At 48.6% G+C, this 72,089-nt stretch overlaps 1 protein-coding gene and 1 pseudogene across 1 annotated transcript; both read left to right on the top strand.

Moving 5' to 3' along the window:
* The first annotated feature begins 18,435 nt into the window (after positions 1–18,435).
* On the top strand, positions 18,436–60,089 carry LOC143926697 (G-protein coupled receptor 54-like). The gene is made up of 5 exons (XM_077450706.1): positions 18,436–19,080; positions 51,720–51,844; positions 54,164–54,299; positions 57,760–57,998; positions 59,354–60,089. Exons 1-5 carry the CDS (start codon positions 18,816–18,818, stop codon positions 59,726–59,728), a joined length of 1,140 nt encoding a protein of 379 aa, XP_077306832.1. The 5' UTR covers positions 18,436–18,815; the 3' UTR covers positions 59,729–60,089.
* On the top strand, positions 43,930–44,039 carry LOC143928552 (U2 spliceosomal RNA; annotated as a pseudogene).
* Positions 60,090–72,089: the final 12,000 nt, after the last annotated feature.

Raw genomic sequence — 72,089 nt, 5'->3', positions numbered from 1 at the left:
GCATAATTCCTCTCACTGACACCAACAATAGGGTATAAATCCTCTCGCTCACACCAACAATGGGGTATAATTCCTCTCACTCACACCAACAATAGGGTATAATTCCTCTCACTCACACCAACAATGGGACATAATTCCTCTCACTGACACCAACAATAGGGTATAATTCCTCTCACTGACACCAACAATAGGGTATAATTCCTCTCACTCACCCCAACAATAGGGTATAATTCCTCTCACTCACACCAACAATAGGGTATAATTCCTCTCACTCACACCAACAATGGGGTATAATTCCTCTCACTGACACCAACGATAGGGTATAATTACTCTCACTGACACCAACAATAGGGTATAATTCCTCTCACTCACCCCAACAATGGGGTATAATTCCTCTCACTCACACCAACAATAGGGTATAATTCCTCTCACTGACACCAACAATGGGGCATAATTCCTCTCACTGACACCAACAATAGGGTATAATTCCTCTCACTCACCCCAACAATGGGGTATAATTCCTCTCACTCACACCACCAATAGGGTATAATTCCTCTCACTCACACCAACAATGGGGCATAATTCCTCTCACTGACACCAACAATAGGGTATAATTCCTCTCACTCACCCCAACAATAGGGTATAATTCCTCTTACTGACACCAACAATAGGGTATAATTCCTCTCACTCACACCAACAATGGGGTATAATTCCTCTTACTGACACCAACAATAGGGCATAATTCCTCTCACTGACACCAACAATGGGGCACTGTTTACCAAAAATATGTAACAGCATAAATATTGGCACAAATGTATGAATTTCTTTTTCAATTTTTCATTGGATATGTTTTGTAGCAGAAAGTAAAAAATATTTTTTTTTTTTTTTAATTTTTAGTCTTTTTTCATTTATAGCCCAAAAAAACAAAAAACAAAAAAAAAACCCCAGTGGTGATCAAGAAACACCAAAATAAAGCCCTATTTTTTTTTTTGGGGGGGGGGAATGTTTTTTTGTTTTTTTTTATATCATTTTATTTGGGTACAGCGTTGCATGATCGGGCAGTTTACCAGTTAAAATAACGCAGTGCCAAAAAGCAAAAAAAATAAAAATAAATGGCCTGGTCATGAAGGGGGGTAAATCTTTCGGAGGTGAAGTGGAAATACTTACCATGAAGTCAGGCTCATCCCATGACCTACAATAAGTATACAGCTGAGGAGTTCTGCCTTCACTGGCGGCATGCTTGCTCTGTGCCGGGGACTTGGTGTACTGTAGCTGGGGGTCGGCCAGGCGGTTGGTATTTCTAGAAGGGGTCAGCAGCGGCCGGCGGCCTAGATCTCAGCGTTTCCTTCGAATCGCTCGGAGAATTTCCAGGATTTAATCAGCAACAATGAGAAATCCGCTCGGTGATGCTTTCAAGGAGAAGAATTGTTTGGAAATGCGTCTCGATGTATTAATTGAGTGTTTATCCGGAGCGATCGGTGAGCTCACAGCGCGGTCCTGCCAATGTAGACAGAAAAACAAACGGGGTTAAAGCAGGACTCCGGGGCTCACGCCAACACCACCTACCAGCAACCTACAGCCTGCACACGGGGCTTAACTACTTCAGTACCGGGCACTGACACCCCCCTCCTGCCCAGGCCATTTTTCATCTTTCAGCACGGTCGCGCTTTGAATGACAATTGCGCGCTCGTGCTACACTGTAACCATGTGACATTTTTATCATTTTCTTCACACAAATAGATCTTTATTTTGGTGGATTTGAATCACTTCTGGATTTTTTATATTTTCCTAAAAAAAAAAAAAAAAAGACGGAAAATTAAAAAAATAAAATAAAAGTTTTTCTTAGTTTCTGTCAGTAAATTTTGTAAATAAGTAATTTTTCTCCTTCCCTGATGGGCTCTGATGAGGAAGCACCGATGGGCACTGATAGGCTGCACTGATGGGCACTGATAGGCTGCACTGATGGGCTCTGATGAGGAAGCACCGATGGGCACTGATAGGCTGCACTGATGGGCACTGATAGGCTGCACTGATGGGCTCTGATGAGGAAGCACTGATGGGCACTGATAGGCTGCACTGATGGGCACTGATGAGGTGGTATTTATTGGGCACTGATGAGCACTGATAGGCAGCACTGGTAGGCACTACCGGGTGGCACTGGTGGGCACTGGTGGTTGGATGTGATGGGCACAGATAGGCAACATGGATAGGCGGCACTGGTGGGGACTTATGGGCGACACTTATGGGCATTGATGGGTGGCATTTTGATGGGCAGCAGTGATAGGTATTGATGGTCAGCAGTGGTGGGCAGCAGCAATAGCCAGCACTGACTGGCATCACTAATGGGTACTGATTGCTTACACTTGTGGGCACTGTTTGCTAGCACTGGTGGGCACTCAATGCTGGCACTGGTGAGCACTCACTGCTGGCACTGTTGGGCATACTGCTGGCACTGGTGGGCACACCGCTGGCACTGTGGGCGCTTTATTGTAATCAGTGCCCTGATTACATGCCTAGATGTACTCTGTGAGGAGAGAGCCAATCACACAGCCAATCACATGGTTAAAAAGTCGCGGCCGTGGCTCTTTTGCAGAGATCAGGGTCACGCCACGTCCTAGCACCACGGCCGCGATTGGCACGCAGCGTGCCCCCCAGGGGGGCATGCGAGAGCGGCTGTTTCGGGCGCCGTCATATGACATCCACCCAGAACGAGAATGAGAGCCGAACTGTTGCAGAACTACAAGTCCCATCATGCCTCTGCCTTTGGGAGTCATATTTGCAACTGTCAGCCCTGCAATGCTTCATGGGATTTGTAGTTCTGCAACAGCTGGGAGGGCCGCAGGTTGAGCACAGTCTGGAGGGAGCAGCAAGGGAGAGAGAAAGAAGAGCAGTGCAGTGTAGTGTCAGTATAGGAATACTGAATACTGTAGGTAGGACAGTGTAGTGGACTGTATAGTGGTCAGTATAGTGTAGTGGATAGTATAGTAGACAGTATAGTGTAGTGGATAGTATAGTGGTCAGTGTAGTGGACTGTATAGTGGTCAGTGCAGTGGGCAGTATAGTGGTCATTGTAGTGGACAGTATAGTGTAGTGGACAGCATAGTGGTCAGTGTAGTGTAGTGGACAGTATAGTGGTCAGTGTAGGTGACAGTGTAATGGTTAGTGTAGTGGACAGTATATCGGTCAGTGTAGTGTAGTGGACAGTATAGTTTTTAGTGCAGTGTAGTGTAGTGTAGTGCAGTGTAGTGGTCAGTGTAGTGGACAGTATAGTGGTTAGTGTACAGTGTAGTGGTCAGTATAGGAATCAGGTTGGTCAGTGTAGTGGTCAGTGTTGGAATCAGGTTGGCCAGTGTAGTGGTCAGTATAGGAATCAGGTTGGTCAGTGTAGTGGTCAGTATAGGAATCAGGGTGGTCAGTGTTGGAATCAGGTTGGTCAGGGTAGTGGTCAGTGTTGGAATGAGGGTGGTCAGTGTAGTGGTCAGTATAGTGTAGTGGATAGAGGTCAGTGGACAGTGTAGTGGGAAGTGGGCAGTGTAGTGGTCAGTGGACAGTGTAGTGGGTAGTGGGCAGTGTAGTGGTCAGCATAGGAATCAGGGTGGTCAGTGTAGTGGTCAGTATAGGAATCAGGTTGGTCAGTGTAGTGGTCAGTGTAGGAATCAGGTTGGTCAGTGTAGTGGTCAGTATAGGAATCAGGTTGGTCAGAGTAGTGGTCAGTATAGGAATCAGGTTGGTCATTGTATTGGTCAGTATAGGAATCAGGGTGGTCAGTGTATTGGTCAGTATAGGAATCAGGGTGGTCAGTGTAGTGGTTAGTATAGGAATCAGGTTGGTCAGTGTAGTGGTCAGTATAGGAATCAGGTTGGTCAGTGTAGTGGTCAGTATAGGAATCAGGGTGGTCAGTGTAGTGGTCAGTATAGGAATCAGGTTGGTCAGTGTATTGGTCAGTATAGGAATCAGGGTGGTCAGTGTAGTGGTCAGTATAGGAATCAGGGTGGTCAGTGTAGTGGTCGGTATAGGAATCAGGGTGGTCAGTGTAGTGGTCAGTATAGGAATCAGGGTGGTCAGTGTAGTGGTCAGTATAGGAATCAGGGTGGTCAGTGTAGTGGTTAGTATAGGAATCAGGTTGGTCAGTGTAGTGGTCAGTATAGGAATCAGGTTGGTCAGTGTAGTGGTCAGTGTTGGAATCAGGTTGGTCAGTGTAGTGGTCAGTATAGGAATCAGGTTGGTCAGTGTATTGGTCAGTATAGGAATCAGGTTGGTCAGTGTAGTGGTCAGTATAGGAATCAGGGTGATCAGTGTAGTGGTCAGTATAGGAATCAGGTTGGTCAGTGTATTGGTCAGTATAGGAATCAGGTTGGTCAGTGTAGTGGTCAGTATAGGAATCAGGTTGGTCAGTGTAGTGGTCAGTATAGGAATCAGGTTGGTCAGTGTATTGGTCAGTATAGGAATCAGGTTGGTCAGTGTAGTGGTCAGTATAGGAATCAGGGTGGTCAGTGTAGTGGTCAGTATAGGAATCAGGGTGGTCAGTGTAGTGGTCAGTGTTGGAATCAGGCTGGTCAGTGTTGGAATCAGGCTGGTCAGTGTTGGAATCAGGCTGGTCAGTATTATTGTAGGAAGGGAAGGGACTTGGGGGGTGCTAAAAGTCAGCAGGTTAGGGGGTGCAAATTACTAGCCTTGCCCCGGGGCGCTGACAACCCGCGCTACGCCACTGGCATGAGGGGCACTTAGGGTTGAAGAAGAAGAGCGCACCGCAGTGTAAATGGGCGTGGCTAAAATTTGCTGAATATTGACATGGTATAAAAGAGCATGTAAGCTACATAAGGAATACACTGTACATAGTCCACTGTACTGTGGGTGGGAAACTAGCTTACATAAACCTAGACTAGAACAATACACATGGATAGAGTTAGGGGCTTTTTTTTCATTAAAGTGATTATTAACCCATTTCTAATAAATTGCCTGGACCGTTATAAGGCGCGTCCCTGTGCCCGGCGCCAGGCTTATGTCCTTATATGGCCTCCTTAACCAAGATTTGGAGGCTTTAAATGCAATATGCAATTTCCCCATCAAGCCCCTCTATCAGTATATTGGTATTAATTAGTATTAACCACTTCAGCCCCGGAAGATTTGGCTGCTCAATGACCGGGGCCATTTTTTGCGATTCGGCACTGCGTCGCTTTAACTGACAATTGTGCGGTCGTGCGACATTGCACCCAAACAAAATTCCCGTCCTTTTTTTCCCCACAAATAGAACTTTCTTTTGGTGGTACTTGATCACCTCTGCGGTTTTTTCATTTTTTGCGCTATAAACAAAAAAAAGAGAGACAATTTAAAAAAAAAAAAAAAAAACACTATTTAATAATAATAATAAATTATTATTAATGATATAATTATTTAATAATAATTAAAACATTATTTAATATTTTATACTTTTTGCTATAATAAATATCCCTAATTTTTTTTTTTTTTTAAAGCAAATTTTTATCTTCGTTTAGGCCGATATGTTTTCTTCGACATATTTCTGGTAATAAAAAACGCAAAAGGCGTATATTGTTTGTTTTGCGCAAAAGTAATAACGTCTACAAACTATGGGAAAGATTTATGGCATTTTTATTATTATTATTTTTTTCACTAGTAATGGCGGTGATCTGCGTTTTTTCACTAGTAATGGCGGTGATCTGCGTTTTTTGCGGCGGACAGATAGGACACTTTTCACACTATTTTGGGACCATTGACATTTATACAGCGATCAGAGCTATAAAAATGCACTGATTACTGTGTAAATGTCACTGGCAGTGAAGGGGTTAACACTAAGGGGGGGGGGGCGATAAAGGGGTTAACTGTGTTGCCTTGTGTGTGTTCTAACTGCAGGGGGGGGGGGTGGGAGTGACTAGAGGAGATGACAGATCGTTGTTCCTAGCTTGTAGGAACACACAATCTGTCTCTCCTCTCCTCACAGGACAGGAGGGCTATCCCTGCTTATAGGAGCCGACGTACAGCTACGGCGGCTCGCGGGAACGTGTCGACCCGGCGGCTGGTCGGCAAGGGGTTAAAGGAGAAGTCCAGCCTGAGCTCATTCGTCTGGTCTTCTCCTCTGGGTCACAGGAGTGCAATTCGTTTTGCACCCCTGTGACCCATTTTCAGCACAGAGCAGCGGTCTGAAGTTCAGCCCTCCACTGACGTCACCAAGATCAGTCCAGGCACCGCGTCATCCCGACTTAGGAACTCTGGATCCACCAGCTGCCTGGACTGATGGCCGTCTCAGCCTCTCAGCGAGCCGCCGAGAGGCTGAGATGGCCGCTCCCCGCCCCCTCCACAGCTCAGCGCTCCAGTGAGCGTGCAGGAGCAGAGAAGGAGAGATGCTGATTGACAGTCAGCAGCTCTCCGCTCGGGGGAGGTGAGAGAACCGAGCCATCAGCGATGTTTGGTCGCTCGGTTCTCAGTGAAGAGGCGGCGGGGTAAGTATGATTATGGGATAAAAAAATAAAACACTTCTCTATTAAAGCTTGCTTGGCTCGGTGCTCTTGTTTCATCTTTTACCATCAGATGGTATATAGAAGTCTTCACATGCCGCTTGCTGGTGCCAATAAGTACATCAGAAGCAGAAGCTGTAAGACATCTATTGAAGATATTCGAGCTTCCATCAGCTTCATAACAGCAGAAAATGTCACGCTGCCTTTACTAAAACTGACTGCGATACTCCAAAGATGTTTCACAAGCGCAGTGACATGCCGGCACACACCGGCGCTAATTGGGGTCCATAACGCAACCCCAACCGAATATGACACGCTCTCCTTTCAGAACTCTACCCCTCACCCAGACCCCTTTACTGTACTTGTATCCTATATAGCAGGCTTCTGTTTATGCCGTTTTCTTCTGTGTAGCAGTATATGCGCCTATACTGGGTGGTACAACATGAATCTGGCACTCTACTTTGTTCAGTTTCTGATATGCTGACCACTGCTTAGTACATGGGGCATCTATGGCCTTATATATATTCTTTGGCGGTTTCTCTGCATCCTTGTATCCAGGGCTTTTTTTCTCAGAGAATAGGTGCAGGAATTCCCCCTTCTGAGTCACCCTTTGTCTCCGCCCCCTACCCACCTCTGAGCACTGTCCCTTGTTTCCAACAACTACCCACCTCTGAGCACCGTCCCTTGGTTCCATCCCCTACCCACCTCTGAGCACTGTCCCTTGGTTTCACCCCCTACCCACCTCTGAGCACCGTCCCTTGGTTCCATCCCCTACCCACCTCTGAGCACTGTCCCTTGGTTCCACCCCATACCCACCTCTGAGCACCGTCCCATGGTTCCACCCCCTACCCAACTCTGAGCACTGTCCCTTGGTTCCACCCCGACCCACCTCTGAGCACTGTCCCTTGGTTCCACCCCCTACCCACCTCTGAGCACCGTCGCATGGTTCCATCCACTACCCACCTCTGAACACCGTCCCATGGTTCCACCCCCTACCCAACTCTGAGCACTGTCCCTTGGTTCCATCCCCTACCCACCTCTGAGAGCCGTCCCTTGGTTCCACCCCCTACCCACCTCTGAGCACCAACCCTTGCTTCCACCCCCTACCCACCTCTGTGAACCATCTCTTGGTTCCATCCCCTACCCACCTCTAAGCACCATCCCTTGGTTTCACCCCCTACCCACCTCTGAGCACTGTCCCTTGTTTCCAACAACTACCCACCTCTGAGCACCGTCCCTTGGTTCCATCCCCTACCCACCTCTGAGCACTGTCCCTTGGTTTCACCCCCTACCCACCTCTGAGCACCGTCCCATGGTTCCACCCCCTACCCAACTCTGAGCACTGTCCCTTGGTTCCACCCCGACCCACCTCTGAGCACTGTCCCTTGGTTCCACCCCCTACCCACCTCTGAGCACCGTCGCATGGTTCCATCCACTACCCACCTCTGAACACCGTCCCATGGTTCCACCCCCTACCCAACTCTGAGCACTGTCCCTTGGTTCCACCCCTACCCACCTCTGAGCACCGTCCCATGGTTCCACCCCCTACCCAACTCTGAGCACTGTCCCTTGGTTCCACCCCGACCCACCTCTGAGCACTGTCCCTTGGTTCCACCCCCTACCCACCTCTGAGCACCGTCGCATGGTTCCATCCACTACCCACCTCTGAACACCGTCCCATGGTTCCACCCCCTACCCAACTCTGAGCACTGTCCCTTGGTTCCATCCCCTACCCACCTCTGAGAGCCGTCCCTTGGTTCCACCCCCTACCCACCTCTGAGCACCAACCCTTGCTTCCACCCCCTACCCACCTCTGTGAACCATCTCTTGGTTCCATCCCCTACCCACCTCTAAGCACCATCCCTTGGTTTCACCCCCTACCCACCTCTGAGCACCGTCCCTTGGTTCCACCCCCTACCCACCTCTGAGCACCGTCCCTTGGTTCCATCCCCTACCCACCTCTGAGAGCCGTCCCTTGGTTCCACCCCCTACCCACCTCTGTGAACCATCCCTTGGTTCCACCCCCTACCCACCTCTGAGCACCATCCCTTGGTTCCTCCCCCTACCCACCTCTGAGCACCGTCCCTTGGTTTAACCCCAACCCACCTCTGAGCACCGCCCCTTGGTTCCACCCCGTACCCACCTGTGAGCACTATCCCTTGGTTCCACTCCCTACCCACCTCTGAGCACTGTCCCTTGGTTCCACCCCCTACCCACCTCCCGGTACCACCCCATTTAGAGAATACAGAATCAAATATAATTTTGTGGTGCTAAATAATTTGTATGAGATTTGTTAACGATAACAAGAAAACCATAAAATGGGGTTTATTTATTAAAGGCAAATCCAGTTTGCACTGCAAGTGCAGTCACTGTAAATCTGAGGGGGACACGCAAGGGAAATAAAAAACAGCATTTTTGCTTGTACATTGATGATAAAATAAGCAGAGCTTCCCCTCATTTTAGATCTTTGCCTCAGATCTACAGCGACTACACTTCCAGTTGCAGTGCACTTGTAGTGTAAAGTGGATTTATTTGCCTTTAGTAAATAAGCTCCAGACAGTCTAAATATTGATCTGGCATCTTCTGCACAACGAAGGGCTTCTAAGGTCACCTTGGATTGTGGTAAAGGTAAATGAACATAAAATTAAAGCAAGATATATAAAAAAAAAAGTGCAGCGCTAAAATAAATCATAATAGTATCCACTGAGGATATAAGGTGCAATGGTATATTTAATAATAAATTATAAAGTGCAGTGTGCAAAAAAGTTCTCCACGCAATGTCCTTATATAAATCAAACTGTCTGACAGTGGCGGCACATCCAATAGTGGCGGCCGGGCACTGCCCCTCGTTCCATGGCATCCCTCCATGGCCGCCGCGGCCGCCCCCTATTCATGCGCCCGGTCCCCGCTGTTGTAACACTGATCCTCAATCCTGCCAATCAGAAGCAGGTCTGAGACCCGGATTAGCCGGAAAGAGAAGACTCTCGATTGGCCGCTGAGGAGGAGGGAGGAAACGGAAGCTACCGATGCCCGTGGAGAGCAGAGGAAGGAAAAGTAATCTCTGTCGCGCTGAGCAAGGGAAGCGCTACATAAATGGGATAAGTGCACCAGACCCGCCGACCGACAACGGGGCGGGAGGTTTACTGTTTGCCCCCCCCCCAGAAAAAAATTACCACCGACTGCCACTGCTGTCTGATGTGCAATAAAGTGCAAAGTGCACAGATTATTCATGCACTGTCCTTATATAAATTAAATTTATGACGAAAACAGCGTGTCAATCCATTTTGTGAATATTGACAACATTTAAATGAAACGTCTGTCCACACTCATCCATCTCTGTGTATATACTCAAAATCCTTGTGCTCCCTCCACCGGTTGTGCCCTCACCTTATATGCTATATAAATGTGCCTTTGGGAATAATCAATCCTCTGGGGTGCGCCTTCTGATATTCCTCCGTCTTATAAACTGATAAAGCAGTTATAAAGCAATAAGATCTTGCAATAGTGCAGGCCAGTCAAGTTCCTCCACCCCAAACTCGCTTATCCGTGTCTTTTTGGATCTCGCTTTGTGCACTGGTCCAAATCATTTGGTGGAGGGGGGGGGATTATGGTGTGGGGGGTTGTTTTTCAGGGGTTGGGCTTGGCCCCTTAGTTCCAGTGATGGGAACTCTTAAAGAGGAAGTAAACCCTGATGAGTTTACTTCCTCTTTCATTCCCTGCAAAGGTAAAGCATAATGGACTACTATGCATCGCATTGCATCGCATCGCATAGTAGTCCATTATGTGTCACTTACCTGACACAGGAGCCAACGATGTCACCGCTGTCCCCTGTAGTCCGGCGCATCCATCTTCTCGGTGGGTCTCGCAGCTCCGGCGCTGTCATTCGGCAAAGCCGCTATGACGTCACTCCCGCGCATGCGCACGGGAGCCGCCACGCGCGGCATATCGCCGTTGACGGGTGCCGCGCTCAGTGCGCCTGCACGCCGCTGTCTACGGTGCATGCGCCTGGTTTAGGAGATATTTCTTGAACCTTAATCTAGGCTTACCTGTAGGTCAAAGTGTATTGTAAGGGTTTACAACCACTTCAAGGCGTCAGCATACCAAGACATTTTGGACAATTTCACGCTCCCAACTTTGTGGGAATAGTTTGGGGACGGCCTCTTCCTGTTCCAACATGACTGCGCGCCAGAGCTCAAAGCATCGTCCATGAAGACATGAATAAGCTAGTTAGGAGTGGGGGAACTTGACTGGCGTGCACAGAGTCCTGACCTCATCCCGATAGAACACCTTTGGGATAAATTAGAGCGGAGACTGCGAGCCAGGCCTTCTCATCCAACATTAGTGCCTGACCTCACAAATGCGTTTCTGGAAGAATGGTCAAACATTCCCATAGACACACTGCTAAACCTTGTGGACGGCCTTCCCAGAAGAGTTAAAGCTGTTATAGCTGCAAAGGGCAGAGCCAACTCAATATTGAACCCTCCGGGCTATGACTGGGATGCTATTAAAGTTCATATGTGTGTGTAAAGGCAGGTGTCCCAATACTTTTGACAATATAGTGTATGTAGGCAGGTGTCCCAATACTTTTGGCAATATAGTGTATTTTTATGTAATTTCTGACGTGACACGATACTGTTATTTTCTTAAAGGCATGTCAGCAGCAACATGGAAATCGCAGACCTGCACAAGCGGTAATTGAGGTCAAAATCGCAACCCCAACTGAATTGTCCTCCATCTCTTTTCAGAATAACACCAATCCATATCATTTTATTGCCCGTTTGTATGAAAGTCTTATAGGACACACAAAATTGTTTGGATGTAATCGTGTGCTCCGAGCTGACATCGGTGACGCCGGGAGATCCCAGCGCCGGAGAATCTAATCGCGTGACACGTCCGTAAAAAAACTGGGAACGCTCACAAAGCTCCGGAATACAAGATTCGGAGACTGAGACAGGCGCGTCTATTATTCAAGAGCTGAGATTTCATCAGAGATTACTGGAGGGTGGAAGATGATTCGTGAATATTAAAAGAGATGCCGGGGGGGGGGGGTGGGAGAAGGGACGGGACTGACCGGTTGGTTAGACCCAATAGCGCCAATTTACGAAAACCGCAGGTGTTTTATTTTACACGTCTTCAGTTTTTTGTCTCATTGTCATCCTTTCATCCAAAGGTTCAGTTCAGAAATATAAATATTGGACTGGTGTGAAATCAAATCTTTTCATGGGAAGTGAGCACATAAGATAGTCATGAACCAATCACAGAATTCTCCTGCAGCGTTTTCACACGTTACGGTTATTTCAAACGTTTTCAACATTTTGGAATCTGCAGCGTCCATCAGAATAATCCTTGGGGATCCCATAATGAAGATCCTTGTTTAGGGAATTCCTGTAATAGGGTGACAACACTTTGTCCCTCGCTCCAAATTCTGACCCTGTGTTGTCACCCTGTCACATAAGGCTTCCCAAGGAGACTACAACAGGCCTTTTTAAAGTGACATTAAAAATATATTTTTTATTTTTTTATAAATAACATGTTATACTTACCTCCTCTGGGCAGCGGTGACTCTGGAGCCCTGCTCTCCTGCTGTATTCTCTCGAGTCACTGTTGAGAGGAGAAAGCAGGAGAGCTGGGCTCCAGAGTCACTGCTGAGAGAAGAAAGGAGGAGAGCAGGACTCCAGAGTCTGCTGAGAGAAGAAAGGAGGAGAGCTGGGTTCCAGAGTCACTGCTGAGAGGAGAAAGGAGGACAGCTGGGCTCCAGAGTCACCGCTGAGAGAAGAAAGGAGGAGAGCAGGGCTCCAGAGTCACTGCTGAGAGAAGAAAGGAGGAGAGCAGGGCTCCAGAGTCACTGCTGAGAGGAGAAAGGAGGAGAGCTGGGCTCCAGAGTCACTGCTGAGAGGAGAAAGGAGGAGAGCTGGGTTCCAGAGTCACTGCTGAGAGGAGAAAGGAGAAGAGCTGGGCTCCAGAGTCTGCTGAGAGAAGAAAGGAGGAGAGCTGGGCTCCAGAGTCACTGCTGAGAGAAGAAAGGAGGAGAGCAGGACTCCAGAGTCTGCTGAGAGAAGAAAGGAGGAGAGCAGGGCTCCAGAGTCAATGCTGAGAGAAGAAAGGAGGAGAGCAGGGCTCCAGAGTCATTGCTGAGAGAAGAAAGGAGGAGAGCAGGGCTCCAGAGTCACTGCTGAGAGAAGAAAGGAGGAGAGCAGGGCTCCAGAGTCACTGCTGAGAGAAGAAAGGAGGAGAGCAGGGCTCCAGAGTCATTGCTGAGAGAAGAAAAGAGGAGAGCTGGGCTCCAGAGTCTGCTGAGAGAAGAAAGGAGGAGAGCAGGGCTCCAGAGTCACTGCTGAGAGGAGAAAGGAGGAGAGCAGGGCTCCAGAGTCACTGCTGAGAGAAGAAAGGAGGAGAGCAGGGCTCCAGAGTCACTGCTGAGAGAAGAAAGGAGGAGAGCAGGGCTCCAGAGTCACTGCTGAGAGAAGAAAGGAGGAGAGCAGGACTCCAGAGTTTGCTGAGAGAAGAAAGGAGGAGAGCAGGGCTCCAGAGTCTGCTGAGAGAAGAAAGGAGGAGAGCTGGGCTCCAGAGTCACTGCTGAGAGAAGAAAGGAGGAGAGCTGGGTTCCAGAGTCACTGCTGAGAGGAGAAAGGAGGAGAGCTGGGCTCCAGAGTCACCGCTGAGAGAAGAAAAGAGGAGAGCAGGGCTCCAGAGTCACTGCTGAGAGAAGAAAGGAGGAGAGCAGGACTCCAGAGTCTGCTGAGAGAAGAAAGGAGGAGAGCAGGGCTCCAGAGTCTGCTGAGAGAAGAAAGGAGGAGAGCTGGGCTCCAGAGTCATTGCTGAGAGAAGAAAGGAGGAGAGCTGGGCTCCAGAGTCTGCTGAGAGAAGAAAGGAGGAGAGCAGGGCTCCAGAGTCACTGCTGAGAGGAGAAAGGAGGAGAGCTGGGCTCCAGAGTCAATGCTGAGAGAAGAAAGGAGGAGAGCAGGGCTCCAGAGTCACTGCTGAGAAAAGAAAGGAGAAGAGCTGGGCTCCAGAGTCTGCTGAGAGAAGAAAGGAGGAGAGCTGGGCTCCAGAGTCACTGCTGAGAGAAGAAAGGAGGAGAGCAGGACTCCAGAGTCTGCTGAGAGAAGAAAGGAGGAGAGCAGGGCTCCAGAGTCAATGCTGAGAGAAGAAAGGAGGAGAGCAGGGCTCCAGAGTCATTGCTGAGAGAAGAAAGGAGGAGAGCAGGGCTCCAGAGTCACTGCTGAGAGAAGAAAGGAGGAGAGCAGGGCTCCAGAGTCACTGCTGAGAGAAGAAAGGAGGAGAGCAGGGCTCCAGAGTCATTGCTGAGAGAAGAAAGGAGGAGAGCTGGGCTCCAGAGTCTGCTGAGAGAAGAAAGGAGGAGAGCAGGGCTCCAGAGTCACTGCTGAGAGGAGAAAGGAGGAGAGCAGGGCTCCAGAGTCACTGCTGAGAGGAGAAAGGAGGAGAGCAGGGCTCCAGAGTCACTGCTGAGAGAAGAAAGGAGGAGAGCAGGGCTCCAGAGTCACTGCTGAGAGAAGAAAGGAGGAGAGCAGGGCTCCAGAGTCACTGCTGAGAGAAGAAAGGAGGAGAGCAGGACTCCAGAGTCTGCTGAGAGAAGAAAGGAGGAGAGCAGGGCTCCAGAGTCTGCTGAGAGAAGAAAGGAGGAGAGCTGGGCTCCAGAGTCACTGCTGAGAGAAGAAAGGAGGAGAGCTGGGTTCCAGAGTCACTGCTGAGAGGAGAAAGGAGGAGAGCTGGGCTCCAGAGTCACCGCTGAGAGAAGAAAGGAGGAGAGCAGGGCTCCAGAGTCACTGCTGAAAGGAGAAAGGATGAGAGCTGGGCTCCAGAGTCACTGCTGAGAGAAGAAAGGAGGAGAGCAGGGCTCCAGAGTCACTGCTGAGAGAAGAAAGGAGGAGAGCAGGACTCCAGAGTCTGCTGAGAGAAGAAAGGAGGAGAGCAGGGCTCCAGAGTCTGCTGAGAGAAGAAAGGAGGAGAGCTGGGCTCCAGAGTCATTGCTGAGAGAAGAAAGGAGGAGAGCTGGGCTCCAGAGTCTGCTGAGAGAAGAAAGGAGGAGAGCAGGGCTCCAGAGTCACTGCTGAGAGAAGAAAGGAGGAGAGCAGGACTCCAGAGTCTGCTGAGAGAAGAAAGGAGGAGAGCAGGGCTCCAGAGTCTGCTGAGAGAAGAAAGGAGGAGAGCTGGGCTCCAGAGTCATTGCTGAGAGAAGAAAGGAGGAGAGCTGGGCTCCAGAGTCTGCTGAGAGAAGAAAGGAGGAGAGCAGGGCTCCAGAGTCACTGCTGAGAGGAGAAAGGAGGAGAGCAGGGCTCCAGAGTCACTAATGAGAGAAGAAAGGAGGAGAGCAGGGCTCCAGAGTCACTGCTGAGAGGAGAAAGGAGGAGAGCAGGGCTCCAGAGTCTGCTGAGAGAAGAAAGGAGGAGAGCAGGGCTCCAGTGTCACTGCTGAGAGAAGAAAGGAGGAGAGCAGGGGCCCAGGGCCACTGTTGAGAGAAAAAAGCAGGAGAGCTGGGCTGCTGAGTCACCATTAAGAGAAGGAAGCAGGTGAGCGGGGCTCCAGAGACACAGTTGAGAGAACAAAGCAGGAGAGCTGGGATGCTGAGTCACAGTTCAGAGAAGGCAGCAGGAGAGCAGGGCTCTAGAGTCACTGCTGAGAGAAAAAAGCAGGAGAACATGGCTCCAGAGTCACTTTTCAGAGAGGAAAGCAGGAGAGCTGGGTGCCTGAGCCTACCAGCGACCATCAAATGCAGCCTACCAGCAACCATCAAATGCAAGCCCACCTGCACCCATCAAATGCAGCCCATCTGCACCCATCAAATGCAGCCCATCTGCACCCATCAAATGCAGCCCATCTGCACCCATCAAATGCAGCCTACCAGCAACCATCAAATGCAGCCCACCTGTGCCCATCAAATGCAAGCCCACCTGCGCCCATCAAATGCAGCCTAGAAGCGCCCATTAAATGCAGCCCATCAGCGCCCATCAAATGCAGCCTACCTGCAAGCCATCAAATGCAGCTCACCTGTGGCCATCAAATGCAGCCTAGCAGCTCCCATCAAATGCAGCCCATCAGCGCCCATCAAATGCAGCCCACCTGTGGCCATAAAATGCAGTCTACCAGCGCCCATCAAATGCAGCCCACCTGCGCCCATCAAATGCAGCCCACCTGCGCCCATCAAATGCAGCCCACCTGCGCCCATCAAATGCAGTCTACCAGCGCCCATCAAATGCAGTCTACCAGCGCCCATCAAATGCAGTCTACCAGCGCCCATTAAATGCAGTCTACCAGCGCCCATCAAATGCAGTCTACCAGCGCCAATTAAATGCAGTCTACCAGCGCCCATCAAATGCAGCCCACCTGCGCCCATCAAATGCAGCCCACCTGCGCCCATCAAATGCAGTCTACCAGCGGCCATCACATGCAGCCTCATCAGCAGCCATCAATAAATGTTTGCTTGCTTCCATTCACTCGGAAGTCGGGACACAGACACAATCCTCCGTCGCTGCTCCGCCTCTGACACTATGTGCAAATGGAGCGGCAGCTGACTGCTGATGCTGAGACTTAGTTGCTTGCTGCAGAGAGAAGAGAGTAGAAACACCAGTGGCCGGGCGCCCTAGGCAGCAGTGCACCCTAGGCGGCTGCCTAGTTTGCCTATTGGTAGCACCGGCCCTGCTGAGGTCAAACACGCAGTCACATCGCTCTGTGTGTGGTTTGCTTCAGCCGCCAACATTTATTTTTAAAGACAATTCGACATTCCAGTCCAGAGTTTTTCAGATCATGGTCAGCAAAATAATACTTCCCAAGATAAATTTAACCACTTCCAGCCCAATGCCGTCATATAACGTCCTTGACTTTCAGTGGGAATATCTGAATGACGGTGCAGCTACAGGCATCATTCAGATATCCGCGATTCTGTGCACCATAAGAATGATTATAGCGGCAGTTCTGCCTCTTGATCGTTCGCTCCGCCGCCATCTGCTGCTTCTCCATCCGGCGCTCTCCCGTCCCATCGGGGACCCGGAGAAATAATTGGCCGCCGCCAGATGACGACCATAAAGATTTCCGGTGACCATAATGTCACCAGCCATCTCTTTGACCGTCAGAGGCCCGGGCGTGGTGTTATGACATCACCTCTGGGCCGTGATTGTAAACAAAACCACGATCGCGGCTGGTAAGCATGAGATGGTGAATTTTTTTTTTTTTTATCTCATGCTTTCCAGCCTGGAGGAGAGATGTGTGGGGGGGTCTTATTGACCCCGCATCTCTCCATAAAGAGGACCTGTCACGTACCATTCCTATTACAAGGGATGTTTACATTCCTTATATTAGGAATAAAAGTTATCAAAAAAAAAAGTAAAAGAGAAAAATAAAATGTAAAAATTTAAAATGTAAAAATAGAAAAAAATAAAAGTAAAATAAACAATAAAAAAATTATTATTCTTTTTTTAAAACGCCCCTGTCCCTGGTAGCTTGTGCTCAGAAGTGAACGCAGATGTAAGTCCCGCCCACATATGTAACCGCTGTTCAAATCACACATGTGAGGTATCGCCGCGTGCGTTAGAGCACGAGCAACAGTTCTAGCACTAGACCTCCTCTGTGACTCTAAACTGGTAACCTGTAAAACAATTAAAATCGTCGCCTAAGGAGATTTTTAAGTACCGAAGTTTGGCGCCATTCCATGAGCGTTCGCAATTTTAAAGCGTGATATTTTAGGTATCCATTTACTCGGCGTAACATCATCTTTCACATTGTGCAAAAAAAATTGGGCTAAGTTTACTGTTTTGTTATTTTCTAATTCATTAAACTGTTTTTTTTTCCCCCCAAACAAAACGCGTTTGAAAAATTGTTGCGCAAATACCGTGCGGGATAAAAAGTTGCAATGACCGCCATTTTATTCCCTAGGGTGTCTGCTAAAGAAAAATATATATAATATAAAAATATGTATATTTGAGGGTTCTGAGTAATTTTCCAGCACAAACAAATTATGATTTTTACATGTAGGAGAGGAGTGCCAGGATAGGCCCAGTATTATTATTATTATTCAGGATTTATATAGCACCAATTTACAATATAAAAGGAGACAATACAGTTACAATACAATAAAATACAAGAGGATTAAGAGGGCCCTGCTCAGAAGAGCTTACAATCTAATAGGGTGGGGCACTAAAAGGTTGTAACTGTGGGGAATGAGATGATGGAAGTGGTAGGAGATTAGTTGGAGACGTGATCGGCTTCCCTGAATAGATGAGTTTTCAGGGGTCGCCTGAAGGTAGCAAGAGTAAGGGGATAGCCAGACTAGTGGAGGTAGCGAGTTCCAGAGGATGGGAGAGGCTCTGGAGAAATTCTGGAGACGAGCATTGGGAGGAGGAGACGAGAGAGCTAGAGAGTAGGAGCTCTTGAGAAGAGCGGAGAGGACGATTTGGGTGATATTTGGAGACGAGATTGGTGATGTAGCTCGGGGCAGAGTTGTGAATGGCTTCGTATGTTGTGGTTAGTATTTTGAATTTAATTTGCTGGGTGATTGGGAGCCAGTGTAGGGATTGGAGGAGAGGGTTGGCAGACACCGAGCGAATAGGCCCAGTATGGAAGTGGTTAATAAAAGAAAGTATTTTTTTTTTATTATATGTTTTAGATTTTATTATTATTTATTTTGTTTAATTTTTTTTTATATAATTTATTTATATTGTTTTATATAATTCTTGTATAGGAGGAAGGGGGGCCCCTTCTGGCAATTTCCACTTTTGCCACCTTACAAATCCGGCCGCGCGTGTGCCTGTTCATTCTGTGAAAGAATGACGAGATTAATTATCCCCGCCGATTGGAGGCTTTGTTTCTGTTTGTGACGTACGGAGGGGCTATAATGCGCCCCATCAAGAAAAAAAGAAAACAAATGGGATGCTGATGCTGTTGCCGGGCAACGGTGTACGAGGGTCCGCATCTCTCTCTCTCTCCCGCGCGCGCGCTCGCAATTCCACGTGCGCCTCTCGCTATAAATCAGCGGAGAGTTGTCATTTCCCTCCAGTTCTGAGCAGAGGCAGGGAATGTGAGTCCGAGCTCTGCCGGAGGAGGGGAAGCATGTTCTCCCATAGACACCAGCCAAGGAGCTCCGACCAATCTCCGACCTTCCTGGAGGATAGGTGATCGATCTGGTTCGTTGGCGTCGCGGCGACCCAGGGCAGCGAAGCAGAAGTCTGCCTATTTCTACCACCGTGACGGCTTTCTTTTGACTTTTTGAAAATGTTTTTATAAGGAGGAAGAAGGATTATACGGCGTACCGGTTGTGATCCAACGTTCCTTGTTGTTATTATTTTGTTTTTGTTTTTTACAAAAAAAATTTTTTTGGGGTCTTCGTTGATGGCGCTGGGCGAGGGGATGCTGGACGAGATGCTAAACCTTTCCTGGGAATACACGAACGGCAGCTTTCCGGGGAATGCGAGCAGAATCAACGAATCCCTGGTGAACCGGACTGAGACCGGACCGCCGCCGTTTCTCACCGACGCCTGGCTGGTGCCCCTCTTCTTCGCCTTGATCATGTTGGTGGGGCTGATTGGGAACTCTCTGGTCATCTACGTCATATCGAAGCACAGGCAGATGCGCACGGCGACCAACTTCTACATCGGTGAGTATTCTGGAAGGGCTTTGGGCGTAAATGTTTGATTAAAAAGGATGAGTCCACCCAAAAGTGATGTTTTATTTATTTATTTATGTCAGGTACTTCTATAGCGCCTTCAATGTATGCAGTGCTTTACATATATATTGCACATTTACATCAGTCCCTGCCCTCAAGGAGCTTACAATCTAGGGTCCCGTAAACATATTAGCCCCCGAACACACGGGCGGAAATTCCAGACGGATTTTATCCGAAACTGGTTTTACACACATGCGGTCAGACAAAGTTGTCGGAAAATACGATCGTTCAGAACGCGTGATGACGTTCGTTCGTTACAACGGGACTATGTTCAGGCTAGTAGCCAATAGCTTTGGTCTCGTAATTTGATCTGAGCATGCGTGGCACTTTGTCCGATCGGAATTCACTACAAACGATTGGACAAAGTCCGATCGGATTTTGTTGTCGGAAAATTTGAGATCCTGCTCTCAAATTTTTTTTCCGTCTGAGTTTCCGAGGGAAAAAGTCCAATAGAGCCCACACACACGATCGGATTTTCCAACAATATAATCCGATGAGACCTTTTCTGTCGGAATTTCCGACCGCATGTACAGGGCATTAGGGCAAAATTTAGGCAGGAGCCGATTAACCTATCAGCATGTCTTTGGAGTGTTGGAGGAAACCCACGCAGGCACAGGGAGAACATGCAAACTTTAGGCAGGTTGTACCCTGGTTGTTTTTTGCTACATGTGGAGCCTGGTGGGCTAAAGCACCCCCTGGTTTCATTTAGGTCTTGGTGGCTCCAACAGTGAGATCTCCCTCCCATAGTATATTCCTCTGCTCCTCTCATAATGGGCACAGCAGGTGTACAAACCTGGGAACTCAGCACAGGGAAGGTGGGAACCTCTCATAATGGGCACAGCAGGTGTACAGACCCGGGAACTCAGCACAAGGATGGTGGGAACCTCTCATAATGGGCACAGCGGGTGTACAGACCCAGGAACTCAGCACAGGGATGGTGAGAACCCCTCATAATGGGCACAGCAGGTGTACAGAACCGGGAACTCAGCACAGGGATGGTGGGAACCTCTCATAATGGGCACAGCGGGTGTACAGACCCGGGAACTCAGCACAGGGATGGTGGGAACCCCTCATAATGGGCACAGCGGGTGTACAGACCCGGGAACTTAGCACAGGGATGGTGGGAACCCCTCATAATAGGCACAGCGGGTGTATAGACCCGGGAACTCAGCACAGGGATGGTGGGAACCTCTCATAATGGGCACAGCGGGTGTACAGACCCGGGAACTCAGCACAGGGATGGTGGGAACCCCTCATAATGGGCACAGCGGGTGTACAGACCGGAGAACTCAACAGTATCTTTTTAAAGAGATTGTGGGAGGGGTTAAGCCTCTAGCATCCACTAAACAGTTAAATATCAGTTTTGCGTGGAGTGGCCCTTTAAAGAGGAAGTAAACCCTGATGAGTTTACTTCCTCTTTCATTCCCTGCAAAGGCAAAGCATAATGGACTACTATGCATCGCATCGCATCGCATCGCATAGTAGCCCATTATGTGTCACTTACCTGACAGGAGCCAGCGAAGTCGCCGCTGTCTCCTGTAGTCCGCCGCATCCATCTTGTTGGTGGGGTCTCGCAGCTCCGCCGCTGTCATTCGGCGAAGCCGCGATGACGTCACTCCCGCGCATGCGCACGGGAGTCGACACGTGTGGCAGCTCCATTCTTGGAAATGCCGCGCTCAGTGCGCCTGCAGGCCGCTGTCTATGGCGCATGTGCCGTAGACAGCGGTGTCCGTTTTCGGGCAAATATCTCCTAAACCATAAAGGTTTAGGAAATATTTCTTGGACCTACAGGTAAGCCTTAATCTAGGCTTACCTGTAGATCAAAGTGGTTTGTAAGGGTTTACAACCACTTTAAGGCACCCACACAAAGGTTCAAAAAGATCTCTAATGCTTATCTCTTTGTTGTTAGATGTGACAAGCTCATTAATGTGTCAGTGTACTGAGGAAATACAATGACAGGCGTTGTTAAACTTCATTTGAAAATGCCAATTTCCTGGCTAAGTCTGCCGTCCAGCACTGTGGGCAGTTGACCAAATGTGCAGATAAGGAATGTCAGAGGAAAGTTGAAGCTGCTGAACTCGTTATGCCTTTCTGAGTCAACTACTTAACATTTAAAACTACTGGATCACCATGACAGCCAGGAAATTAGCATTTTTTTTAGAAAAAAGAGGGCAGCCAAAATATTACTTCATTACAGGTTTCCTTTAAATCCACGGATGAGCACACAGCTGCAGATAATGATTGCTGTGTGAAGCTCCGCGCTGCAATTATCAGCAACGTAATCTTTCTTCAAAGTATTTGGACAGAAAATTATTTTATGGGATGTTACCGTTTTGCCCGATTGATGGGAAGGACCATACATCTCCGATTAGCAAAGCTCTGACCTGGTGAGGGCGCCGTAAGCCAATTCAAAGGGGAACGTATCTCAAATAACATTTGTATGTACTTGTCGGTGGCAACAACTCAGCTGGTGCATCTTGTGTGTCACTGAGGTATACAGAGCCGTGAATTCTAGAAGGATGTGAAAAGTGCAGTAACCCTTAGCAACAAAATACAGGCATCTCTTGCTGATCTGGGTGCAGTTAATTTCCCCCTGTCTGGTTTCTACGAGTTACTACTGTGCTGTCATTGCCCATTGTTCTGATTTGTAATATGCAACTGCAGGTGACCCCCTTCCCTTCAGCCTTACTCAGTGCTTTGTCTGTGCTGTGTGTATCCAATTCATACATTTCCATTCTCTTGGTATTAACAGCACATTGTTCTTTCGGCACCCTAATCCTTCACCTAATACATAATGAGCCCATGTTGCTTAACCTCAACCCTAAGATGTAGCCTAACACAAGCGCCTAAAGCCCCAGCTTAACCTGAAATCCAAACCCCTAATTGTCCTTCTAACTTTAACTTTATACCCTCAACCCTGACCATACCCTAAACTCCTATTCCTGACCCTAACCATACCCTAAACCCCTGACCCCAACCATACCATAAACTCCTGACCCTAACCATACCCTAAACTCCTATCCCTGACCCCAACCATACTCTAAACCCCTGACCCTAACCATACCTTAAACCCCTGACCCTAACCATACCCTAAACTCCTATCCCTGACCCCAACCATACCCTAAACCCCTGACCCTAACCATACCCTAAACCCCTGACCCCAACCATACCCTAAACCCCTGACCCTAACCATACCCTAAACTCCTATCCCTGACCCCAACCATACTCTAAACCCCTGACCCTAACCATACCTTAAACCCCTGACCCTAACCATACCCTAAACTCCTGACCCCAACCATACCCTAAACCCCTGACCCTAACCATACCCTAAACTCCTATCCCTGACCCTAACCATACCCTAAACTCCTATCCCTGACCCCAACCATACTCTAAACCCCTGACCCTAACCATACCTTAAACCCCTGACCCTAACCATACCCTAAACCCCTGACCCCAACACTACCCTAAACCCCTGACCCTAACCATACCCTAAACTCCTATCCCTGACCCCAACCATACCCTAAACTCCTATCCCTGATCCCAACCAAAACCCTAAACCCCTAACCCCTTTCCCTAACCATATCCAAAACTCCTGACCCTAAGCATACCCTAAACCTCTGACTCTAACCATACCCTAGACTCCTATCCCTGTCCCGAACCATACCCTAAACCCATATCTCTAACCCCAACCATACCCTAAACCCCTGACCCCAACCATACCCTAAACCCCATCCCTGTCCCTACCCATACCCTAAACCCCTATCCCATACCCCAACCATAACCTAAACCCCTATCCCTGTCCCTAACCATACCCTAAATCCTTATCCCTGACCCTGATCTTACCCTAAAACCCTGTTCCCAACCATACCCTAAACTCCTAGTACTGGCCCTAAACGCAACCTTAAACCCCTAACCCCAACCATACCTTAAACCCCTATCCCTAACCATGCCCTAAACCCCTATCCTTGTCCCTAACCATACCTTAAACCCCTATCCCTGACCATACCCTAAACTCCTATCCCTGTCCATATCCTAAACCCCTGACCCTAACCATACCCTAAACCCCTATGCCTGACCATACCCTAAACTCCTATCCCTGTCCATATCCTAAACCCCTGACCCTAACCATACCCTAAACCCCTATGCCTGACCATACCCTAAACCAGGGCTCGACAAACCCCGGGCGCCAGGTCGCATTTGCGACTAGAATTCGCATACTGGCTCCTGGGGCAACACAGCTGGGGTATCTGGCCTCCGTGTGGACCCCAAACTCCGCCGTGCGATTGCATCGGGCCGCGCCGGCCAGTAATTGAGGCCGCGGCTTTGCGGCCTCCTAAAGTCTTTCCGTAGTCTGGCGCCATCTTTTGGTGGATGTTGAAATTACAACCCCTTCCAATAATGCTAATTCTAATGGAGCTTCAAAGCCCTGCCTGGCGCCTTTTGCCCAACGATGAGTGTGGTGGCTGGTAAATAGCTTTATATATATATATATATATATATATATATATATATATATATATATATATATATAATATATATTTATTTATTTATTGCTTGTATTTTTATTTATTTTTTAAAAGTAAAAAAAATAAATTTTAATTAAGGAAAAAAAAAATTATTATTTGTAATCCTACCTGCTTGGCCCCTTTCACAAGGGCTGCCTGATCAGGTTCACCTGTCAGTTTTTCAGGCGGACCTGATCGAACCCTTAGCAGGGATATGGCAGTAAATAAGTGGGAATATGGCGGAAATAAAAGTCACATTCTTTTGTTAACCACTTCGTGCCCGCGCTATAGACAAAAGATGTCTACAGCGCGGACACCAATTGCCGGGAGGGCGTCCCTGGACATCCTCCTGTTTACTTCCCCTCTGCACGCCGCCATGGGGGCGCATCGGGGAAGTTCTGTGTTGGCCGTGTCCCTTGGATACAGCCAATCACAGATCATGCTAAATGGCCAATCACAGCGGCCATTTAGCACTCGAGCGGTGTGTCCAATGGGAGGTGATCTCATATGTGGGGGGCTGGGGGCTATCTTCCCCTCGCTCATCTCCATGTCAGGACAGGGACAGGTCCAGATCGCCGTCACGGACCTGGCTCCTAACTTTTTTAGCTGGCTCCTAGATTCCAAGCAGATTTGTCAACCCCTGCCCTAAACTCCTATCCCTGTCCCTGACCATACCCTAAACCCCTGACCCTAACCATACTCTAAACTCCTATCCCTGACCCCAACCAAACCCTAAAGCCCTATCCCTGACCATACCCTAAACTCCTGTCCCTGACCCCAACCATACCGTAAACTCCTATCCCTGTCCCTGACCATACCCTAAACCCCTGACCCTAACCATACCCTAAACTCCTATCCCTGACCCCAACCATACCCTAAACCCCTATCCCTGACCATACCCTAAACTCCTATCCCTGTCCCTAACCATACCCTAAACCCATAGGGGGGAGAGGAGTCCCCTGTCCTGTGACTCCTCTCCTTCCTCAGTTTCCTTATCTACTTGACTCCTCTCCTCTCTCTATTCCATGCCCAACCATACCCTAAACTCCTATCCCTGAACCCAATCACACCCTAAACCCCTGTTCCTAACCATACCCTAAACCCCTGTCCCTGTCCCTAACCATACCCTAAACCCCTATCCCTGACCATACCCTAAACTCCTATCTCTGTCCCTGACCATACCTTAAACCCCTGACTGTAACCATACCCTAAACTCCTAATACTGGCCCTAAACACAACCTTAAACCCTGACCCAAACCATACCTTAAACCCCTACCCCTGTCCCTAACCATACCCTAAACCCCTATCCTTGTCCCTAACCATACCCTAAACCCCTATCCCTGACCATACACTAAACTCCTATCCCTGTTCCTGACCATACCCTAAACCCCTGACTCTAATCATACCCTAAACTCCTATCCCTGTCCCTAACCATACCCTTAACCCATAGGGGGAGAGGAGTCCCCTGTCCTGTGACTCCTCTCCTCCCTCAGTTTCCTTATCTACTTGACTCCTCTCTTCCCTCTGTCTCCTGTCCAACCATACCCTAAACTCCTATCCCTGAACCCAATCACACCCTAAACCCCTGTCCCTAACCATATCCTAAACCCCTGTCCCTGCCCCTAACCATACCCTAAACTCCTCTTAACACTGGCCCTTAGAAAACAGAACCTTAGAAAAAAGCACCCCACATCCCAATTATATTATACATGAAAAGAAAAGGACACTCCCCCTAAGGAGCAGGACTTTAAAAGTGACCGAGAGCACCAATTTATCAAAGAGTTTTATAAAGTTTATTGAGTATTACAAAAATTATATAAATATATCACACATAACATACAAGACAGGTATAGTATAACATATAAAAAAGATGGCTTAAAGGTCCAAACCAACAATCGTTTCAGGCTTTTTGCCCTTCTTCAGGGGGCAGCTCTGTTATCGGCTCGCTACGCTGCAGGCATCTCCTCCATCCACCCTGCATATCTGTATGGACACACATCCACAGCCGCTTAGCCATCAAACACTATTTAGCCGGTAGCGGTATGTTCTGCCAGAATATACTGTCCCATGCCTGTCTGCATATGCGGGACGATACACCTTTGCAGGCATACTCCCCTCTTTTTTTGAACATTGAGGGGTTTTTTTACGTCCCTTGTTTTTTCCAACATCGGATGCAATTTTTGCAAACAAGTATGTTCATAGACTGCTCAGTCTGGAGCCTTCTCGGCATTAGAATTGCAGAACATTTATCAGCTTTACAAAATTGTCATTGTGGATTGAGCATGTGACCCCTGCTTGGGCTTCATTGATGTTCGGGGCCTGGGGAGACTTTGTACTAATATCATAATCATCTGTGGTGGTGTGGGGCCTCATACAGAACCAATTTTACTGTTAATAGATTGGGCTTGTTATGTCTATAAATACCCTGAAGAAGGGCAAAAAGCCTGGAACGATTGTTGGGTTGGACCTATAAGCCATCTTTTTTATGTTATACTATACCTATCTTGTATGTTATGTGTGATATATTTATATAATATAATACTCAATTAACTTTATAAAACTCTTTGATAAATTGGTGCTCTCGGTCACTTTTAAAGCCCCGCTCCTTAGGGGGAGTGTCCTTTTCTTTTTATGGAAACACAACCTTTAACCCCTGACTCCAACCATAACCTAAACCCCTAACCCTGACTCCAACCATACCCTAAACCCCTAACCCTGACCCCAACCATAACCTAAACCCCTAACCCTGACTCCAACCAAAACCTAAACCCCTAACCCTGACCCCAACCATAACCTAAACCCCTAACCCTGACCCCAACCATAACCTAAACCCCTAACCCTGACTCCAACCATAACCTAAACCCCTAACCCTGACCCCAACCATAACCTAAACCCCGAACCCTGACCCCAACCATAACCTAAACCCCTAACCCTGACTCCAACCATAACCTAAACCCCTAACACTGACTCCAACCATAATCTAAACCCCTAACCCTGACTCCAACCATAATCTAAACCCCTAACCCTGACTCCAACCATAACCTAACCCCTAACCCTGACCCCAACCATAATCTAAACCCCTAACCCTGATTCCAACCAAAACCTAAACCCCTAACCCTGACCCCAACCATAACCTAAACCCCTAACCCTGACTCCAACCATAACCTAAACCCCTAACCCTGATTCCAACCAAAACCTAAACCCCTAACCCTGACCCCAACCATAACCTAAACCCCTAACCCTGACTCCAACCATACCCTAAACCCCTAACCCTGACTCCAACCAAAACCTCAACCCCTATCCCTGACCCCAACCATAATCTAAGCCCCTAACCCTGACCCCAACCATAACCTAAACCCCTAATCCTGACCCCAACCATAACCTAAACCCCTAACCCTGACTCCAACCATAACCTAAACCCCTGACCCCAACCATAACCTAACCCCTAACCCTGACCCCAACCATAACCTAACCCCTAACCCTGACCCCAACCATAATCTAAACCCCTAACCCTGACTCCAACCATAACCTAAACCCCTAACCCTGACTCCAACCATAGCCTAAACCCCTAACCCTGACCCCAACCATAGCCTAACCCCTAACCCTGACCCCAACCATAATCTAAACCCCTAACCCTGACTCCAACCATAACCTAAACCCCTAACCCTGACTCCAACCATAACCTAAACCCCTAACCCTGACCCCAACCATAACCTAACCCTGACCCCAACCATAATCTAAACCCCTAACCCTGACTCCAACCATAACCTAAACCCCTAACCCTGACTCCAACCATAACCTAACCCCTAACCCTGACCCCAACCATAATCTAAACCCCTAACCCTGACTCCAACCATAACCTAAACCCCTAACCCTGACCCCCAACCATAACCTAACCCCTAACCCTGACCCCAACCATAATCTAAACCCCTAACCCTGACTCCAACCATAACCTAAACCCCTAACCCTGACTCCAACCATAACCTAAACCCCTAACCCTGACTCCAACCAAAACCTAAACCCCTAACCCTGACCCCAACCATAACCTAAACCCCTAACCCTGACTCCAACCATACCCTAAACCCCTAACCCTGACTCCAACCATACCCTAAACCCCTAACCCTGACTCCAACCAAAACATAAACTCCTAACCTTGACTCCAACCAAAACCTAAACCCCTAACCCTGACCCCAACCATAATCTAAGCCCCTAACCCTGACCCCAACCATAACCTAAACCCCTAATCCTGACCCCAACCATAACCTAAACCCCTAACCCTGACTCCAACCATAACCTAAACCCCTAACCCTGACCCCAACCATAACCTAACCCCTAACCCTGACCCCAACCATAATCTAAACCCCTAACCCTGACCCCAACCATAATCTAAACCCCTAACCCTGACTCCAACCATAACCTAAACCCCTAACCCTGACCCCAACCATAACCTAAACCCCTAACCCTGACCCCGACCATAACCTAAACCCCTAACCCTGACCCCAACCATAACTTAAACCCCTAACCCTGACCCCAACCATAACCTAAACCCCTAACCCTGACCCCAACCATAACCTAAACTCCAATCATCTTAAATCCCTGACTCTGACCATAGTCATAAAATTGAGCCCTTAAACGTGACCCTAACTAGAGATGAGCTCAGTCGAAAGCTAAAACAAATAAAAAGCTACTGCACTGACTGACCCTACGGTACTGATAGGGTTAAATGTCAAAAATCACTAAAGAAGGTGGTTGCTGCTCCTCTGAAATCAGGTCCTAGGTCACCTAATGTACATATCAAAAAGCAAACACAAGAGGGCACCACCATCTATAGATGAGATAATCTACCATGGTGGAGCCCTTTTGGGCGTGTTTTTTTGATGAGCTCAGCCGAATCCTAGTCTGAACAGGACTTGAGCTATCCTGCTAGGGAGCTGCCATGGCTCCCAACAATCATAGGCGTCCGAGGCATTGCCCGGCCCACAACCGCATGTATACAAGATGCAGGGAATGCCTTGGCCGCCTATGATTGGCAAACCTTCCTGGTGGGACAGCTCAGGTGGGTTCTGAGAACAGACCGACTCTCGGAGGTATGTAGAAAAGTTGAGGTAGGGTTGAAATGAGCGGCGGGCCCAAATCCCAATGACATAAATCAAGTGGAAAATATGGGGACTTTCATGACCCTAGTGATTGGAGAATCAATCCCAGTATGCAATAGAAAATATATACTTGGAAAAAGTAATAGAAAAATAGAATTTTACTTAATACATCAAATATAAAAATCTAAAACAATATGGAAGTCAACCTGGCAAGGCAATGACTATGTTATACTCCTGGGTGCCGGACTGCTGTGATCAAGTAACATGGCGGAGTCCAGAATGATGGCTGTGCTTTGAAGGACAAGTATTCAGGTCTAATGGATGTCAATTTACACAATAGGGCACTATTGATACCACTGACCCCAACAATGGGGCACTATTCCTCCCACTGACTCCTCTCCTCCCTCTGTCTCCTGTCCTGTGACTCCTCTCCTTCCTCTGTCCCCTTTCCTGTGACTCCATTCTTCCCTCTGTCCCCTGTCCTGTGACTCCTCTCCTCCCACTGTCCCCTGACCTGTGACTCCTCTCTTCCCACTATCCCCTGTCCTGTGACTCCTTTTCTCCCTCTGTCCCCTGTCCTGTGACTCCTCTCCTCCCACTGTCCCCTGACCTGTGACTCCTCTCCTCCCACTATACCCTGTCTTGTGACTCCTCTTCTCCCTCTGTCCCCTGTCCTGTGACTCCTCTCCTCCCACTGTCCCCTGTCCTGTGACTCCTCTCCTCCCACTGTCCCCTGTCCTGTGACTCCTCTCCTCCCACTGTCCCCTGTCCTGTGACTCCTCTCCTCCCACTGTCTCCTGTCCTGTGACACCTCTTCTCCCTCTGTCCCCTGTCCTGTGACTCCTCTCCTCCCACTGTCCCCTGTCCTGTGACTCCCCTCCTCCCACTGTCCCCTGTCCTGTGACTCCTCTCCTCCCACTGTCCCCTGTCCTGTGACTCCTCTCCTCCCACTGTCCCCTGTCCTGTGACTCCTCTCCTCCCACTGTCCTCGGTCCTGTGAGTCCTCTCCTCCCACTGTCCCCTGTCCTGTGACTCCTCTTCTCCCTCTGTCCCCTGTCCTGTGACTCCTCTCCTCCCACTGTCCCCTGTCCTGTGACTCCCCTCCTCCCACTGTCCCCTGTCCTGTGACTCCTCTCCTCCCACTGTCCCCTGTCCTGTGACTCCTCTTCTCCCTCTGTCCCCTGTCCTGTGACTCCTCTCCTCCCACTGTCCTCGGTCCTGTGAGTCCTCTCCTCCCACTGTCCCCTGTCCTGTGACTCCTCTTCTCCCACTGTCCCCTGTCCTGAGACTCCTCTCCTCCCACTGTCCCCTGTCCTGTGACTCCTCTCCTCCCACTGTCCTCTGTCCTGTGACTCCTCTCCTCCCTATGACAATAGAGACTTTGGACCTCTTCTTTGACTTATTACACATGGATTTCTGAAATTGGGTGAATCTCCTCTTCTGGGGGAAGGGGGCGGAGAGAGGGAGTCCCCGCAGCAGGGGGAATCTAAGACACACAATCTAATCACCTCCTCTTGGGAGGGAGAGGAAACAGTATCCTTCCTGAAAGCTTGACTAATTCCCTGGTCAATGTCTTCTCCAATAGGGATGAGCCGAACACCCCCCGGTTCGGTTCGCACCAGAACTTGCGAACGACCCCCGCGTTCGGTACGAACGTTAGAACCCCATTGAAGTCTATGGGACTCGAACGTTCGAATTGGAAAGTGCTAATTTTAACGGCTAATATGCAAGATACTGTCCTAAAAAGGGTTTGGGGACCTGACTCCTGCCCCAGGGGACATGGGTCACTGCAAAAAAAAGTTTTAAAAACGGCTGTTTTGGCGGGAGCACTGATTTTAATGACGATTAAAGTGAAAAAAAAAGTGAAATATTCCTTTAAATATGGTGCCTGGGGGGTGTCTGTAGTATGCCTATGAAGTGCCACGTGTTTCCCGTGTTTAGAACAGTCCCTGCACAAAATGACATTAAACGGAAATAACACCATTTAAAACTGCTTGCGGTTTTAATGTTATATCTGGTTCCTGCAATATGGTTGAAAATCATTGAGAAACATGGCATGGGTAGCCCTCCCTGCCCATTACCAGCCTATTTGGGTCTTGTACGCATATTAAGGGGAACCCCGTACCCATATTAAAAAAAGGAAATGCGTGTGGCCCCCAGGCTCTATATACTCAGAACAGCAGTATACAGGCGGTGCAAACAAGACAGGGACTGTGTAGGTTTGTTGTGTTAAGTTGAATCTGTTTGTCATTTTCAACCGGTACATTTTTAAAGTGTAGCTCCAGTCAAAAAAAATATTTTTAAGCTTTTTGGAAAACATAGGGAAGGGTTATCACCCCTGTATAATTTGTTTTGTCGTCCATCTTTTTTCATCTCACTTGCTGCTGTCTCCTTGCGTTTGCAAGTAGGAGATGTTTGTAAGTTGGATGTTTGAAAGTAGGGGCCTGCCCTATATTATAGCGGTATGTACTGGGTACAGAGCACGCAGACAGCACGCACTATCTCCTAACACTACTGACTGCAAGCTCTATTATTAACCACTTGTTAGCCCAATGTTTGCATAAAGTGAAAGATGAAGTTATGCTGAGTAAATAGATATCAAACATGTCACTCTTCAAAATTGCACATGCCCGTGGAATGGCGCCAAACGTCGCTACTTAAAAAATCCCCATAGGCGACGCTTTAATTTTTTTTTTACTGGTTACATGTTTTGAGTTGCAGAGGAGGTCTAGGACTAGAATTATTGCTCTCGCTCTAACATTCTCGGCGATACCTCACATGTGTGGCACATGCGAGCACATGGGGACATGGGCGCTTTAATTTTTATTTTATTTTTTTATTGTTCATTTTACTTTATTTATTTTAGTTTGACATTTTTTTCCCCAAAAATATATTTTTGATCACTTTTATTCCTATTACAAGAAATGTAAACATCCCTTGTAATAGGAATATGGGGTGACAGGTCCTCTTTACAGTGAAATCTGGGGGGTCAATATGACCCCACATCTCACCTCTAGGCTGGGAAGCCTGAAATAAAAAATAAAAAAAAAGATTCTGGCTTTGATCGTACTGGCGAGTTGGTAGAAGCACCGGAGGGCGGTGAGGGGTGGGGGGCGTCTATGGCTGGGTATTTCAGGGTATCACCGAGTATGGCTGGGTATCTCTGAGTATGGCTGGGTATGGCAATTTATGGCAGGGTATTACAGAGTATTGGCGGGGTATTGGTGCGGTACTACAGAGTAATAGCAGGGTACTGCAGAGTATTGGGGGGTACTACAGAGTAATGGCAGGGTACTGCAGAGTATTGGGGGTACTGCAGAGTAATGGCGGGTACTGCAGAGTAATGGCGGGTACTGCAGAGTATTGGGGGGTACTGCAGAGTAATGGGGGTTACTGCAGAGTAATGGGGGTTACTGCAGAGTAATGGGGGGGTACTGCAGAGTAATGGCAGGGTACTGCAGAGTATTGGGGGGTACTGCAGAGTAATGGGGGTTACTGCAGAGTAATGGGGGTTACTGCAGAGTAATGGCAGGGTACTGCACTGCAGAGTAATGGGGGGTACTGCAGAGTAATGGCAGGGTACTGCAGAGTATTGGGGGGTACTGCAGAGTAATGGGGGTTACTGCAGAGTAATGGGGGTTACTGCAGAGTAATGGCAGGGTACTGCACTGCAGAGTAATGGGGGGTACTGCAGAGTAATGGCAGGGTACTGCAGAGTATTGGGGGGTACTGCAGAGTAATGGGGGTTACTGCAGAGTAATGGGGGTAACTGCAGAGTAATGGCAGGGTACTGCACTGCAGAGTAATGGGGGGTACTGCAGAGTAATGGCAGGGTACTGCAGAGTATTGGGGGGTACTGCAGAGTATTGGGGGGTACTGCAGAGTAATGGGGGTTACTGCAGAGTAATGGGGGTTACTGCAGAGTAATGGGGGGTACTGCAGAGTAATGGGGGGTACTGCAGAGTAATGGCAGGGTACTGCAGAGTAATGGCAGGGTACTGCACTGCAGAGTAATGGCGGGGTACTGCAGAGTAATGGCAGGGTACTGCACTGCAGAGTAATGGCGGGGTACTGCAGAGTAATGGCGGGGTACTGCACTGCAGAGTAATGGCGGGGTACTGCACTGCAGAGTAATGGCGGGGTACTGCAGAGTAATGGCGGGGTACTGCAGAGTAATGGCAGGGTACTGCAGAGTATGCACTGGTATTGCAGAGTATTGGCAGGGAATTGAGGGGTTAAATTTGGTGAGCAGCGATGTGGGCACTGCAGATGCAGCCCACATCGCTGCTGACACCGATCTCTTTCCCCTCCGCTGTACCGATCGGTACAGAGAGGGGAGGGAGGAACCGGCGTCATAACATGACGCCGGTTTGTTTCCAAGTGATCACTCCGTCATTTGACGGAGCAATCACGTGGTAAACGGCCGCTATGAGCGGCCGTTTACCGTGATCCGTGATGCGACCCGGCGGTCACGGATGCTCTCGAGTGCGCACACCTCGGGGCACGCGAGAGCAGAATTCTGGGAGGCCGTTAATTAACGGCCTCTCAGAGTTAAACAACCGCCCTGAAGCCGTTAATCGGCAATGGGCAGTTGTTAAGTGGTTAAAGCTAGATCACTAGCTATATAGGTGAGGTGAATATAGTGGTGTATACTGCGGTCAGGGCACAGACAACAACCACTACACAGCAGCAAGATAGGAAATCAGCCAAAAACGATTGGTGTGTACTGTGTTGAAGGTACACAGAACACCCACTGCTTCAGATGCTAAGTAACACACTACAGGAGGCCGCCTCAAAGGCGGCCTTATATAGTGTGGGGCGTGCACTACACAGCCTGAGCTATGATTGGCCACAGGCAGGATGCCTGTGGCCAATCATGGCTCTCCTCGCTGCCGGCGCTGCGATTGGCCAAGCATGCGGGGTCACAGTGCATGCTTGGCCAATCATCGGGCAGCAATGCACTGCGCCAACGCAGTGCATTGTGGTCCGCGCGCGCGTCACTCGAATTTTGACGCGAACGGCCAAAACGTTCGGAATTCGCCGAACGAACGAACAGCCAATGTTCGAGTCGAACGTACGTTCGACTCGAACACGAAGCTCATCCCTATTCTCCAATAACAAATGCCATGGCCACAAAAAACTATACTGAGACAAATATATGGACAAAGGCTGGGGGAGGGGGAAGGAGAGGGGGTCCCCCGCAGCAGGGGGAATCTAAGGCACACGGGGTGATTAGGGTGTGCCCAGGCACATTCGGCACACCCTGTGCACATGCCTATGACAAAGAGGTTTTGAACTTTTCTTTGACTAATTACACATGGATTTATGAACTTGGGTGAATGTCCTATTCTGGGGGAGGTGGTGGAGAGAGGGGCCCCCTGCAGCAGATGAAATCTGCTGCGTGGGGCTGATTAGGGTGTGCCCAAGCACATCCAGCACACCATGTGCACACGTCTATGACAATAGAGACTTTTCTTTGACTTATTACGCCTCGATTTCTGAACTTGGGTGAATGTCCTCTTCTGTGGGAGGGAGGAGAAGAGGAGGGGTCCCCCGCAGCAGGGGGAATCTGCACCGCACGGGGTAATTAGGGTGTGCTTAGGCACATCTGGTGCACCCTGTGCGCAAGCCTATGACAATAGAGACTTTGGATGTCTAAGGATTTTTCATTTGATGCTCTCTTTGCCTTAAGACATTTCTGAACTTGGGTGAATGTCCTCTTCTGGGGGAGGGAGGAGAAGAGGGGGAGGTCCCCCGCAGCAGAGGAAATCTTCTGTGTAGGGATGATTAGGGTGTGCCCAGGCACATCCAGCGCACCATGTGCACATGTCTATGAAAATAGAGACTTTGGACTTTTCTTTGACTTATTACACTTTGATTTCTGAACTTGGGTGAATGTCCTCTTCTGGGGGAGGGAGGAGAAGAGGAGGGGTCCCCCGCAGCAGGGGGAATCTGCACCGCACGGGGTAATTAGGGTGTGCTTAGGCACATCTGGCACACCCTGTGCGCAAGCCTATGACAATAGAGACTTTGGATGTCTAAGGATTTTTCATTTGATGCTCTCTTTGCCTTATTACATTTCTGAACTTGGGTGAATGTCCTCTTCTGGGGGTGGGAGGAGAAGAGAGGGGGGTCCCCCGCAGCAGAGGAAATCTGCTGCGTAGGGCTGATTAGGGTGTGCCTAGGCACATGCAGCACACCATGTGCACACGTCTATGAAAATAGAGACTTTGGACTTTTCTTTGAATTATTACACCTCGATTTCTGAACTTGGGTGAATGTCCTCTTCTGGGGGAGGTAGGAGAAGAGGGGGGAGTCCCCCGCAGGAGGAATCTGCACGGGGTAGTTAGGGTGTGCTTAGGCACATCCGGCGCACTCTGTGCGCAAGCCTATGACAATAGTGACTTTGGACTTCTAAGGATTTTTGATGCTCTCTTTGCCTTATTACATTTCTGAACTTGGATGACTGTCCTCTTCTAGGGGAGGGAGCGGAGAACAGGGGTGGGGGGTCTGCCGAATACCGCCAGTAATTGGCCTCAAGCAAGTCTGGGAACCTGAACCACCAAAAATAAGACTGAGATCAGATTCAGTTCAGGACATCTGTCCGAATGTAACGCCGTCCGTATTTTCGCGATCATCTCTCGGGGTAACATTTTGTCGGCTGTAGAGCAGTCAGCCGCCCTGTGTTTTAAATTTTGCAAAATCCAAGCGGAGTACTAAAAAGAATCCAAATGTTGCAGCAAACAAATCTCTGAACAATTGCGGGGGGGGGGGTTTGTCTGGGCGTGGCGGCGGCGGGTAGATGGACTCAGAGGGGACTCTACACAAAACAGGTTTATATCTTATAATTGTAGCGATATCATTTTTGCTCTGCGACGTAAATAACGAGACAACCAACATCAACCATCGGCACAAATGCCCCACCTTGACCTGTCAGATCCATTAAGCAGATTCATAACAAAAGAGTTCCACTTATCTGGAATGCAGCAAATCTTCTTTATAGATCAATAGCACCATAAATACATGTTCTGACGCGTTTCACACAGACTGCCACGCTTTATCAAAGAGGATAAAAGCTAAATTATGGACCATGATTGGAGAATTGGTCACAGCAGCGAAAATTGCAGTTCAATGATTCTAAATTTAAAATAATGCACTTAGTGAATGAGAATCTTCTCATAGAGTACAATGTGGGGGGGGGGGGGTTGCAGTGCTCATCAGAACTACAGAAGAACTAAATCTGGGGTGCTCATATCAAAGGATTGCAAAATAAGCAAACAGTGTGGCCAGCAGAAGGAAATAGAATTGTGGGTGCGCCACTAGAGGGCAGTGCCAGAGCAAGGTCACCTAGCGCCCAGAGCGATCATGCCAAAACTGCACCGCAAGATGATCCCCCACCACACGGATATGTGTCAGCAAAAATCCCCCCCCTAACAAAGAAATCGGGCACTTATCTGCATGATTACACCTAAGTACAAATCAGCCCCGCCCCGCCTGCTAAAATCCCCCCTTGCTGCACAAATCTCCGCCCCTTCCACCCCCTCAGCACAAATGCTCCCCCTCAAAAAAAAGTCACCCCTACTAGCACATATCCTCCACCCCTTTAATTTTCCCCTCCGAGTACACATCCTCTTCTCCCTACTCCAAATCCCCTTCCTAGCACAAACACCCTCCCCCCCTCCCCCTCAACAATCATCCCTACTAGCACAAATATTCCCCCTCATAGCACAAACACCTCCAAGTTATCCCTACCCCCCTACCCCAAAAAAAATACCTTCTAGCACAAATATCCTCTCCCTCTCTAACATATCACCACTTCTAGCACAAACCCCCAAAATAAACTCTCCTAGCAAAAATCCTCCCCCACCTCCGCAGTCTTAGCCCCTGTACACACGGTCGGAGATTTCGACAACCAAATCCGTCGGATTTTGTCCGTCGGATTTTGTCCGAAACTGTTGCATACACACAGTCGGAATAAGTTGTCGAAAAATCCGAGCTTTCAGAACGTGATGACGTAATTTCGTTACGACGGGACTACGTTCAGGCTAGTAGCCAATAGCTTTGATGTAGGAGGAATTTGATCTGAGCATGCGTGGCACTTTGTCCGATCGGAATTCTCTACACATGATCGGAGTATGTCCGATCGGACCAGTTGGTCGGAAAATATTTCCAACAAGTTGGAAAATTGGGTCCGACGGATATTCCGATGGAAACATTCCGATGCAGACCACACACATTCGGAATATCCGACAACACGGTCCGATAGGACACATTCCGACGGATTCTCCGACCGTGTGTACAAGGGCTTACAACGCTATTCCCAAACAATTTACATCACTTTGTTCCCACAAATAGAGCTTTCTCTTGGTGGTATTTGATCACCTCTGGGGTTTTTATTTTTTGCTGAACAAAAAAAAAATAAAAGAATTTGAAAAAAAAAAAGTTTTTCTTCGTTTCTGTAATAAAATTTTGTAAATAAGTACGTTTTCTCCTTCACTGATGGGCACTGATAAGGCGGTAATGATGAGGTGGCACTGACTACTAGCAAATGTATGTAGGCATAGGGCACGCCCCCTGCCACACCCCCTTAAAGGAGAATTAACCCCCCCCCAAAAAAAAAAAGCTTAATTAAATCCACAAGTGCTTTTGTTTTTACCACTACTCTTCCTTTTTATTGTCTTTTAAAATTTACAAATGCAGCAATTTAGAATTTGGATGAAAGGTGTAGCTCTGGGAAACACTTTTTGAAAGATAAAAAAGTGCATTTTATATACAACTATATAGATCAGAGCAACATGAGAGACAAATGAGGAGTAATGAGGGACAGAGGGACATTGCTCCAAATCAGGGACAGTTGGGAGCTATGCTGATATGCAGCACTGTGTATTTGTTCCTATTGTAAATAATTGAAACAAGTGGCGCTAAAACAGGTGACTGTTACATCACTAAATATTATACTACAAAGTGCATCAGATATAGCTCAAACAAAATTGTATACATAAATAAATAGAAAAATAATTAATAGTAAATAAAAATATAAAATAATATAAATAAATAAAAAACCCAGTGAATAAGTGATACTTCACACTATACATGTAAACACTCCTCAGGGAGTATTGCAGAGCATATGCAGTGTTCATACAATGTTGCAAAAGTCCGGGAGTCTCCAAAACATATTTCACTTTAACAAGCAATATTGATCAGTGTTTTTTTTGCTCTCAAACCGCCTTTCCTTCACCTTTCCTTATGTGAATTAATCACACTCAACGTGTTTGGCAAAGAAGCGCTTTCCAAACCCTTTTTGCAGGGATGTGGATGACAGGCATACAATCCTTCACTTCAGCGGGAGAAGAGCTGACCCAATTGACACTTTCATAGACAGAACGCTCTCATGGAATAGAAAAAAGAAATGCTCCCATAGCGTGATACTGTAAAAAAAAATAAAATAAAATAAAAAAAACTTTTAATCACACATAAGAAGATCCTCTTAAAGCGGGAGTCCGCCGGGACTCCGCGTTTTTTTTTTTTTTTTTTAAAAGCCAGCAGCTACAAATACTGCAGCTGCTGACTTTTAAAATAGTGACACTTACTCGCCCAGCGCACCCGCGATGTCGGCACCCGAAGCCGATCTCTCGATCGTCTCTGGGGTCCTGCCGCCGCCATCTTGGGTATGGGAATCAGGAAATGGAGCCTTTCGGCTTCATTTCCCGGTTCCCTACTGCGCATGCGCGAGTTGCGCTGCGCAATAAGGACGGTCCCCGCTGCCTCTGGGATCTGTGTGTTTCCCAGCAGGCAGCGGGGCACTTGCGGAAAGGGGCGGGCACTTGCGGAAAGGGGCGTAATCTACGCCCCTTTCCGCAGAGAGCTATCCCGGAAGTGGGTGCAGATACCTGTACTGTACAGGTATCTGCACCCCCCCTCCCCCCTGAAAGGTGCCAATTGTGGCGCCGGAGGGGGGGAGGGTTCCCGATGAGCGGAAGGTCCACTTTAGGGTGGACCTCCGCTTTAAGTTACACTCACATTTAAAAACTTCGAACCACGCCAAATAAGTTAAGCCACAACACACTTTAACACAGCTGATTGCCAAAGCATTGGTGATTTTAGCGGACCCAGGGTATGCGAGACACACTCTTTAAAGCGGAGCTCCACCCGAATTACTAGTCCTACGTCTATGTGATCCCCCCCTTCCCTAATCGCTAGATACCCCCCTTACCTTGCTGATGTCTTCTTCTGTTTTCTTCTTGTTTCAAATTTCCTGTCTCTGGAGATTCCGGAAAGGGGCGGGGCTTCAGCGGCAGGTCAGTTCTTCCTGTCGGCCGCAGGGGCTCCTGGGATCGTTGTTTTTATTTCCCAGGAGTCTGTGCGGCGCCTGAGTTGTTGTCAGCGCTCGAGCGGATTGATCTGCGCATGCGCGGGATCGCAGATCTTACGGGCGGTGCATGCTGGGAGATTTGGAGGACTGTGTCCCGCAACACAATGCCTGTGGGCTTCACATGCCCACAGGCAAAATGGAAAACGTCTGGAGACGTTTTTCTAATGACTTTAGGCGAACGAAAAACGGCTGCAAGACACTTTCACATCATATACAAGTAAGTAACCTATTTAGAATACTTACTTTTGAAGATTAATGCAGAAAAAAAAAAACGGCGGTGGAACCCCGCTTTAAATCTCTCACCGCTTCTTGGCCTCGCCAGCACCTTGGTGAAGAAAGACGTGAGCCGTCCGATGGTTCTTCTCCTCTCAGTTACCTAGTAGCCACGCCCCGACATGTTTCGTCATTCACTTGACTTAATCATGGTGATATGCAGCACTAATGGGCATTGATAGACGGCACTCATAGGTGGCACTGATAGGTGACACTGGTAGGTGGCACTGATGGGCACTGAAATGCTGCACTGATGGGTACTTACGGGTGGCACTGATGGGCACTGATAGGCAGCACTGGTAGGTTGCACTGATAGGTGACATTGATGGACACTGATAGATGGCACTGATGGGCATTACTGATAAGGAGGCACTGGCAAGCATCCGTGATGGGCACTGATTGGCATCATTTGTGGGCACAGATTGGCATTCCTGGTGGCCATGGGTGGCATACCTGGTGGTCATCAGTGGTGGGCATCCCTGGTGGCATCCCAGGTGGTCCTATATGGGCATCCTTGGGGAGGGCTGCGCTGATTGATTATCAGCGCAGCCCTCCCCCGTCAGGAGAGCACCCAAGTGAGTCGCATCTGTATGATGTGATAGAGGAAAAACTGCTCTTCCTGTTTACACCGTGATCAGCTGTGATTGGACACGGCTGATCGCGTGGTAAAGAGCCTTCGTCGGCTTTTTACCGAGATCGGTGGCGCTGTGTGTCAGACTGATCGCTGGCTCGTTATCCTGAAAGACGTCCTACGTCCAGGGAGCATAACGGAACCACCGCCCCGGCCGTCATTTTGCTATAGGCCGGACAGGAAGTGGTTAAAAGCAAAAAAAAAGAAAATATTTGATCTTCTGCTTAAAAAAATAAATGATTTACTTCCAGCCTGGACCGAAAGTAAAGTCATGACGTCACTCCAGTCCTCCAGGGCCATAGAGGTGATCAAAGAGTATCTACTCTTTGATCGTCTGTGGAAGCAGCTAGGCACGCCGTCTGATCATTTTTTGGGGCGAACCGAAACGATAAGTCAGAGAAAAAACTGGTCGAGCGGCAGCAGGGGGAGGGGCGTTCCCTTCCCGCTGCTTTGGAAAGTGCTCCAGCAGCTCATGAGCAACTTGGACCACTTTTATGAGAAAGCCAGCCGCCGGCTGAAAAAAGCGATACCGGGGGGGTTACGGCTGATATCTTCATCCATAATCCCGGTAAACGACCTGCAAACCGCAACGTATATATACGTATTGCAGTCAGCAAGTGAAAGATTCCAGCCAAAATTAGATGTTGGTAATGTTTAACAGTAAACTCTGTGACTGCGCTAAAGTGAGAAAGTGGTCTCAGGTCAGCCCAATGTGAGTTCTCTGTAATCTACTGCGGGTAGATTTCAGGGAGATTCTTACAGGGTTGCTGGGAGTGTCTTTCCTGAATAGACGCGTGCACTTCGTTTTCTTTCTGAATTTCAACAAATTAGTTCATTCGGAAATATCAGAATTAAAGAAAATTTTCTCGAAAATTCAAAAATCTGAAATAATAACTAACTAATAATAACTTAACTATTGCTAACTATTAAATTATAGGTATTGGAATTTCCTTTCTAATTTGGCTGTTAGTGAATGTAGCGAATATGAATTTATCCGAGGTTACAAATGATCTGAAATAACGAATGGAACGTAACAAATTAATAATATTAAACAACAACAATAATAATAATAAAAACTCTTTATTATTATTTATTATTAATTTATTCCGTTCCATTCGTCTAAGCCCTTGTACACATGGGTCGGACATTCCGACAACCAAATCCGTCGGATTTTTTCAGACGGATTTTGTCCGAAACTGTTGCATACACACGGTCGGACGAAGTTGTCGGAAAATCCGATCGTTCAGAACGTGATGACGTTATTTCGTTATGACGGGACTACGTTCAGGCTAGTAGCCAATAGCTTTGGTGTAGGAATTTGATCTGAGCATGCGTGGCACTTTGTCCGATCGGAATTCTCTACACATGATCGGACAAAGTCCGATCGGATGATGTTATCGGAAAATTTTATAGCAAAGCTGGAAAACTTGGTCCGTCGGATATTCAGACGTAAACAGTCCGATGGAGCCCACACACGGTCGGATTATCCGACAACACGGTCCGATCGGACATTGTCCGTCGGAATGTCCGACCGTGTGTACAAGGGCGAAGATGCGTATTCGTTATGTTCACTAACAGCCACCTTTGAAAGGGAAATTCCAATACCTATCATTTAATAATTAGTTATTATTTGTTATTTAGTTATTCTTTCAAATTTTCTGATTTTATTTCTTATTTTCGGATTTTCAGATTTATGAATTTGCTAATTTTTTCGAATTTACGAATTGTGATCATAACGAATGACCCAAAAAACGGAACCCCCCCCCCCCCCCCCCCAACGAATTAAACTAAAACTAACAAATTTTCGGCAGTGCACATGTCGGTTCCCGAAGGCTGTGGTTTGTAACTTACTCTATCACTGCCTTGTTCATCACAAATCAGAATCAAACTGTCAAGGCAGGTTCAGTCTGATTGGTGGTTTCAAGGAACCTTTCTGTCTGTAGGACACACAAGGAACCCCTCTGTATGTGAGACACGCAGGGGACTCTTCTGTATGTGAGACACGCAGGGGACCCTTCTGTATGTAAGACACGCAGGGGAACTTCTGTATGTGAGACACGCAGGGGACCCTTCTGTATGTGAGACACACAGGGGAACTTCTGTATGTGAGACACACAGGGGGACCTTCTGTATGTGAGACACACAGGGGAATCTTCTGTATGTGAGATATGCAGGAGTCCCTTCTGTATGTGAGACACGCAGGGGACCCTTCTGTATGTAAGACACGCAGGGGAACTTCTGTATGTGAGACACGCAGGGGACCCTTCTGTATGTGAGACACACAGGGGAACTTCTGTATGTGAGACACACAGGGGACCTTCTGTATGTGAGACACACAGGGGACCTTCTGTATGTGAGACACGCAGGGGAACTTCTGTATGTGAGACACACAGGGGACCTTCTGTATGTGAGACACACAGGGGACCTTCTGTATGTGAGACACGCAGTGGACCCTTCTGTATGTGAGACACGCAGGGGACTCTTCTGTATGTGAGACATGCAGGGGACTCTTCTGTATGTGAGACACGCAGGGGACCCTTCTGTATGTAAGAGACGCAGGGGTCCCTTCTGTATGTGAGACACGCAGGGGACCATCTGTATGTGAGACACACAGGGGACCTTCTGTATGTGAGACACACAGGGGACCTTCTGTATGTGAGACACGCAGGGGAACTTCTGTATGTGAGACACGCAGGGGAACTTCTGTATGTGAGACACGCAGTGGACCCTTCTGTATGTGAGACACGCAGGGGTCCCTTCTGTATGTGAGACACGCAGGGGACTCTTCTGTATGTGAGACACGCAGGGGACTCTTCTGTATGTGAGACACGCAGGGGACTCTTCTGTATGTGAGACACGCAGGGGACTCTTCTGTATGTGAGACACGCAGGGGACTCTTCTGTATGTGAGACACGCAGGGGACCCTTCTGTATGTAAGAGACGCAGGGGACCCTTCTGTATGTAAGAGACGCAGGGGTCCCTTCTGTATGTGAGACACACAGGGGAACTTCTGTATGTGAGACACGCAGGGGAACTTCTGTATGTGAGACACGCAGGGGACCCTTCTGTATGTGAGACACGCAGGGGACCCTTCTGTATGTGAGACACGCAGGGGACCCTTCTGTATGTGAGACACGCAGGGGAACTTCTGTATGTGAGACACACAGGGGTACTTCTGTATGTGAGACACACAGGGGAACTTCTGTATGTGAGACACACAGGGGCCTCTTCTGTATGTGAGACACGCAGGGGTCCCTTCTGTATGTGAGACACGCAGGGGACCCTTCTGTATTTGAGACACGCAGGGGACCCTTCTGTATGTCAAACACGCAGGGGACCCTTCTGTATGCGAGACACGCAGGGGACCCTTCTGTAGGTGAGACACACAGGGGACCTTCTGTATGTGAGACACACAGGGGACACAGGGGACCTTCTGTATGTGAGACACACAGGGGACTTTCTGTATGTGAGACACACAGGGGATCTCTGCTGGGTGTGTTCGGGAATATCTCTGCTGCAGGGTTCTCAGGTCACTGGAGGAACTGGTCACTGGAGGAACTGGTACACCGCAGCGATGACTAGACAGAAAACTAACGCACCACGAGTTGCAATTAATAAAATTTCAGGAAGGCACACCTGGTTATACTCACGGTAATGTGCAAACTTGTAGATTGGAGCAGGTTCTGATGCAGCAACAGCATCTTTATCCAAGGGCGGAATGTGGCCTGGCCAGTCTGAGCCCAATGGGGAGGATTCCAATGGACCTTTTTTCCTACTGTTATTCACTCTCCCTGACAGATGGGTGAATTGTCTCTACGCTATCCACTCACAAGAAAGCACGCCAAAGCCTGAGGGGGGCAGGTACTTAATTAGGCTCTGCTGACCCAACATGTCCACCAGGGTATTGCTTCTCAGCCTTTTGGCTAAGATCAAGTATAATATCTGTTCTTATCAGTTCTCAGAGGAGGCGCTGTGCTACTCCCGAGTGTGGGGAGGGCACATGCAAATCCAATGGTGTCATTGGACCTGGAAGGGTGCTCCTGGTGAGGATGGGTGCTGCATTAGGTCTGACCCAGAGGGTCGGGTCCCTGGCCTTCTGGGCCTTCTGGCCTAGATTGGGGTAGCTCTAGCTCTGGTCAGTTTTTTCGGGCAAGAACACTGGCTCCTCTCTTGCTGGAGGGGGAGGAGTGGTTAGTATTCCCCGAATGTAATTATGTAGGAGTGATGGGAGCAACGGTGGAGCCTGATGGCAAAGGGCTCTCACCAAGCTCTCAGAACTTCAGGCCTTCCTGGCTGAGGTGGGGGCTGCTGTGGTCTGGGTTGTTGATCAGGGTTGTATGAAAATCCTGTGGTGAATGTGCCACTGAAGTGGCAGTTCAGGGGTGCCGTACAATCACTGTGAGTGAGGTTCACATTGATTTATGGCACCGTGGTCACTTCACCATACACACTTTTTTTTTTTACACCTGCCTCTAGGGCCGAGCCTTTCGGCTAGGACCAGGGGAAATTTTTATTTCTGGCCGAAGGGCCTGGCCCTTGTATAGCTCAAGGGTCACTCTTTCACTCTCCCACTTCCTTCTCCCCACTTTCCTATTTATTTTACCCCGTGTTTGTCCCTTTTTTGTATTTTTTTTGTTGATGTGTTACATGTTTGTCACTGTGTGATGAGTAGGGTGTGGGTCCTTGGCCAACCCTGAAAGTCTTGGGATGGGGGTGGACATGGCCTTTAGGCTTAGTTCACCTTCTCTAATGGGGTCTCCCTTCGGGGGAGCCCCACCGAGTACTTGGGTGGGTCTGGTTTTCGGCAAACCCTCCAGAGAAAGGGGTCCGTCTATTTTCGGCCAGATGAACCAAGTGAAGTACCTTAGTCCTCATCTGGAGCCTAACACCCCAGGGGGGATCAGGGTAAGGTCCTTCCATGGGGAGGACAGTGTAACACCCGTTGCACGTTTTGTGATTCACTCTTTATGTGTGTGTACTTTTTTTGGCACCGGGTGGAGTTTTTGGGTGTGTTTCACACGCCACTGGTTTTTCAAAAAAAAAAAAAAAGATGTCCACCAGGGTCACCTAGATGCAGCACAGCCGATCGGGACCTAGGAAACCATAGATAAACCAGAATTCTCTTGACTTCCTCTCCAGCTGCAGTATCGCTGGGGAAGAGCGCCACCTACAGTGGAGAACAGGGACTGCACCTGCCTACACTCACGTTTAATTTTCACTTTGGATTGGAGAGTTCCTTTAACGCCAGCACAGGGCAATAAGTATTTCAGAGCAGAGCGGCCAAAACGCCAAGTATCTCGCAGCCGTCATCCGTCCAGCTGTCACCAGATTCAGAGCCCTCTGCACGTCGCTAATGAACATGCATGAAATGCTGCATAAAAATCATGTCCTGACCGGTGCTGCAACACAGCGCCTCATGCGTCTTCAGCGCCGCTGTTTTTCGAACCTCTTCACCCGTGAAATGACATCGCTACCTCTGCGCGGATGGAAGGCGGAATAATGGCTTTTAGAACTTTAAAGATCTGTTTACCCCCCACCCGAAGCATTTGAATGGTTTTGCACAATTCATCGCAAGAGCAGTTTACGAGATTCGACGCGCGTCCCCTGGGGACCCTGGGATTGTTTGTATGTCGTGTGTTGGGAATATGGGGACAATTATGGGCATTACATGTAAATTGCTCCATCTGCTTCTTGGGAGCACATTGACAGCGAGGAGGCTGAGAACGTCTCCCATTAAGACATCATTTCCCTTTGATGCTCTGGAGCGCCCCAGCATAAGTGGTGGAAATTTCAGGGGGGGGGGGGGTTGTCAGGGCTATTGGAGAAGAGCGGCACGTCTTGAGGAAGGATGGTGATGTCATTGATGGCACACAGCGTGATAACGACTTTGTTTATAAAGCAGCTCCAGTTGCTTTTTTGGATACAGCTGGTCTGATTTAGGTCTTGCCAAATGTGCCAATTAATGGGAATAGGGTGCAAACACTTGCCAAATGTGCCAATTTATGGGACCAGGGTGCAAGCACTTGCCAAATGTGCCAATTAATGGGAACAGGGTGCAAGCACTTGCCAAATGTGTCAATTTATGGGAACAGGGTGCAACTGCTTGCCAAACGTGTCAATTTATGGAACCAGGGTGCAAGCACTTGCCAAATGTGCCAATTTATGGGAACAGGGTGCAACTGCTTGCCAAACGTGTCAATTTATGGAACCAGGGTGCAACCACTTGCCAAATGTGCCAATTTCTGGGAAACTGCTTGCCAAACGTATCAATTTATGGGACCAGGGTGCAAGCACTTGCCAAATGTGCCAATTAATGGGAACAGGGTGCAACTGCTTGCCAAACGTGTCAATTTATGGAACCAGGGTGCAAGCACTTGCCAAATGTGGCAATTAATGGGAACAGGGTGCAACTGCTTGCCAAACGTGTCAATTTATGGGACCAGGGCGCAACTGCTTGCCAAATGTGTCAATTTATGGGACCGGGTTGCAACCACTTGTCAAACGTGTCAATTTACGGGACCAGGGTGCAACCACTTGCCAAATATGCCAATTTATGGGACCAGGGTGCAACCACTTGCCAAATATGCCAATTTATGGGACCAGGGTGCAACCACTTGCCAAATATGCCAATTTATGGGACCAGGGTGCAACCACTTGCCAAATGTGCCAATTTATGGGACCAGGGTGCAACCACTTGCCAAATGTGCCAATTTATGGGACCAGGGTGCAACCACTTGCCAAACGTGTCAATTTACGGGACCAGGGTGCAACCACTTGCTAAACATGACTAATGTATAACCTACAGCTATCAACCTGTACTCCACCTTACCATAGTTAGCAATAAAAACCATACAACTTCTGGAGTAAAATAGGCCGTAGCAGCCTTAATTAAAATAAATATTCAAATAACGTAAACATTCAACTCCTCCTGGCGTTGGTCTTTGCAGGTCCACCAATAACAACTCCTCAGTATCCAAAGAAATACGACACTGCGGTCCCTCTGACGTGGGTCTTTAGGCCTCAAGCCGACAGGCTGGCTCAGAGACACCCACTTACCGCAGTGCCCCCATAACCAATATCCAGATAAACCTCCGTGATCTGGGGTACCACCATCAGGACCCATACCACCAGCAGATCCTGAGTCTCCGTTCCCAAAATCTCTTCCTCACCCGCAAAGACCAAACACCATCCACTGCCACGACACCCGCACCGATCTTGGACTGCAAAACAAAGAAAAAACAAAACCACACACACAAAAAACCCGCACTAGTCCCCAAATTCTCCTTAGGGCGGGAACTTTCCTTGGCGCTTCTGCTGCCGAATGTGGGCAGGGTCCGCCCCTACATTATGCTCAGGCCCTTCCCCACTGCTTGCACAGCCAATCCTACCATCTATACCATCCCACCAATCACTGCAAGGTTAACACTGTCATGTAAGCCCTATGCTTACAGAGTTGTTAACTCCTGCAGCAAGCACTTGCCAAACGTGTCAATTTATAGGACCAGGGTGCAACTGGTCGCCAAATGTGACAATTATTGGAAAAAGGACACAGCCACTTGCCAATTAATGGGACCAGGACACAACCTCTTGCCAAATGTGCCTATTTATGGGACCAGGGTGCAAAAGCTTGCAAAACTATTGAGACTAGGGTGCAGCCACTTGCCAAACATGCCAATTTATTGGAGCAGGGTGCAACCACTTGCCAAATGTGCCAATTATTGGGAATAGGACACAGCCACTTGCCAAATGTGTCAGTTAATGGTAAAAGGGTGCAACCATTTGCCAAATGTGCCAACTAATGGGACCAGGGCACAAGCACTTGCAAAATGTGCCAATTAATTGGAGTGGTACGCAGCCGCATGCAAAACCTGTCAATTAATGTGACCAGGGCGCAACCAACTGCCATATGTGCCAATTAATGAGAATGGGACGCAACTGCTTGCCAAACGTGCCAATTATTGGGACCAGGCTGCAGACACTTGCCAAACATGTCAATTTATAGGACCAGTGTGCAACCACTTGCCAAATGTGCCAATTAATGGGACCAAGGTGCAAGCACTTGCCAAACGTGACAATTTATGGGACCAGGGAGCAACTGGTCGCCAAATGTGACAATTATTGGAAAAAAGACACAGCCACTTGCCAATTAATGGGACCAGGGCACAGCCTCTTGCCAAATGTGCCTATCTATGGGACCAGGGTGCAAAATCTGTCAAAACGTGCCAACTATTGAGGCTAGGGTGCAACCACTTGCCAAACATGCCAATCTATTGGAGCAGGGTGCAACCACTTGCCAAAGATGCCAATTATTGGGAATAGGACACAGCCACTTGCCAAAGATGCCAATTATTGGGAATAGGACACAGCCACTTGCCAAATGTGTCAATTAATGGTAAAAGGGTGCAACCATTTGCCAAATGTGCCAATTAATGGGACCAGGGCACAAGCACTTGCAAAATGTGCCAATTAATTGGAATGGTACGCAGCCGCTTGCAAAACCTGTAAATTAATGTGACCAGTGTGCAACCACTTGCCAAATGTGCCAATTAATGGGAATGGGGTGCAACCGCTTGCCAAACGTGCCCATTTATGGGACCAGGGTGCCACTGCTTGCCAAATGTGTCAATTATTGGGACTCGGGTGCAACCGCATGCCAAACACGGCAATATCATGCTATCCTATAGCGGACTAACGAGCTCGCTATATGATGGCATGGTCAAATAATTCCAGAGGTGCCGACATTCCCTCCCTCTTAGATTGTAAGCTCTAAGGAGCCGGGCCCTCTGATTTCACTGGTACCGAATTGTATTGTAACTGTACCGTCTTCCTTCATATTGTAAAGCGCTCAGCAAACTGATGGTGCTATATAAATCCTGTATAATAATAATAATAAAATGTATATTTATGTGACAGGTCCTCTTCATGGGGACATTGGGGGAGGGGGGTCTATTTGACCTCAATGTCTCCCCGGCCTTCCAATGCAGCTCTTCCAGCACAGATTATTCTGCATCCTCAGCTACACCAGCCCAGGAATGACAGTTGTGACCCCAGAAGTTACACAATACATCACCAGTCGCAGAGCCCCCATACAAACGATCGGGCGGCTCTACAGCCATCCGGATCAATTTATGATCGCAAAGCTTTTTGGCATCCTTTGACATCCAAGCTCACAGCTGTAGCTGAGGATGGGGGAGGGGGTTCAAATTTTGGGAGGTTTATCCACAACATTTATCCATTGCACACCATGCAACCTTCATCCTCCGGGGGGAACTACACTTTCCAGAAAGGGGGTCATTTTTTTGGGGGGGGGGCTCACATTGTCCGGCCATTTTTTTTTTATTTGATATGTTTTTTAAGGGCCAATTCATACCACGATTCCGGTGCGTTCCTGCGTGGTGCGTTCCTGCGTTGTGCGTTCCTGCGTTGTGCGTTCCTGCGTGGTGTGCGCTCCTGCGTTGTGCGTTCCTGTGTTGTGCGTTCCTGCGTTGTGCGTTCCTGCGTGGTGCGCTCCTGCGTTGTGCGCTCCTGCGTTGTGCGTTCCTGTGTTGTGCGTTCCTGCGTTGTGCGCTCCTGCGTTGTGCGCTCCTGCGTTGTGCGTTCCTGCGTTGTGCGTTCCTGCGTGGTGCGCTCCTGCGTTGTGCGTTCCTGCGTTGTGCGTTCCTGCGTTGTGCGCTCCTGCGTTGTGCGCTCCTGCGTTGTGCGTTCCTGCGTGGTGCGTTCCTGCGTGGTGTGCGTTCCTGCGTTGTGCGCTCCTGCGTTGTGCGCTCCTGCGTTGTGCGTTCCTGCCTTGTGCGTTCCTGCGTTGTGCGCTCCTGCGTTGTGCGTTCCTGCGTTGTGCGCTCCTGCGTTGTGCGCTCCTGCGTTGTGCGTTCCTGCGTTGTGCGTTCCTGCGTTGTGCGCTCCTGCGTTGTGCGTTCCTGCGTGGTGCGTTCCTGCGTTGTGTGCGCTCCTGCGTTGTGCGCTCCTGCGTTGTGCGTTCCTGCGTTGTGCGTTCCTGCGTTGTGCGCTCCTGCGTTGTGCGTTCCTGCGTGGTGCGTTCCTGCGTTGTGTGCGTTCCTGCGTTGTGCGCTCCTGCGTTGTGCGTTCCTGCGTGGTGCGTTCCTGCGTTGTGTGCGTTTCTGCGTTGTGCGCTCCTGCGTTGCGCGTTCCGCCGTGGTGCGTTCCTGCGTTGTGCGTTCCTGCGTTGTGCGTTCCTGCGTTGTGCGTTCCTGCGTGGTGCGTTCCTGCGTTGTGCGTTCCTGCGTTGTGCGTTCCTGCGTTGTGCGTTCCTGCGTTGTGCGCTCCTGCGTGGTGCGCTCCTGCGTGGTGTGCGTTCCTGCGTTGTGCGCTCCTGCGTTGTGCGTTCCTGCGTTGTGCGTTCCTGCGTTGTGCGTTCCTGCGTTGTGCGCTCCTGCGTTGTGCGTTCCTGCGTGGTGCGTTCCTGCGTTGTGTGCGTTCCTGCGTTGTGCGCTCCTGCGTTGTGCGTTCCTGCGTGGTGCGTTCCTGCGTTGTGTGCGTTCCTGCGTTGTGCGCTCCTGCGTTGTGCGTTCCTGCGTGGTGCATACATTTGAATGAGTTATAAATCGCAACCAGACCACACACAAAAAAAATTTGTGCTTGCAATGCCCTCCCCTCCGGGTGCGGGAAATGTTTGCGGAAGGCGCTTCCCCCCACCACCTTCTGGTGTGTACTGCGGTACCGATGCGATTTGGTGGCCGCAAACGATCTGCGTTAGGGGTGCCGTTAACAATACCTTGGCATCTGCATGTGGATCGCAAGGGGCGGGACGTTCACCTGGGTGCGGGAAATGTGCGCAGAACAAGTCTTTCCCGCTCCGTGTTCTGGTGTGTACTGCGCTACCTTGCCATTACTTGGCTGCGTTTCCAATCTGCATTTGGGGTGCTGCTAACAATATATTGGCACCCGCATGCAGATCGCAAGAGCCGGATAAAAGCAAGCCTCATCTGGCCCCCGGGCCGCAGTTTAGAGACCCCCTGCTATGTAGCATGGTGATTGGGATAGAACTCAGAATCCAGCGAAGGATGGACCGGGGAACATTCTGATTGTGATGCTGCACTGCCCCCTGGTGACCTGTAATGGTACAGCAGCAATGTTCTGGCTTGAAAGTATGACTTTAGTTTTGGATAGAGTGGTGAGGGATTAGAACCCCTGTCAGTTTTTATTGCTGTCTCTGTGAGTTTCACCCTACCTATTTTTCCTGTTCAGTAAGTTTTGGGTTGTCACCAGAACAGGAATAGAGGGGAAAACGTCCAATGGGGACACTAGTTCAAAGGTTTCACGTTGGAGGGATTTCCTCTCACTTGCTGTGTTGGCTATGGAACAGGAAGTGAATGCAAACCTCCCCAATGGGGACACTGGCTCTGGTGACTACCAAGGATTCCCTTACTTTGGAGGGATTTCCAGTCACTTCCTGTTTTGGCTATTGGACAGGAAGTGAAGGGAAATCTCCCCAACGGGGACACTAGTTCTGGTTACTACCAGGGATTCCCTTACTTTGGAGGGATTTCCACTCACTTCCTGTTTTGGCTATTGGACAGGAAGTGAAGGGAAATCTCCCCAATGAGATAAAAAAATAAAAATAAAAACCTGACCGGGGTCATAACCCTCCAATAGTTGTACTTGGATTCTCATTTATGAAGATATGTAATCAGAACAATGTCCCCCATTGTAATCCTCTCTGTCTGTGTCTGCAGCTAACTTGGCTTCCACCGACATCATGTTCTTAGTGTGCTGCGTCCCGTTCACCGCCACCCTCTACCCACTGCCCAGCTGGGTGTTCGGAGACTTCATGTGCAAGTTTGTGGCCTATTTACAGCAGGTAGGTACGGTGGGGGTGGGGGAGTGGGGGGGATGTGCTGCCAAGGGGCTCAATTAAAGGGTTTGCATTTTCTCCCAGCATTGATATTTAAGTTTAGGGTGGAGACTCCCTGGATAAGCCATGTGCTGGCTCCCTGAGACTTTCCGGGAATTTCAGTGGTGAAAGCTCAAATTTATGGTGTTTCCACCCCTCATAATGGGCACAGCGGGTGTACAGACCCGGGAACTCAGCACAGGGATGGTGGGAACCCCTCATAATGGGCACAGCGGGTGTACAGACCCGGGAACTCAGCACAGGGATGGTGGGAACCCCTCATAATGGGCACAGTGGGTGTAAAGACCTGAGAACTCAGCACAGGGATGGAGGGAACCCCTCATAATGGGCACAGCGGGTGTACAGACCCGGGAACTCAGCACAGGGAATGTGGGAACCCCTCATAATGGGCACAGCGGGTGTACAGACCCGGGAACTCAGCACAGGGATGGTGGGAACCCCTCATAATGGGCACAGCGGGTGTACAGACCTGTGAACTCAGCACAGGGATGGTGGGAACCCCTCATAATGGGCACAGCGGGTGCACAGACCTGGGAACTCAGCACAGGGATGGTGGGAACCCCTCATAATGGGCACAGCGGGTGTACAGACCCGGGAACTCAGCACAGGGATGGAGGGAACCCCTCATAATGGGCACAGCGGGTGTACAGACCCGGGAACTCAGCACAGGGAATGTGGGAACCCCTCATAATGGGCACAGCGGGTGTACAGACCCGGGAACTCAGCACAGGGATGGTGGAAACTCCTCATAATGGGCACAGCGGGTGTACAGACCCGGGAACTCAGCACAGGGATGGTGGGAACCCCTCATAATGGGCACAGCAGGTGTAAAGACAGACAGTCGGAGGATTCTTATCTTAATGCATAGAATAAAATAATAATAATAATAATAATAATAGAATAGAGTAATGCATAGAATTCATAGAATGCATAGAATAGAATAATAATAGAATAATAATAATAGAATAGAATGGAATAGAATCATGTATAGAATAGAATAATAATAATAGAATAGAATGATAATATTAATAGGATAGAATGTAATAGAATAATGCATAGAATAGAATAATAATAATAGAATAGAATGGAATAGAATCATGCATAGAATAGAATAATAATAATAGAATAGAATGGAATAGAATCATGCATAGAATGCACAGAATAGAATAATAATAGAATACAATAGAATAGAATAATAATATAATAGAATAATGCATAGAATTCATATAATATAATAATGATATTAGAAGAGAATAGAATAATAGAATAGAATAGAATAATAGATAGGATGCATAGAATAGAATAATAATAGAATAGAATAGAATAGAACAACTATAATAGAATAGAATGTAATAGAATAAGGCATAGAATGCACAGAATATAATAATAATAGAATAGAATAATAATAATAGAATAGAATAAAACATAGCATGCATATAATAGAATAATAATAATAATAATAATAATAATAGAATAGAATAATGCATAGAATAGAATAATAATAGAATAGAATGTAATAGAATAATGCATATAATGCTTAGAATTGAATAATAATAATAGAATAGAATAATAATAATGAAATAGAATGGAATAGAATAATGGATAGAATGCATAGAATAGAATAGAATAATAATAATAAAATGGAATAATGCATATAATAGAATAATAATAATAGAATATAATGGAATAGAATAATGCATAGAATAAAATAGAATAGAATAATAATAATAATAATAATAATAATAATAATAGCCTTCAGCTGATTTTCTCTCCAGAAGGACAGCACCATCTATATTCAGGCATCATTCAGGGTCACTATCTAATTCCAGAACTGAGATGCTTGGGTGTGTTTACACATTGCTGACACAGATCAGCCCCTGCTGTATCCTCCCATCTTGTGACTTGTTACAATGTTGCAGTCTGATCACATGGGGGAGGGGAGAGTAAGGAAATTCTGCCTGCAGCAGACTGATGACATCATCTCAGCCTAGGCAGAGTCACTGGACTGGCGCTCAGTGGTGTCTTACTTTAATGATAGGAGGTGGGGCGTTGTGTATATTGGGACATGTCGGGATTATTCATGGTGACATCTCTCTCATCTCTCCACTTTAATTGTCACTTTTGTTTCGTTGCTGAAATATTTATTATTGTTACAAATCTCTAGAAATGAGGAGGAAGTGCCGGGCGGTTCTCCGATGACGACGTCTCTGATCCTCCATACATTGTATATAATATAAGATGAATCTTCTGTTTCTCCGGCTGCAGGTGACAGTCCAGGCGACGTGTATCACGCTGACGGCGATGAGCGCCGATCGATGTTACGCCACATTATATCCACTGAGATCTCTGCGGCATCGTACCCCGAGGGTGGCCATGATCGTCAGCATCTGCATCTGGATAGGTACAAACTGCCCCTCCAAGCCCACCAAGATGTATGTGCCTGCGACCCGCAGGGGACACCGAAGGGGACAGCGTGGGGACACTGCAGGGGACACTGCAGGGGACAGCGTGGGGACACTGCAGAGGACAGCGTGGGGACACTGCAAGGGACAGCGTGGGGACACTGCAGGGGACAGCGTGGGGACACTGCAGGGGACACCACAGGGGACATCGCAGGGGACAGTTTGGGGATACCGCAGGGGACAGTTTGGGGACACTGCAGGGGACAGCATGGGAACACCGCAGGGGACAGCGCAGGGACACCACAGGGACACCGCAGGGGACAGCGTGGGGACTGTGTGAGGACACTGCAAGGGACAGTGCAGGGGACACCACAGGGGACAGCGGAGGGACACCGCAGGGGACAGCGTGGGGACACCGCAGGGGACACCACAGGGGACATCGCAGGGGACAGTTTGGGGACACCGCAGGGGACAGCACGAGGACAACGCAGGGGACAGCGCAGGGACACCGCAGGGGACAGCATGGGGACACTGTAGGGGACAGCACATGGACGCCGCAGGGGACACCACAGGGGACAGCGGAGGGACACTGCAGGGGACAGCGTGGGGACACCGCAGGGGACAGCGTGGGGACACCGCAGGGGACACCCAAAGGGGAGCTAATCCAGCCTGACAAATATACACTATATGACCAAAAGTATTGGGACACCTGCTTTTACACGCCCGTGAACTTTAATGGCATCCCAGTCTTAGTCCGTAGGGATCAATATTGAGTTGGCCAGCCCTTTGCAGCTATAACAGCTTTAGTCCAGCCAAGTTCCTCCATCCATAGGTGTGCACCCCAAAGCTAAAACACAAATGCATTTTTCTGCAGGCTCAGCTGCACTGGACAGTGAATGAATGGGAAGTGCTCTGTGCTAAGCGGCTCCCTGTTCATTCACAAACTGAAGCATAGTAAACATAGCACTGCAGAGGGGGGGGGGGGAGGAGCCCAGGCAGTGGGGGAATCGGCACTGCACCTGGCACACCCCCTGCGCACACCTAGGCCTCCACCCCAAACTCGCTCATCCATGTCTTTATGGACCCTTGCTTTGTGCACTGGTCCAAATCATATGGTGGAGGGGGAATTACGGTGTGGGGGGAGGGGAGATTATGGTGTGGAGTTGTCTTTCAGGGGTTGGTCTTGGCCTCTTAGTTCCAGTGAAGGGAACTCTTAAGGCGTCAGAATACCAAGACATTTTGAACAATTTCATGCCCCCAACTTTGTGGGAACGGTTTGGGGGCGGCCCCTTCCTGTTTCAACATGACTGCCCACCAGTGTACAAAGCAAGGTCCATAAAGACATGGATGAGCGAGTTTGGGGTGGAGGAACTTGACTGGCCTGCACAGAATCCTGACCTCAACCCAATAGAACACCACATTAGATCGAAGACTGTGAGCCAGGCCTTCTCATCCAACATCAGTGCCTGACCTCACAAATGCTCTTCTGGAAGAATGGTGAAACATTCCCATAGACACATCTCCTAAACCTTGTGGACGGCCTTCCCAGAAGAGTTGAAGCTGTTATAGCTGCAAAGGGGCGGAGCCAACTCAATATTGAACCCTCCGGACTTATGCTAGCCGTACACCTGTGGAAAAATAGTTCGAATGAGTTTTCGAAAAACGAACACATGGTCGTGAGAGCAAACGATTTTGCCATCATGTAATGACCAGAATTTGATCGATAAATCATTCAACTGACATAAATTAGTAAATTTTTCGTTTGTTTTGTCGCATAAGCCCAGTGCAGACTGTGCGGGCGAGAAGCACATTAACCTTTCAATTTATTGTCCATCTGGCCGAAGTTTTTCAAACTTTTCCATCGATTTTTCGGCTCAAAATTGTCACAACCGATTTTCGACTTGACGATAAACAAAGGTACTGCCCAAATGACAGATTTTGGAACGATTTTTCGTCTAGTGTATGGCCATCATACGACTGGGATGCCATTGAAGTTTATGTGCGTGTAAAGGCAGGCGTCCCAATACTTTTGGTAGTAGTATAGTGTTTCTGTATATCTAGAAGAGTGGAACTTATTCTGACTTTTTAGTGGGCCGTGAGGACAGGGTTGATGACCACTGCTGTAGACATTCTATAGACGTCCTGTAGAAGTTCTATAGATGTTCTCTAGATTAGTTCTGTAGGTGTTTTGTAGATGTTCCATAAAAGTTTTGTAGATGTTCTGTAGAAGTTCTATAGATGTTCTATAGAAGTTTTGTAGAAGTAGTATAGATTTCTGTAGACGTTCTATAGATGTTCTATAGAAGTTCTATAGATGTTCTGTAGATGTTCTATAGAAGTTTTGTAGAAGTAGTATAGATTTCTGTAGACGTTCTATAGATGTTCTGTAGATGTTCTGTAAGAGAAAGTTCTTATAGATGTTCTGTATAAGTTCTATAGAAGTTTTGTAGAAGTTCTAAAGATTTCTCTAGAGGTTCTGTAGAAGTTCTATAGATGTTCTGTATAATTTCTAGATGGATAGATAGCTTCATTGAATCAATGAGCATAAAAATAAGCAATCTCCAGGAGGCAGTAGAGGACAGAAAAGCCTGGCACGCTATGACCCATGAGGTGGCAAAGAGTTAGATATGACTAAACAACTGAACAACGACAAATAAGTTCTATTGATGTTCTGTAGAAGTTCTTATAGATGTTTTGTTGTCGTTCTGTATAAGTTTTGTAGATGTTCTATAGAAATTCTGTAAATATTCTTTAGAAGTTCTGTAAAAGTTTTGTAGATGTTCTGTAGATGTTCCATTGAAATTCTTTTTAAGTTATATAGATGTTCTCTAGAAATTCTGTAGACGTTCTGTAGAAGTTCAATAGATGTTCTGTAGAAATTCTGTAGTTGTTCTCTAGAAGTTCCATATAAGTTTGGTAGAAGTTCTGTAGATGTTCTCTAGAAGTTCTGTAGACATCCTGTAGAAGTTCTGTAAAAGTTCTGTAGAAGTTCTGTAGAAGTTCTGTAGAAGCTCTGTAGATGTTCTGTAGAAGCTCTGTAGATGTTCTGTAGAAGCTCTGTAGATGTTCTGTAGAAGCTCTGTAGAAGCTCTGTAGATGTTCTGTAGAAGTTCTGTAGAAGTTCTGTAGAAGCTCTATAGATGTTCTGTAGAAGTTCTGTAGAAGCTCTATAGATGTTCTGTAGATGTTCTGTAGAAGCTCTATAGATGTTCTGTAGAAGTTCTGTAGAAGTTCTGTAAATGTTCTCTAGAAGTTCTGTAGACATCCTGTAGACGTCCTGTAGAAGTTCTGTTGAAGCTCTGTAGATGTTCTGTAGACGTCCTGTAGAAGTTCTGTAGATGTTCTCTAGAAGTTCTGTAGACGTCCCGTAGACGTCCTGTAGAAGTTCTGTAGATGTTCTGCAGATGTTCTGTAGGTGTTCTGTTAAAGTCTCATCCAATGTCTGATCTTCACACACAGGCTCCCTCTTGCTCTCCACCCCCATCATCCCCTACCAGAAGATCCAGAAAGGTTACTGGTACGGCCCCCGCACCTACTGCATAGAGCAGTTCCCCACAGACACCATGAAGAAGGCTTGCATCCTCTACCAGTTCCTGGCCGTCTACCTGCTTCCTCTACTCACCATCTGCCTCTGCTACTCCTTGATGCTGAAGAGAGTGGGCCGACCCGTGGTGGAGCCCATGGACAATAATTACCAGGTATTACATCATTAGCCCACCCGGCGTCATCCTTGTTCCCCCCCCAGACAACACCTATTCATGGTTTGGCAACACATTTTGTAACCTTGCCCCAAAATATTTTACCCCCTAGTAATTGTCTATACCACTGAAGTTTGAAAATGAAAGCCCTACTGAACCTTCAGTTTAAATCGGCTCAACTGAAGGTGTTCTTCAAAACCAGCCACAGCCTGAGTAGAAGATATGTCCCTTGCCAGTATGCTACAGAGAAGGACCCACTGTGTGGAAGCAGCAGTCTCTCTGCAAAGGTCCAAGGCACCTCCTGATGAGTCAGGCCTATAACTCTGCTATATGTAAACCTTCTGTTCCTTGATTGGAGAGCTCTAGCTCTGACTTAGTGTGTGTGTGTATGTGTGTGTGTGTATGTGTGTGTGTGTGTGTATGTGTGTGTGTGTGTGTGTGTGTGTGTGTGTGTGTGTGTGTGTGTGTATGTGTGTGTGTATGTGTGTGTTTATGTGTGTGTATGTGTGTGTGTATGTATGTGTGTGTGTGTGTGTATGTGTGTGTGTGTGTGTGTGTGTGTGTGTGTGTGTGTGTGTATGTGTGTGTATGTATGTATGTGTGTGTGTGTGTGTGTGTGTGTGTGTGTGTGTGTGTGTGTGTGTGTGTGTGTGGGGTGTTTAGGCCTCTGCAGTGAGACTACTGCCTACTCACGACAGGGGACAGACTTTTCTACTCAGTCTGCGGCTGCTTTGCTTTAGAGGGAAAATGGACTGTAAGACTTTGCACACCTTTTGTTGTGATACACCTGCGATGTATTTAGCTGAAGGTTCAGTTCAGGCTCTAAAGGGAAAGTACGGGTGATTTGTATATATTTTTATATATCAGTGCCATGATGAAAAAGAAAAAAACTGTTAAAGTTGATCACTTGTGTGTGTTAATTCAAGCTTGAGCTATTGAGCTCTGTAAACCACAGTTTTTTGTTTTCAACAAAAGCAAAGAGACAAAGGACCAGTTTACTGTTCTTTGGGCTTTAGGAGGGTTGGAATGTGGCCAGCGGGCGTAGAAAATGCCCCAGTGTCAGTGGGGTAAACATTACCGGTGGTCAGTAGGAGGAGGAATAGTGTTCAATCATTGGTGTCGGTGGGAGGAATAGTGATCCTTCACTGGTGTCAGTGGGAGGAATAGTGATCCTTCACTGGTGTCGGTGGGAGGAATAGTGATCCTTCACTGGTGTCAGTGGTGTCCCCAGGAAATTGCAGTGGCGTCCCCAGGAATTTCAGGTGCCACAGTTGAGCCCACCTATATCTGGTTGACCACCACCGCCCTACGTTCCTTCCTTCCAAATGCTGAATGTCCTCTCCCTTCCTCACCAGGTGCAGCTCCTGTCGGAGAGGACCATCGCCATGAGGAGTAAAATCTCGAAGATGGTGATCGTCATCGTCCTGCTCTTCACCATCTGCTGGGGCCCCATCCAGCTCTTCAGCCTGTTCCAGGGCTTCTACCCGGGGTTCCAGGCCAACTACGCCACCTACAAAATCAAAACCTGGGCCAACTGCATGTCCTACGCCAACTCCTCCATCAACCCCATCGTCTACGGCTTCATGGGCGCCAGTTTCCGCAAGTCCTTCAAGAAGGCCTTTCCGTTCATGTTCCGGAATAAAGTCCGGGACGGCAGCATCACCTCCGGAACTGTGAACAACGAGATGAAGTTTGTAGCCATGGAGTCCACAAACAATGAACTCAAGTGATGTGGTGGAGGGCGATGGATCTCCCGCTGCATGGACTTGGGGGAGGGGGGGGGCACTTATGGCGGCACCTTGATGGACACGGAACGGAAGCCGAGCGTAGCCTGAATATTAGGACTGCAGATTCCTTATAAAACATCATTTTCCCGTTGTTATCGGGAAGGCGATGATTCGCTGCCACAGACCCCCCATACACAAGTAGCCATTCCAAATGCCGCAGATCTCCCGGAGGGATTTAATCAGGAATTTTATCAGCCGAATGTTTTTTTTTACTTGAAGAATCGTCTTGTGTCTTGTCTGTAACAAATCTCTATTTTGTATTTATACCATCCGCTCAATAAAAGGGATTGTTGAAATATCGAAACGCGTCAGTAAACTACCACGTTAAATCTGGTGCAAGGAGGCGACACCGTGCCCGATGATCTTTGTCTTCTCCCAGGTTGTTTAGGTAGATCTCCACCTCTAGATCTCCACCTCTAGATCTCCACCTCGTTGTTTTTTTAACCACTTTCAGACCGGACCAATTTGCTGGTCAAAGACCAGACCACTTTTTGCGATTCGGCACTGCGTCGCTTTAACTGACAATTGCGCGGTCGTGCGACGTGGCTCCCAAACAAAATTGACGTCCTTTTTTTCCCACAAATAGAGCTTTCTTTTGGTGGTATTTGATCACCTCTGCGGTTTTTATTTTTTGCGCTATAAACAAAAATAGAGCAACAATTTTGAAAAAAACGCATTATTTTTTTACTTTTTTTTATAATAAATATCCCCCAAAAATATATAAAAAAACATTTTTTCCCTCAGTTTAGGCCGATACGTATTCTTCTACATATTTTTGGTAAAAAAAAAAATCGCAATAAGCGATTATTGATTGGTTTGCGCAAAAGTTATAGCGTTTACAAAATAGGGATAGTTTTATAGCATTTTTATTAATAATGTTTTATTTTTATTTTTTTACTAGTAATGGCGGCGATCAGTGATTTTTATTGTGACTGCGACATTGTGGGGGACCCATCGGACATTTTTGACACATTTTTGGGACCATTGTCATTTATACAGCAATCAGTGCTATATAAATGCAGTGATTCCTGTGTAAATGACACTGGCAGTGAAGGGGTTAACCAGTGGGTGGCAGTGTAGGGGTTAAGTGTTCCTAGGGGTGTGTTACTAACTGTGGGGGGGTTGGGCTTTCATTTAGTGAACACTGATCTCTGCTCCAATCACATGGAGCAGAGATCAGCGTCACTAGTTGCTAGGCAGAATGGAGAAATGTTGTTTACAACGGCATTTCTTCATTCGGCCGCCCCGTGAGATGATCGCGGGGATGCCCGCGGCGATCGAGTCCGCGGGTCCTGCGACCGGACTCACGGAGGTCTCGACCAGCGCGGGAGCACGCCGCTGGCGGCGCGCTCCCGATGGCAGGGCGGCAAATTTAAAGGGACGTACATATACGCCCATTTGCTTGCCCGTGCCATTCTATCGACGTACATCGGCGTGCGCTGGTCGGCAAGTGGTTAAATAACAAACATGTCATACTTACCTCCAATGTGCAGCTCGTTTTGCACAGAGTGGCCCCAAACCTCGTCCCCTGAGGTCCCCTGGCTCCTTCTCGCATTGGTTAACTCCTTAGGAGAAGCGCTCTACGAAGGGAACGAAGGGGCTCAGGTAAGTAAAATGGGGGTGTAAGGGGGGGGGGGTCAGTGTCAGATGTTTTTTCACCTTAAAGCATAGGATGCACGAGGGTTTAGAACCGGGGGGGGACTGACAACTCATGGGGCCCCCGGGCAGTAGGACATTATGGGGCCCCCAGGCCATCCGAGATTATGGGGCCACACAGTATATACACACACACAGTATACACAGACATGTTTCTATTGGCTGAGAAGGTACTGGAGAGGTGGGGCAGCTATAATCTCAGGATTTTTAGACCAAAAGGATGTTGGTAAGGGACATTTCAGAGACAGATGTAAAAAAAAAAACACACTTTTACATACTGTCCCTGGTTTTACTTAGGCTGGCAACCCTGATGGGGCCCCCTAGTGGCCTGGGGCCCTCGGGCAGTGCCCGAGTAGCCCAATGGTCAGTCTTCTGTCTCCTCTTTAGAACCCCTTTAAAGTGGTTGTATACTCTTTTTTTTAACTTTTACCTACAGGAAAGCCTATAATAAGGCTTACCTGTAGGTAAAAAAAATATCTCCTAAACCTTTACGGTTTAGGAGATATTCCCTTCGGTATGCACCGCTGACTGCAGCGGCGCATGCGCACGAGGGGATTCTCGGCCTGAAAATCCGGCAGTGTCCGGCCGGCCGGAATGAAATCTCCCGCGTGCATGCGCGGGAGTGGCCGGAGCCGCGATACCCGGAAGAAACACCAAGGGAGCATGTCAGCTCCCTCGGCGTGGATCGTGCCAGATGTCGGGGCCTCGTTCTAAGGTAAGTATTTCATAATGAGCTAGTATGCGGTGCATACTAGCTCATTATGCCTTTTGCTTTGCAGGTGTTAAAAAAAAAAGAAATAGCGGGTTTACTACCGCTTTCAGGTTGCCAGAAACCCCCCCGCTCTGTATAGATTTTGGTGAGATACTTCAGTTCTGGAAAAGCACCAGCTGAGATATATTATGGAATCACTCCCATTAACCACTTGCTTGCCGGGCAATTTTTAAAAAACAAAACAAAAAGCTGTTTCATAGTTTGTTATAAAACTTTGAAAACAGGTAATATTTTTCCTTCACCGATGTGCACTGATAGACAGCACTGATGGGCACTGATAGGTGGCACTGATAGGCACTGATAAGGTGGCACTGATAAACGACACTGATGGGCACTGGTAGGTGTCATTGATAGGCAGCACTGATCTGTGGCACTGATTATTAGACAGTGACGGGCACTGATAGGTGGCACTGATGGGCACTGATAGGTGGCACTGTTGGGCAGTGATAGGCACTGATAAGGCGGCACTAATGGGCACTGATAAGCGACACTGATGGGCACTGGTAGGTGTCACTGATAGGCAGCACTGATCTGTGGCACTGATTATTAGACAGTGACGAGCACTGATAAGCAGCACTGATCTGTGGCACTGATTATTAGACAGTGACGGGCACTGATGGGCACTGATAGGTGGCACTGATGGACACTGATAGGCAGCACTGATAAGATGGCACTAATGGGCACTGATAGGCGGCACTGATAAGCACTGATGAGGTGGCACTGAGAGGTGGCACTGAAGGGCACTGATAGGTGGCACTGATAGGTGGCACTGATGGACACTGGGAGGTGACACTGATAGGCAGCACTGATCTGTGGCACTGATTATTAGACAGTGATGGGCATTTATTGGCAGCACTGGTGGGCATTGATGGGTGGCACTGTGGGTAATGGTAGGTGGCACTGTGGGCACTGGTAGGTGGCACTGTCAGTACTGGTAGGTGGCACTGGTAGGTGGCACAGTGGGAACTGGCAGGTGACATTGGTGGGCACAGTCGTGGCTTTGAGTGGGCACCGATGTCCCTCTGACAGAAGCCGGTGATCGGCTTTTTTTCCCTCACGCTGACAGTGTGAGGGGAAAAAAAATGGAAAATTGTATACTCACCTTTCTGTAATTTTCCTTTCCTGACGCATCTTCATGGCAGCACACACTGGGTTGTAACTCCGCCCCCACAACCTGACAGGATTGGATTAACTATAAATTTGAAGGGGAGACACCCTGCTGCATTCTCTGTAAATATCATCACAAAAGAAACAGGGAGGGCAACTGTGTGCTGCCATGAAGATGCGTCAGGAAAGGAAAATTACGGAAAGGTGAGTATACAATTTTCCATTTTCCTGACGCCTTCATGGCAGCACACACTGGGAAATAACTCGCCAGTTGGGTGGGTGCAAGTAAAATAATATTTATTCCTTATAATGCTGAAGAATTGGCTCTAATGACGGATCTGCCGAAGTCGGCCATGGATAAATGAGCAGGATCCACCTTGTAGTGGGAAATAAAGGTATTCCTGGAGGACCACGTTTCTGCCCTGCATATTGTCTCTGGTGAGACCCTGCAATACGCTGCCCAAGAGGTAGCCACTGCCCTAGTTGAATGAGCCCTGATGTCTTCAAGAATTGCCGTATGCTGGGTGGAGTAAACTTTTTTAATGGTTCTGACTAACCAGGATGCAATAGTGCATGAGGAGGCGGCTTGCCCACGCCTGGTTCCATGGGGAATGATCAAAAGAGAGTAAGTTTTCCTAAAAGAGGTGGTAGCAGTTAAGTAGTTCATGATGGTTGTTTTGACATCTAGTGGATGAGGATTACCCTGATCGTCCGTGAAGGATGGAAGGATGATGGTTGTAATGGAAGGAAGTTGCCACTTTGGGTATGAAGTGTTTGGAAGGTCTGAGGACTACTTTGTCAGGAAAGAGAACTAACTTAATGCTTGGATCTCCGACACTCTCCTAGCTGATTTAATCACAATGAGAAAAGACAGTTTTAAAGTCAAGTCCCATAAAGACATAGTTTCAAATGGAACAAACGGAGGAGAAGCGAAAGCATTGAGAACTATTGAAAGATCCCATAATGGAAAGACTGGCCTCCTGGGGGGTTTAATGTTTAGATAGGCTCTGTAAATTGGATTACCAATGGGTGGAATGCCCACTTAGTATCTGGTTTTAGCTGACAGAGCTGATACCTGAACCTTTAGGGTACTTAAGCTTAGACCCTTGTTGACCCCCGACTGGAGGAATTCCAGGACCTGAGAGGGTTGCGGAGAAAGGGAATTCCATCCTTTCTGTTGTGCCATGAAGCAGAATCTTCCCCAAACCTTTGAATAGATGGTATTGGTAGTGGCTTTCCTGGCTTGCATCAGGGTTGACTTCATGAGAACAGCCTTGCGCTCTTAGTCTAGCCCTCTCAATCTCCAGGCCATCAGGTGCAATTTCTCTGATGCAGGATGTAAAAATTGACCTTGGAGACAGAAGATCCAGAGTTATTGGGAGAGGAAGTGGAGGTTGAAGGCTGAGCTGTAAGAGTCGTGAACCACGGCCTCCTCGGCCACAGTGGAATAATCGTAAATACCGTCACCGAGGATCTCCTAAGCCTGGATAGGAACCTCACAATTAACGGAGTTGGAGGGAATATATACCCCAACTTGAAGTTCCATGGGTGAACTAGACAGTCCACTCCCTCCACCGATGGGAATTAACCTCTTGACAGGAATCTGTGGCACTTGGTATTCGTCGGAATGGCTGCTAAATCTACTTCCGGCATTCCCCAGATTTCCGTAAGGAGGGAGAAAGTCAGAGGGTTCAACCACCACTCGTTGTTGGATAGCGTTTCTCGACTCAGGCAGTCGGGTAGTATGTTCTGTGCCGCTGGGACATACACTGCTTTTAAACTTGTTAGATGTATCTGAGCCCATTCCAAGATGGGCCGAACTTCTTCCATCAAGGTGGCACTCCTGGTACCCCCTTGCTTCTGAACATAAGACACTGCTACTTGGTTGTCCATTCGAATGAGCACATTCTTGTCCCTCAGAAATGGTGCAAATGCCCTTAAGGCATAAATGGCTTCCCTGAGCTCTAAAATGTTCGAGACCAAACCTTGAGCCTGAATATGCCACTGGCCCTGGGCTGCCTGGTCTTGATAGTGGGCCCCCCAACCGCTCTGGCAGGCATCCGAAGTGACTACTTCCGGGTCTGGAGGGACTATCGGTTTGTATTTCCTGAGATTACTCGGGCGCATCCACCACCATATCGATTGCTTCACCGATCTGGAGATGAAGATGGGCTGACACATTGAGACTCCATCCCACTGCCTGAGGAATGAGTTCTGTAAGGTTCTCATGTGTCACTGTGCCCATCGCACCATGGGTATGGTTGCGGACATGGACCCTAGTACACTCAGACAGGCTCTGGCTGGTAAGTGATTCCTTGATAGCAGCTTCTGCATTTTCTGTATCAGAGGCCGGATCTTCTCTTGTGGGAGCTGTATCTTGTTTGTTTTGGTGTTCAGATCTGCCCCTAAAAATATCATATTTTGTGTGGGTCGCAGACAGCTCTTTTCCCAATTGATTATCCACCCACTTCTGGAGGGATGTAAGGAGGATCTCTCGGTGATGAATCACTGTCTCTTGATCCTTTGCTAAAAGTAGGATGTCGTCCAGATAATAGTGGACGCGTAATCCCTTTTCTCTGAGGAAAGCCACCAACGGTAACAATACTTTTGTAAATGTCCTGGGTGCCGAAGAGATGCCGAATGGGAGGCACTGGAATTGGAAATGATGTTGGTTTATGGCTAACCGGAGAAACTTTTGAAAGGCCGGATGAATTGGTATATGCGTCCGATAAATCTATTGAAAGCATCCAATCGCCCAGATTTATTGCTAGAAGTATGGATTGAAGGTTTTCCATTTTGAAAGCCTCCACTTTGATATCCTTGTTGAGCATTTTGAGGTCTAATACAGGACGCAAATCCCCTGTCTTTTAGCAGAAACAAGGAAGAGTAGAACCCTCTTCCCTTTTGGCATGATGGGACCTCCAGGATCGCTCCCTTTTGTTTCAATTCTGCTACGTACTTTACTAGCAGAATCCTTTGGGGTACTGAGGATGGTACTCTGGTTGCCTGGAAATGATTTGGTGGGAGTCTGTTTTTGAATTTCCACCTGTGTCCGAATCGGATTGTGGACAATGTCCATAAATCCTTTATATGGTCTGACCAGATCTTGGTGAAGTTCCTTCTGTTCCCCTGCCGGGGTGGCCTTAGATTTCTGTATCCTTAGAAAAGAAGGTTTTGTGTTTTTCCAGTCCCTTCTAAATTCCCTACCAGGAGAGTAGGACCTGGACTCTCTATATTTGTCCAGAAGATTACGTCTGTAAACAGGTCCCTTCTGCGTCTTGGGTCTCCTGTCGGAGGGGATCAGGCCTGACTTCCCTCCTGTTACCTTGGATATGGCAGAGTCTAACTTGGCACCGAACAGATTTGCGCCATCATATGGAATTCTGCACCAATTTATTTTTGATGCTGTATCGGCCATCCACGGTTTGAGCCATAGCGCTCTTCTCGCTGTTACGGAGGCCAGCATAGCCTTGGCTGAAGATCTTATAATATCTACTGATGCCTCTGCTAGCTTGACTTCTTGCAGATAGGAAATAATCTTTCCCATTTCAATGCCATCCTGTAGGTCTTTTTCTATTTTAGATGCCCATCCTGAGATGGCTGTGGCCACTGCTGCTGTGGTAATTGCTGGTCTACAGGCTCCCCCAGCCATGGAATATGCCTTCTTCAATTCTAGGTCCATCTTTCGGTCGAGCACATCCCGAAAGGAAACAGCATCCTCGATTGGTAGTGTGACGTGGCGGGTGAGGCACATTAATGAGGAATCGATGATGGGAGCATTAATTAAAGGCTTCACTTTTGACTCTTTTAAAGGGTACATCTTGGCTAATCTGTTTGTAAGACTAGATCTTTTGTCAGACCTCTCCCACTCGTCTTTAATGAGATCCTCCAGCTCCACTATAAATGGGAAGGATAACGGATCTCTTTTTAGGTTTGGAAAATATTTCCGTATTTTCTGAGGTTCTGCCGCATCATCTTGCCAGCCGAATGCTTCTTTAACGCCCTTTGCCTGACTGAGATGGGGGTCTGCTGAAGATGTACTGGGAGCAGCTCTATCTAATGTTGGTGTTGTTGTTTCCAGTATGGACTCCCGCACTGATTCTCTTATGAGGTCTGTAGCAATTCTTGCGTCTGCGACAGGCAAGTTATCTGGCAGTGCCGGAGCGCCGCATACCCAGCAAGCGTTTGCTGCAGGTTGGGTGTGGCGGCTTTGACATTGTGAGGAAGGAGATCTCCTGCGACTTGATCGACTGTGGCGTGAGTAGCTATGTTGTGAGTGGCTGTGTCTTCAGTGCCATGAAGGAGATCTTGAGCGGCTCCTGCGGGACATCCTGCTAGACGTATGGCTAGACCTTCTCCCATGGCTGGAACTTGCGCCTCTTGATCTAGACGGGCTGCCAAAAAAATGCAGCATTTAACGTCTGGCACTCTTTTTTTCTCCCCTTCAATACTTACCTTGCCCGGTAAAGCCTCTTACCTAACTTGCTGATGGTGGTCTGCGTGGGCAGTGGACTCCATAGAAAAAAAGGGGTGAAGGACAGTCTGAGATATAGAGAGAAATAATGTGTACATATATATATATATATATATACACACACACACACACACACACAATTTAATTATAAATATAAATATATATATTATTTATTAACAAAGTTTATCTGCAAGAAACAATATAATAACATTAATAATATATATAGGAGTCCCACAGGGACTTACCTGGAGACTGCAGAGTGATCTACATGCAGAGGGAGCAACCTTCCTTAAGTTTTGCAGATTGCACAGCAGAATCACAGAGAAATACAGCTCTGTATTTGAAAATAGCGCCATTGTGGCGGCTAATTGACGCTCTGCGCATGCACAGAAGCGTCCCGAGTGTTCCGGCGCCATTTTGGATAAGGGAACACACATTGAAAACATAGGGGAAAAAAAAAAAAAAAAAACACTAGCACTGCACGTGCTCAGAGTGGCCGAATGGCGCCATCTAGGCTGGAATTACAGCATAGAGAAAACACCACTGAAGGAGAAACAAACGGCGGCCATGACACGGGACTACAAGAGACAGCAATCCCAAAGGTAGAGAAAAAAAGGGAATATAAACCACCACTTACTATAGGAATAAAAGATGGATATTATTTAAATAAGAGGAATTAATAGGCAAAGGAAGAAGGGGAGTCCACTGCAAAGGTAAAAAAGCTTCTTTAAAGCTTTGGTAATGCCAGAAATCCAGTAGCCCCTTGAGACCACCAGAGCGGGGGTTCCCTCCATAGAAGCTCCTTTAGAGACTGTACAGGAGGGACTTCCAAACAGGAGAGGCTGAACCTGCTGGGGCGAATGCGGTAGAGGCTTATTCATCTGTAACAGGAAAACTCCGTCCGTCCAACCTGTCAGGTGAGGATAAAAAAGAGAATGCAGCAGGGTGTCTCCCCTTCAAATTTATAGTTAATCCAATCCTGTCAGGTTGTGGGGCGGAGTTACAACCCAGTGTGTGCTGCCATGAAGGCGTCAGGAAATACAAATTACCAAGCTTCTGTTTAGATCACGTGATCAGCCGTTATTGGCTGACAGCTGATCACATGGTAAGGGGCCAGGATTGACCCCTTACTCCGATCTCTGATCACCTGAGTCTCATAGATTCGGTGATCATAGAATGCGCCGTGCCCGTGACCCGCAGGGTCATACAGACTGCGCTTGCTCGGGAGGACGCCCTCCCAGCAATTAAGGCCCGCGCTGCAGCTGTCTTTCGGCTATAATGCGGGCGCCAAGTAGTTAAGATGCAGTGACTAAGTGCCCAGCACAACATGACAAACAAACAAACGGCTATTATGGAAATGAAAACCCCCTACAGGTGGGACTTTAACGGCACTACCAACACACATATAGCAAAATTGTATAATACATTTTAATTACTTTTTGCTCACCGTGCCCGCCATAGCAGCCTCACTGTGCCCATCAATGCAGCCTCACTGTGCCCACCAATGCAGCCTCACTGTGCCCATCAAATGCAGCTTTACTGTGCTGTGAATGCAGTCTTACTGAGCCTATGAATGCAGCCTCACTGTGGCCATCATTGCAGCCTCTCCTGTGCCCCATGTCCCAGTCTGCAGTCCCTGTCGGTGGGAAGGTGTGTTGTTTATGCTCGGTACGGTACCTTGCATGCCAGCAGGATATTCATGATGGGCAGCAGCAGGCAGGGTCTGTTCCCGTTTTGGATGGGGACGGTGCTCCTTCCAGAGCATCTGTTTGCTGTGAGATGGAGTGGTCCCTGGCCACCTGCACCTTCCGCCGTCCTCATTTTCCGGCCCCAGTCAGCCTGTCCTCTGGTCCTGGGGAAGTGGAGAGCACTGGGTGGGAGCCGGAGAGAAGGGGGAGCAGAGAGTACTGGCGGGGTTGGAAAACACATGGGTGGGGGCAAAGAGCAGGGGGGAGTGGAGATCACAGGGGTGGGGAGTGGAGAGCGCTGGGGGGGAACTTGAGAGCACTGGGTAGGCCAAAAAGAACTGGGGGGCTAAGAGTGTGGGGTGGCGAAGGGCACTGGGGGGCATAAAAACAGGGGTGGAGAGCATGGGGGCTGGAGAGTACTGGGGGAGTACAAAGAGCAGGGGGGAGTGGAGAGCAATGGGGGGGGGGAGCTTGAGAGCACCAGTGGGGTCCAGAAAGATCAGGGGTGGAAAACACGGGGGACTGGAGAGCACTAAGGGGGGTGGAGAGCACTGGCAGGGTTGGAGAGCACATGGGTGGGGGAAAAATGCAGGGGGGTGGGGAGTGGAGAGTGCAGGGGGAGCCAAAAAGATTAGAAGAGCATGAGGTGTAGAGAGCACTGGGGGGGATGGAGAGCGATGGGTGGAGCTTGAGATCACCAGGGGGCCAGAAAGAACAGGGGTGGGGAGAATGGGGGGCTGGAGAGCACTAGGGTGGGGGCTGGAGAGTGATGGGGAGAGCTGGAGAGCACTGGGGGAAGAAAGAACGGGGGGGAGCACTGGGGGGAATGGAGAGCACTGGAGAGGGGGAGAAAGAACAGGGGGAGAGCACTGGAGAGGGGGAGAAAGAACAGGGGGAGAGCACTGGGGGGAGTGGAGAGCACTGGGGGGGGGGGCACTGGGGGGGAGAAAGAACAGGGGGGAACACTGGGGGGAGTGGAGAACACTGGGGGGGGAGGAAGAACAGGGGGGAGAACACTGGGGGGGAGTAGAGAGCACTCGGGGGGAGAAAGAACAGGGGGGGAGTACTGGGGGAAGTGGAGAACACTGGGGGGAAGAAAGAAAAGGGGGGGAGAGCACTGGGGGGGAGAAAGAGCAGGGGGGGAATGGAAAGCACTGGGGGGAGAAAGAACAGGGGGGGGGACACTGGGGGGAGTGGAGAGCACTGGGCGGAGGGGGGAAAAGAACAGGGGGGAGAACACTGGGGTGAGTGGAGAGCACTGGGGGAGAAGGAACGGGGGGACACTGGGGGGAGTGGAGAGCACTGGGGGGAAAGAACAGGGGGGGAGAACACTGGGGGGAGTGGAGAGCACTGGGGGGGGGGGTGAAGAACAGGGGGGAGAACAATGGGGGAACTGGAGAGCACTGGGGGGAGAAAAAACAGGGGGGGAGAACACTGGGGGGAGTGGAGAGCACTAAGGGGAGAAAGAACGGGGGGAATAACACTGGGGGGAGTGGAGAGCACTGGGGGGGGGGGAAAGAACAGGGGGGAGAACACTGGGGGGAGTGGAGAGCACTGGGGGGAGAAAGAACGGGGGGGGGAGAACACTGGGGGGGAGAACACTGGGGGCGGTGGAGAGCACTGGGGAGGGAGAAAGAACAGGGGGGAGAGCACTGGGGGTAGTGGAGAGCACTGGGGGCAGAAAGAACAGGGCTGGAGAGAAGGGGGAGCAGAGAGTACTGGCGGGGTTGGAGAACACATGGGTGGGGGCAAAGAGCAGGGGGGAGTGGAGATCACAGGGGTGGGGAGCGGAGAGCGCTGGGGGGGAACTTGAGAGCACTGGGTGGGCCAAAAAGAATTGGGGGCTAAGAGTGTGGGGTGGCGAAGAGCACTGGGGGGGGCAGAAAAACAGGGGTGGAGAGCATGGGGGCTGGAGAGTACTGGGGGGGTACAAAGAGCGGGGGGAGTGGAGAGCAATGGGGGGGGAGCTTGAGAGCACCAGTGGGGGCCATAAAGATCAGGGGTGGAAAACACGGGGAACTGGAGAGCACTAGCTAATTTCCTCTATATGCCCCCCCCCCCCCTCCGCCGATCCTCCTATCCAGGCACACAGGGTGGACATCTCCTCCTATGGATCACACACAAAGCTGTCTGGGTCTGTAAAACGGTCCCGCCACCCCTAGACCGGCTCGTGTGATAGGCAGAACGTTGGTTCTATCTACTATCACACGAGCCGGTCTGGGGGGGGGGGGGGTGGGGGGGCGGGACTGTGTTACAGAACCAGCCAGCTCTGTGTGTGATCCATAGGAGAGAGGGGGAGCAATGCAGCCGCAACTTAAAGCGGGCCCAGGGCAGGCGGCCCACCGGGTATCCCGGTTTCCTGGTAGGCCAGTCCGGCGCTGGTCATAGGCAGCGCTCCTCCTCCTCCTCCTCCAAACACGGCGAGTTGAGTTGATGCCAAAGAATTTGATTTTGGTCTCCTCTGATCACAACACTTTCCCCCGGTTCTCCTCTCAACCATTCAGATGATCATTAATAAACTTCAGTCGGGTCTGTACATGTGATTTCCTGAGCGGGGGGACCTTGCCGGCACTGCAGGATTTCAGTCCCTCCCGGTGTAGTGTGTCA

Source organism: Lithobates pipiens, unplaced genomic scaffold, assembly GCF_037356315.1.
Source record: "Lithobates pipiens isolate NorthernLeopardFrog02 unplaced genomic scaffold, aLitPip1_a1.2 Scaffold_23, whole genome shotgun sequence".
NCBI classification, from domain to species: Eukaryota; Metazoa; Chordata; class Amphibia; order Anura; family Ranidae; genus Lithobates; species Lithobates pipiens.
This window is presented reverse-complemented; position numbering and strand designations above follow the sequence as displayed.

Excerpts from the sequence above, each read along its gene's own strand:
- LOC143926697 (XM_077450706.1), top strand. The coding sequence starts at position 18,816 with ATGGCGCTGGGCGAGGGGATGCTGGACGAGATGCTAAACCTTTCCTGG. Across the intron at positions 51,845-54,163 it reads TTGTGGCCTATTTACAGCAG|GTGACAGTCCAGGCGACGTG; the intron begins GTAGGTACGGTG and ends CTCCGGCTGCAG. Across the intron at positions 54,300-57,759 it reads CAGCATCTGCATCTGGATAG|GCTCCCTCTTGCTCTCCACC; the intron begins GTACAAACTGCC and ends CTTCACACACAG.